Consider the following 72,089-nt stretch of genomic DNA (forward strand, 5'->3'; position numbering starts at 1 on the left):
AAGAAGAAATCAGACAGTTCCTTCAATTAAATGACAATGACAATACAACATATCGGAATCAATGGGACACAATGAAAGCAGTCTTACGAGGGAAATTCATAGCAGTGAATATGCATATTAGGAAAACAGAATGATCCCAATTAAACAACCTGATGCTGAACCTCAAGCTTCTAGAAAAAGAAGAGCAAGACAACCCCAGAGCTCATACAAGGGAAGAAATTATAAAGATCAGAGGAGAAATCAATGCAATGGAGACTAAGAGAACGATACAAAAAAAATCAATGAAGCCAAGAGTTGGCTCTTTGAAAGAATCAACAAAATTGATAAACCTTTAGTCAACCTTGTCAGAAAAAGGAAATAAAAGGCCCAAATCCATGCAATTAGGAATGAAAAGGGTGAAACTACAACAGACCCAGCAGAAATCCAGATGATCATCAACACCTACATCCAGAACCTATATGCCAATAAGATGGACAACACAGAAGAAATGGACAGATTCCTAGATATATATGAATTATCAAAGTTGAATGAAGAAGACCTAAAAATTCTGAACAACCCAATATCAACCAATGAAATTGAAAACATAATTAAAAACTTATCAACTAAGAAAAGCCCGGGCCCTGATGGCTTCACTGCTGAATTCTACAAGACATTTAAGGGGGAACTGCTGCCGCTACTGTTTAAACTCTTCAATGAAATTGAAAGGGAAGCAATACTCCCAAATTCATTCCTGGAAACAAGCATCACCTTGATCCCCAAAGCAGAGAAAGACCCAACTGAAAAAGAGAACTATAGGCCAATCTCACTAATGAACATAGATGCAAAAATCCTTAATAAGATACTGGCAAACAGAATGCAGAAGATCTTCAAGAAGATCATACACCCTGATCAAGAGGGATTCATCCCAGGGATGCAGGGATGGTTCAATATATGAAAATCAATTAATGTAATACACTATATCAATAGAGCCAAGGACAAAAACCATATGATTATCTCCATAGACACAGAAAAAGCATTTGACAAAATCCAACATGCATTTATGATAAAAACCCTACAAAAAATTGGAATAGATGGTCTCTACCTCAAACTGATAGAAGCCATCTATGAAAAACCAACAGCCAATATCATAGTAAATGGTCAAAAACGGAAATCCTTCACACTAAAATCAGGAACAAGACAAGGATGTGCACTATCGCCACTCTTGTTCAATATAGTTCTGGAAACATTAGCCATGGCAATTAGACAAGAGAAAGAAATAAAAGGAATAAAGATAGGAAATGAAGAAGTCAAATTGTCATTATTTGCAGATGACATGATACTCTATATAGAAGACCCCAAGAATGACACCAAAAGTCTTCTAGACTTAATATCCAAATTCAGTCAAGTAGCTGGTTACAAGGTCAACACACAAAAATCAATAGCTTTCCTCTACACCAATGACAGACTCACTGAGAGAGAAATAGGTCAAATAATTCCTTTCACAATAGCATCCAAAAAACTGAAATACCTAGGAATCATCCTAACAAAAGAAATCAAAGACCTCTTCTCTGAAAACTATGGCACTGTGAAAAGAGAGATTGAAGATGATATCAGAAAATGGACAGACATCCCCTGCTCCTGGGTAGGAAGGATTAATATAGTGAAAATGGCCATCCTTCCAAAACTGCTATATAGATTTAATGCAATTCCAATTGAGATCCCAGGAGCATACTTCATAGACCTCGAGAAAACAATCCAAAAATTTATTTAGAATAAGAAGAGACCCAGAATAGCAAAAGCAATTCTAGGTAACAGAGACATGGCAGGGGGTATCACAATTCCCAACCTGCAACTCTACTACAAAGCTACTGTGATAAAAACAGCATGGTACTGGCAAAGAAACAGGCTTGAGGACCAGTGGAACAGATTAGAAGAAGCAGAAACAATGCCAGACACACTCAGCCATCTCATCTTCGACAGAGGAGCCAAACACCCTCACTGGAGAAAAGATAGCCTCTTTAATAAATGGTGCTGGAAAAATTGGGCTTCAACTTGCCAAAGATTCAAACTAGACCTATATCTCTCACCATGCACTAAACTAAAATCAAAATGGATTGAAGATCTAAATATTAAAATAGAAACTCTGAACCAGTGGGAACAGAGGTTAGGTAGAACCCTTGAAGACATCGGTGTAGGAAAAGATTTTATGAACAAAACCTCAATTGCCCGTGAACTAGCACAAACAATCAACAAATGGGATCTCTTCTTATTAAAAAGCTTCTGCACAGCAAGAGAAACCACCAGCAGTGTGAAGAGACAACCCACAATGTGGGAAAAAATCTTCACCTGCTCTTTCTCAGACAAAGGTCTACTATCTCGAATCTATAAAGAACTTAAAAAGATCAGATATCCGAAATTTAAAGGCCCAATCCAAAAATGGGCATCTGAAATGAACAGACATTTCTCACACAAAGAAGTAGAAATAGCAAATAAATACATGAAAAAATGTTCAACGTCACTGGTCATTCGAGAGATGCAAATGAAAACAACGCTGAGATTCCACTTCACTCCAGAAAGAATGGCTCCTATCATGAAATCAACCAATAACAAATGCTGGCGGGGCTGTGGGGAAAGAGGAACCCTGCTCCACTGCTGGTGGGAGTGTAGACTGGTGCAAGCACTGTGGAAATCAATATGGAGATACCTCAAAGAACTAGGACTGGAGATCCCATTTGACCCCGCTATTCCACTGCTGGAGATCTTCCCCAAAGAATTAAAAGAATCATACCACAGTGATATATGTGCACCCATGTTCATAGCAGCACAGTTTGTAATAGCTAAAACTTGGAAACAGCCCAAATGCCCATCAACTGGAGACTGGATAAAGAAAATGTGGGTTTTTTAATAAAATGGAGTACTACTCAGCCATAAAAAATGAGAAATTAGAGACATTTATAGCTAAGTGGACGCACATTGAGGCAATACTCTTAAGTGAAATAAATAGGACACAGGTGTGTAAATACCGAATAGTTTCTCTGGTGTGAGAAACTGAAAGTGTAAATAAGGACTAAATGTATAATAGGTCATGTGAAATAGGAAGAAAAGGGGCAAAGGGGAAGGAAGTGGGAGGGCTAAGGGAAAGGATAGAAGGGAATGGGATTAATATGAGAAAATGGAAAAATAGGAACAAAATCTTTGTAAATAGGGAGGACTGGAGGGGTTGAAGGGAGGGCTGGGCAAGGGTGAAAAACAAGAACCAAGAGAGACTATGTAAAGGTGCAAATTTCCAATGATGAATGTCATTATATTGTATACCTAAAATGTACCAATGATTAGAATGAATAATTGATAATGTAAAATAGGAAGAAAAGGTCCAAAGGGGTAGGGGTAGTGGGAGGCACAGGGGAAAGGAAAGAAGAGAAAGGAAAAAATGATGAGAAATGGAAAAAATGGAAATAAAGTCTTTGTAAATAGGGAAGGGTGGAGGGGGTGAAGGGAGGGCTAGGAATGGGGAAAAAATAAGAACCAAGATGCATTATATAAAGGTACAACTCCCAATGAGAAATGTAATTGTGTTGTATACCTACAATGTACCAATAAAAGAATTTAATACAAAAAAAAAAAAGAAATCTGAAAAGAGGACAAGAATAGAATAGAAAAAGTAAATAGAATCAAAGCTGGAATGACTGCTGCAGAGCATTTTCATCCTGCAAGTGCATAGTATCAGAAAGGAGTAAAGTTGAAGGGAATTCTTATAAAACAGTATATTTTAACTTCCAGGGAGATAAAGTATGAGAAGCCATTTGGACTCCACAGTCCCCCAGGGATAGACAGTACACTGCATTTGTGGTGCAAATGAAAGAAACAGTTACCTCCACACCGATGTTCTTGTACTGTTGGCAGAGATCACTGGAAATATGGATAGAATTGGAGGATATATATTGACCAGAAGAATCCATGAGCATTCCATGAATTTAGAAAAATAGAAGTTTATAGTATTTTTTTCTTGAGATCTTAACAGAGTCAAATGTCAGTCAGGTATATTAACGGAGTATAGTGATATGGATACTAAAAAAATCATTGTTGCACACACTGTGAAGGTTATGCTTTTCTTGCTTTATATTATTGAACCCATAGCAATTTATTATGTAAAAAGTGAACTGTGTATGGCAAGCAAGTGATGAGTTATCAGCTTGGTTTTTTAAACTTTAAACTCAGTCTACTCAGTGGACAATGCCTTTCCCCACCCCCCAGTAGGGAGACTTTGGAAATTACATATGCCAGGATCACTTATATAAAATTGAATTTTAAAATATCACTTCTTAGTATCTCAGAACAACTTGCTTCAGACTTAGGAAAATCCACAATAATTATAAAAATCAATTCAAACTTAATGTCTTGAGATTTTCTTTTTTTTTGCCATGTGTTCTCATTAACACCCATTTTGTGCCCTACTCTTTTAAGGCATTAATGTCATATGTATATTGTCTATTTTCCCAGTCAGATTGGAAGCCCATGGGAACTTTAGGTCTACCTTATTTACCTCTGTATTTGTAACAGCTTTACCTGTTTGGTGAAAAGATCAGGTGGGGTTGGGTGACACCCAGTCACACTGGTGAGGGAGATCCTCTTTTCTCACTCAATTCAAGTGCAAATTCCTGCCTGACACACCCCAAAATAATGTTTGACCTGCTCTCTGGGCATTCCTTAGCCCAGTAAAGTTGACACATAAAATTAATCATCATAAAACCCCTACCTTTTTTAAACAATAAGTGCTTTATTCACAAACTATACAATTCAGTAATTTAAAAAGTACAGTTCAGTGGTTTTCAATACATTCATAGGGTTATGTAGTCATTTTAGAACATTATTACAACCAAATCGGGAACATTTTCATCACCTGTAAAGAAGCCACATACCCACCAGCCATCACTGCCTGGTTTCCCTAGGCAACCACCCCAAATCTTTTTTTATGCCTTCAAATGTTTTAAGATTATTTATGCTCAGGTATAATCAGAGCTTTAAGAAATAGCAGTTTATGAGTATTTTTCTTTTAAAATGATTTTAGTTTTAGAGAAGTTTTAGGTTCGTAGCAAAATTGAGAACAAGGCACAAAGTATTCTCATTTGTCCCTGCACTCATGAGCACGGCTTCCCCTAGTATCAATGTTTGTTTCATCTATTATTTAATCAATGAACCCACTTTGGCACATTATCACCCAAAGTCCATAGTTTACAATAGGGTTTACCTTTCATGTTGTATAGTCTACGTAGTTTGACATATGGATAAATAGTATGTACTCATTATAATAGTATCATACAGAATAGTATCACTGTCCTAGAAATTGTGCTTCATCTATTCATCCCTTATAGTTCTTTTTAAAATAGTAAAATTATAAAAATTTATAGTGGGAAGAGATTTAGAGATTATTTGTGAGAATTCTGTCTCTTCTGTTGAATTTGTCCTATACTTTCTTGTTGATTGTTACAGATATAAGCACTTTTTGTAGTTGTTCCCCTCTTACTACAAATAGTTATTTCCAAGTATGATTCAGGCAATAAAGTTTAGAATTTAATGAAAAATACCCAGCATTTTCTTAGTTCTTATTTTATATATATGTTTTTTATAATAAAACATTTCAAAAATATACAAATATTAAACAATACAGTGTATAATAAATTGGACCCATGTATATCTATCTACCTCTTCCCTGATTATTAATACTTGGCCAATCTCTATTCATCTCTCCACCCATTGATCCTCCCCCAACCAAATGTATTGTTTCAAAATGAATCATAGATATCCTGCCATTTTATCTGTACATAATTTCAGTATGTATTTTAAAAGATAGTTTAGAAGACAAAAACCCATTAGCACAACAACAACATTATGTCTTAAAAATTGCCAATAATTTCTTAAAATCATCAAATATATAATCACTGTTGGAGTTGTCCCAGTGTGTCATAACATTGTTTTGGTTAGTTTGTTTGAATCATATCCGAACATACTCCATTTGTCTTTTTAAACCTCTAGTTCCCTCTGTTTCCCCTTCTTCTTTGCTTCTTATTTGTTAAAGAAACTGGGTCCTTCATCTTGCTGTTTCTCACCCCCAGGATTTGCTCATTCCATGTCTAGGGTGTTGTCAATGCATTTTTCTTCTGTAGCTTGGTAGTTAATTCAAAAAGCTTGATCTGATTCAGGTTCTTTTTCCTACCTTTGGCAAGAATATCTCATTGATGATACTCTGCATTTTCATTTCAGTGTAGTATCTGTCTCTGTTTCATGATGTTAGTAGCCTTTATTTCATTAGGAGTTTGCCAAGTGGTGAAATCCAAATGCATTTATCCTCATGTATTACCCAGAGTACTTCTATGAAGAGTAACTGTTTCTTATCAATAACCTGAGTTATAGTCCATTTATAAAAGGCAGATTAAATATTTGATTTCATTCTCTTTATCTTCCAGTTTTCAGGATAATGAATTGGTTCCCTAGCATACTCCAAAGACCAACTAGATTTTGTTTGGTTTGTTTTTTGTTGTTTTGTCTTGTTTTTATTATCATTATGAACTCACTGATTTTTAATCTGTTTGATGTATTTCAGTCCATTACAATTGTTATTCTATGGATATTTAAACTTGAAAATAAACATAAAATTTTAAAATTGAAAAAAAAATAGGAGGTCAGAATAAACACTGAGTAGCAGAAGTTAGAATGGAGTTGCAAAACTCATATCCATTTACCTTCAGCTCAGGAGGGATGAGTCTAAGCACCAGGAACAAAAGCCAGTTGCCAACAGCCACACTTGTATAGGAAAATTTGTACAGGAAAAAATATCTGTGTGATTTGGCACCAGATCTAGGAAAAGATATTGCATAATGTCCATCATCATCAGGTAGACCCATGTTTTCCATTGTGATATCTGTACTAATGTAACCCTGTCTTTTTCTCTAGCCCTTGCCTGTCTCTTAATTTCAAGATTCACACTCCCATCTTCACCAAATGGGTTTCTAACTTTAAACTCAACTGGACTCATTTTCATCTCAAGCCCACTCCTACCCCAAGTGCCTCAAGCCAATTGCAATTTATTCAAGATTGAACTCAGAATACTCTCTGGCTTCTCTGCCTTCCATGTTGGCTACATTCAATTGCCAAATCCTCTCGATCCCATTTAAATCCTAACTTTGAAAGGCATATTTTTTTTTTTACCATAACCATGATCATTACCCTGTTTGAGGCCATACTACCTCTGACCTACACTAATGAAATTACCTCTTAACTGGTTATTCTCTCCCATCAACTTTGCTTCTAATGAACTCTATCACTTATTGTGGATTTAATTTTGGTAAAAGCTTACAATTATTCATACTCCTAAGCCAAACATTCACATAATAAAAATAAAACCTAAATCAGCAGCTTAGCAAACATTCTTCCTTTGACCTCAATGATTTTTCCAAAATTATCTCCCAGACCTTTTCCAATTTAAACACCTAATCTTTCCTACATGCTGTAAGACTTGCTTTTCTTGTCATAATACTTTTGTGTGCTGTTAACTTCGTTTATAATGCCCTCCATTCAATGAATTTCTCTATACCAAAATGCTATGCATTTTCCACTCTATTTTCATAAAGCTTTTTATAACATACTGTTAAGCAATATTACCATGCTTCTCCCCAAATTTTCATAGTGTTTAATTCACTTTCAAAAAAATGATTTTTAAGATGTATTTTAAATTCCCTCCTGAGTTTTACTATTCTCAAGGGTATGATTGGTTCTTACCAAGTGCAGAAAGCTACATCTCTCTTACATAAGTACGCCATGTAAGATAGGCTATTGGTATTCTGAACAAGTGAGGATTTGACAGACTCTGATACCAAATTCTGTAGGAGCCACACAGCATGCCCAAGGTCACACAGCTGTGAAAGGAGCATCTCTGTTCCAAGTCTCCTGACTTGTCCCTCAGGCCTTTGGCTTATGCCAGCTGCCTCAAGTTGACTCTTGGGATCTCCACACATCCCATGGGTCTCTTTTTACTTTTCAACCAATGAAAACAGACTTTGGTGGAAAACACAAATTCATGTTCTTTTTCTGATTCACATCATGATGTTTTCTGCCCTCTAGGATCACAGTTCTACTGAAAACAACACCAAGGAGATGTTTTCCTTGGACGCCAACATGCAACTCAGCTGAACTCCTCCTAACCCCTTGGCTCTTGGACCTTGGGCTGCGAGTCACTTGTGCTTCCCAGTGGCCTCACAAGTACTTTCTGGTTTCAACCTGGTTGGAAATATTGAGACAAGAGTCTCTCTCAGAGTGTACTGTTTGATCACTTTTACTTTTTTGAGTTGGAGGGAAGCAAAGCCTCTAAAAACAAACAAACAACAGTTAATCAAGCTTTTGATCCTCCTCAGAAGTTTGAACTTGGCTCCAGTTTGAGGCAAAAATTTAGGTCAGCTCTCATTTTATTTATTTGTTTCAAATTTTTCAAGGGAGTCCTTCACCTAGAACGCCCCAGGGCACAAGCACAGTAATATACAGACCCAAGCACACATACTCATACAATTACCGTGTTATTTTCAAATTCATCCACATCTCCATATAAGCACTGCAATTCCCAAATAGCTAAAAATAGCAAAAACAATAACAAAACAACTCCAAAACCAACAACATTTTCTCAGCTCATCTTTCAGTGGGACTCACTCCAGTTGCTTTTGGAGTATGATTTAAATGATGATGTTAAAAGTTTCTTCTAACCCCAAATATCCCTAAAATCATCTTGCCCTCTTATTGAAATTCTCCACCATAGGAGATTTAGTTTTGGGGGTGGGAGCATTAATTTCATAAAGTCTTTTAAAGTCTTAGGAGGAGTATCATTATAGAACTGGATATCATTAAGTCATGCTACATCACTGTGAATTAGTTTTAGGAGTCACTGTTGAAACAAATTTAGAAGTTTGCTCATTATACTCTAAATTCTTGTACAACTCAGCCTGTGCCATATTTACTCACTGCTATTTACTTATTACAAAAGCCAACACTTGTAACTACTCTGAATTTGTTTCATAATTTCAACTTTAGTTCAAAGTTCACTGCCTCCCTAAGTATCAGGATGGAAAGTCTATGATGTGCCAAGTTCTTTGCACTGCATTGATTATTCACCTTTTTTGGTGATTGTGTATGGGATATGGAGTAAGTGTAGGAGATATATACATGGTATACCCTTTCTGCTGAACTAACACAGTTCTGTCAGCTCCTCAAGAGCAGTGGCTGTGCCATAGGCATTTTAATAGTTTACAAAGAGTTGTTAAGTGGAGCACCTTTATTTCTTATGAATATTCCAGTTTGGACCACAGTCAAAGCAGAATGGGGCAGTATTTTGGAACTGTTTTAAACCAGGTGGAATACACAGAAGAGACTAAATCTCAATACTTAGATTTATTCTGAGCTACATTTCAAAGTAAATTAGTGAATGAAATCAAAAGTAGATGAGTATATGATCATGAACACTAGAAGAATAATAAACGATGGTGTAACCCTGAGAACAAATGCATGCAGAAACAGGTAATATAGGGATAGGGAAGGTCACATTAAGTTTCTCATAAAAAGGATCAAAGTTAATGTGCTAAGAATGTAATAAAAGTTACAATTAGGAGCCAGGAGAAGGAAAGTAAAGTTTTGGAATTGCTTCCAAAGGCATGGGAAAGGAAGCCCACGGAGAAACAAATTATTGGCATGCAGTGTTAAGTCTCAATTTGGCTTGACCCCCAGGTATAGCAATGCCACAGAACTATATTAAAGGAAGCAAGGTAGCATTGACCATGCTAATTAATTTGCCCTGTTCTAACTGTATTTGGATGTATAACAGGTAAGGACATATTAACGACATGGGCTTATTCTCATTCAACAAAATTTCAATTCTTCTAAGTTAATATTTAGCTCTCCATTTAAACAGAGGATTTGGATGATTGGAAGAGAGGTACTACAATAGAACTTTCCCTAATATCTCTGCATTAGTAAAGGAGGAAAGAATATGAAGCAGCATATTAGTCAGCTTTCCCAGCACTGATATAATACTGAACATTCACAACTTAAAGAAGCAGAAGTTTAATGCAGCTCACAGTTCTAGAAGATTAATTTCATGTTTGGCAAACTCAAAGGCAGAAATATCATGGCAAAAAAAGTGTGGCAGAGAAAAGAATGCTTAATTCGTGATAGGCTGGAAGCAGAGGAGAAGAACAGTGCCAGAAAGGAAGGGGCCAGGAACCATACACAGTACCCAAAGCCAGCCTCTGTGACCCACCCAGACACACCCAGAAGTCTGCTTTACCAATCCCCTAGGCAGCTCCCAAGCCCATCATATCGATATAATTAAGTCCAGCAGCACAAAGAAACAAGAAGTTTGAAGTTGGAAAATCTATACTAAGATTTCTGGGAATGGAGATCCCATTAGTAAGCTGTTGTCATATATATTCCCAAAGGGGATTACATGGCAAAGAGCTATGGGATCAAACGATTTAAAGATTAGAAGAGGACACTGCAAATTCTCTAGCCAGAAAGATTCAACTAAGACTGTGTACAGTGGACCTTTGACTTATGAACTCAATTCATTCGTGAGGGCTGGTTGTAACTCAAGTTGGATGTAAGTCAAGGCTATCTTTCCCTTAAGAAAAAATGGAAATATCCACAATATATTCCAAACCTCCCAAAGCACTACTTAACTAAAATTTTCATAATAAAAAGGGTGGTACCATGTGTATAATTTACCAGAAACACCAATAATTTTCCTAGTGTATTCACCAAAAGGTTATGAAATGTGTCTACCAGACACAGCAGTTTCATTTTGTACTTACCATTCAAGTCTTTGGCTTGCAGGAAGAGAGGATGAAATGGATGGTGTTTATTGTTTGAAGGAGAGTTCCCTTCCCAAAGAACATCAGGAATCTCTCTCTCTCTCTCTCTCTCTGGTGTTCTCTCTCTTCTTGGGAGAGTCTGTAGCCCACTAGGACCTGCTTCTGGCTCACTGTGTCTCAACCTTTTCAGAACTAAAGTCTGGTCTAAGGTTGTCTTTTCTTTAATAATGTTCTGTAGTATGACATGACATTGTCATTAAGCAAGTGAATTTAATGATTGGCTTTTTCTTGGTGTGAGTGAGTCTTCTTTACAACTCTCCATTTTTTCAGAAGTTCCTTTATTTCAGAAGAACTTTGCTGCACTGATTGTTGATTCTCTGCCCCCTTCAGAAAGCTCCTCAGATGCCATTCTCTGTTGCTCAGCCAGAAGTTGCTGAAGTTCATCTGTAGACAATTCCTCTGAGTCTTCCTCTTTCAGTTCCTCAACATCACCACTGTCTACCTGCATGCCTAGACTCTACTGTAGTGACAATGTCATCAAACACAGGGTCCATTGAAGGCTCAGGTTCCTCTACACAGCCTTCAGAGTCTCTCTCCTGTATTATTTTAGGCCACACTTTCTTCCAGGCAGACCTCAATGTCCTTAGAGAGACATTGGCCCAGGATTTCTCAATTAACCCCACACAGGAAAGACTGGCATTTGGTTGTAACTCAAGACTTTGGTCATAAGTTAAAACTAAAATTCCAGTCATAACCCAAGTTGTTCTTATGTGAGCCTGGTCATAACTTGAGGGTCCATTGTATTTGAATCTTAAAACATTAAAGTAAAAATACCACGTCAAAGCCTTGCACCCAGAGGTTTATAGGTTTAAATGTAATTAACCTGTTGGGGTATGTGGGAAACAGTACCTTTTAAAAGAGTTCCAGGTAATTCTGATGTGTACTAGTGAGAGTTAGAAAACTCTCACCATTCCTTTCAGTATAGAAAAAGAAAATAAAATCCAAAGAAATCAGTGATTTGGCCCACATGGCATAGCTCACAGTGGAAGAGGGAAGGAAACTCTTCTCATTATCAAAATTTGGAAAGACCACCTACAAGACCTCCTGAAACACAAGGCATCTCTACACTGCAAATGTGTTTGCAAAAACATCTAGTAAAATCACAAATAGGTACCTCTACTCATTTGTTAGAAAGGCCAAAAATTAGAACACTGACAACACCAAATGGTGACAAGGATATGGAGCAAAAGGACCAATGTTCATTGCTCTTGGGAGTGAAAACAAATGCAGCCTCTTTGGAAAACAGGTGGGCAGGCTCCAAGCATATTGATTAGCGGTCATGACTCTTCCCCTTCAGAGCCCTTCACATGTATAGCTTTCTCCAGGCTCTGTGAAGGGGTCACAATTGAACTCACATAGTGAAATGTGCAAATGTGCTTTTCCTTTTTTTTTTTAAAGCCTTCAAAAGTAAGCTATTTAATCAAAATTGATTTCATTCCTTCATTTGATTTTGATCTTTTCCCTTTTGTAAAAGGGGCTTTTCTTTATTTGATTTTAATTGCATAATATTTAAGACAGTAAAATACATACTATATATATTATTAAGTATAACATAATAATAGGCTTTTTGTTTGTTTTAAAGATCATAATGTACATCTTATAAATGGTGCTTATAGGATCGAAGAACTTGACTTTTGGTCTTTTCTAGGCCTTTAAAAAAAAATTTTATCCTTAGAAAATTCAATTAAGTTTAGGGGTTTTTTGCAATAGTACACTCAATGCCTCTTCCTTCATAGGAGGTATTTATATGGTCATTTGAGGTAAAACAGCTAAAAAATGATATAAGCTATTTTTCAATGAGATTCTCTTTTGACCTATGTCTTTTTCTTTAACCATACTAGAAAGAGTAATTTTTGCAAAAACAGACATTCTACTCAAAGAGGCCATCACATAAGTGAGAGAAATTTTATTGGTCATTCAATCTTCAGATTCTGAAAGACCTACTTGTATTTCCTTGGAAGATCATAAGGACTAACACTGTCCCCAAAAGAGAGATTTAGGAACAGTGATGCCTGTAGTCATGACCTCACAAAATTCCACCAGGTGGAGCCAGAGATTGAGGGAGATGACTGTAAAAGGAGGAGAAAGAGAGACCACTACCCATCCTGAGAGTTCCATTTGGACTCAAAAACAACTTGGCATTCCCAGTGGATTTATGCTTATCAAACAGACTGCTTTCTGGTTACAGATAATGGTTGCATATTCTTCCAGATATAACAGGACATAAGTGAAGTGATACAATATAAAGACAAATTGGGAAAGCCATTTATAAATATAAAGCAGTGCACAGGTAAGTTACAATCAATTATAATACTTTGAATGATTTCACTTACTATTACTGTATCTAAAAACAGTAAGCTTAGAAATCATCCAACCATCGCTTGTTGGACATGAAGCAATAAGTTGTGAAGATTCAGAAAAGAAAGATATAACTCTTTTTTTTTTTTTTGTACCAGCAATTGAACTCGGGTCCTTGCGCTTGTGCAGCAGCCGCCGAAACCACTGAGTTAAATCCCCGACCCTAATAACGCTTATTTTTATAGAATTCAAATTTCATTTAGGTTTATAAAACAGGTCTTTGTAATCCAAACAATTCAAGGCATGCCAAATGGCTCAGCTTCAACTGAGGGCTCATTTATAGAAAGATAGGATGCTAATCGAGTGTAATTTAAAAGTAGGTGTCCTCTTAATTACTGACAAAAATACTTCTGAAAGAAAAAATCTAGCTCATCTTTTTCTCAACTTGTCTTATTCCTCAGAAGCTCTATTGCTTTTTTTACTCAACATTTCTCAACCCTCTGTTTGAAATCTCTCTCTTGACGTTATTGGTGCAGAGAAGATAAGTGTGCTACTCACACTGGGCCAGGCTAGCCATAAATTTATTGTAACCAGAATCCAATCTGTAATTCCTTAGAAAGAAGTCTAGAAACTCCTCAGAAAAGTCTCTTTTCTCTATTTCCTTCATCCTAATCCCAAAAAGACATTTAATAGGAGAATTTCTAAGTTGAAGTTATCAACTTATGGGATTTCTAGAAAGTTTGGACTCATAAAAAAGAACTCTCATCAAAACTGTTTTAGGGCCAGGGATTTAGCTCAGTGGTTCCGCAGCCTGCCTCACAAGCACATGGTCCTGAATTCGATCCCTGGTACAAAATAAAGAAAGAAAGAAATCTGTTTTAATTAGTAATCTGGTTTTATTCTGTTATTCTTATTTCAATGTCAGAACCAGAAATGTTACCAACTATTTGTGAGATATTTGCTATAGACAGAAGACTATTGAGAATTCTGATCTGGAAAATATTCCTTTGAAAACATTGTTGAAGTAGGCTACCAGCAGATGCTCTACATCTAGACAGGCTCCCTGTGGTGATGTTAAACTTCTGGTGTGGCTTGGTAATGTAATTTCAGGATCAAACAGAAAATAAAGCCACTATATTTTATTGACATCAAGTCTGAGGGAGATGATTTTTAGGTTTCACAGCAAAGTTTTTTTTTTTTAATGTCCAGTGAAGAGACATATCCTCTAGATGGCTCACAGAGTTGCCCCAAGATCTGAATGTAGCTTAAATCAGTTAGATTTAGAATGTAAAAACTATATGGAAGCTGAATTCAAATATGGAAAAATTCAGACATGACCATTTTCGACACTAAGATTCTCCATTGTGGTCAATGATATGAATGGTAATGTACTTCCTTTTGTAGGTAGTGTTTTGAATGTTCCATACTTATCTATAGGGGCAATTGGCCAAAGGACCCCCAACAATTCCTATCACCACTTTCTCATTATCATCCCTCCTTGTCCATAGGAAAGCATTTCAGCATCCAAAAGAAAATGTTTACCAAATGGCAATTATCCATAGGTTCATGTTGCTGAGAAATATGCTTATCAGTTATGAAGTAGTAACAAAACAGGAATACTTTATAGTTTAGATGAGTTTGTTGGCAGAATATGTGTACTGACTATTCTGGCCTTTTCTTGAATAATGGATTACTATGCCAAAATGACTGATAGAATTCTTTTTCTATGTAACCAAAATCTTCAGTCTTGCCCAACTATAGCATTGGTCTTTTAGTACATGCATAGTTCAAGTCTTCTGTAATTGAAAAGCTCACGTAATGTCCTTCCTCATTGACTCTTTTTCTTTTTTTTTCACAATTCTACTATGTAAATTTTTAAGTCTGAAATTTAGAACTAAAAAGAAAAACTCACTGTAGATAAAAAACAAGGAGCAAACAAAAATAAATAAAGACGCTTATAATCTATTTAAAGGCACATAGGAAGCACATTTTGCAGAAACTGAGCAAGTCATTCCACTAGGGTTACTGTCCTCTTCCTTGTCTTTACCACTGTACACTGTGAGATGAAATTGCCCTCTCCTTTGCAAGAGGCAGGGCAGGTAAATTTTTCTTTCCTCTTTGCTTCTTTTACTATAATGCTGCCACTATAGATGCCAACAGCCCAGTCCTTTAAAGAACTTCTTTAATTTTGCAGCAGGTCAGTGTGGAAAACCAGATGCTTAAAATTCAAAAACTTGGATTGAAATGATTACAATCATACTCTTGAATCCCATAGGAAATTATTTGGCATAAATTAAAACAGGCTAGCAATTGGCTTATGATCTAAATTTATTTTGCCCTCTTTTTAAAATATCTGTATCTCTATATTTACAGAATCTATACCTGCATCTGTGGATTTATATACATATCCATATATACATATGCACATACATATATATTTAATTTTGAAATTCTCATTAAAACACGTTTTCTTCTTTCTGCAAGTTTCCTTTGGGTTTACTCATGATTTTCCAGAATTATGTAAATAAATTATATCATACTAGGCAATATGTTCAAGGAGTTATTACATTAACTAAGAAAACGTCACATAAAACATGCAAAAACAAAGTTGCTCACCCACGTTCCTTTGAAACATGTTTATTCTTGGGAACTTGCACACTCTTCAAACCTTCTTACCTTTAAACTCCTTCCAAGCTTAAAGGGCCGGGGAAGGAATTCCTACGCCTGAAGCTAAACCACCCTGAATGGATCCTCTCCTTCAATTTTACAGTTGCCAGGTGAGGACAGGGCCTCGGGCAGGTGGAGGTGTGGCTGGCCAGGGACCTGCAGCATCCCCACCTCCAACCCCAGAGCAGCCACTCCTGCTGGGGTCAGCCTTTCCATCTCCAAATCTGGGGGCTGCTGCTCACTTGAAAGCATGACAACGCAAACAGAAAAACAAAACAAAACAAAAAAACCCTCTCAATTTAATATAATTCAGGAAAAGGATGCTAATCTTCCTGTCTGGCTTGAAATGATTCTTGGAATATTATGCCCTGTTTGCCTCAATTCCACCTTCAAGTTGAGCTGAAAGGGTTCACCCTTCATTGTTGGTCTCAGCCCGTGTTTCCTCCTAGAGCCATGAGAAGCAGAGGTGCTGCATTCCAGAAACAAGTGGCTCCTTCGCAGCCACACTAATGGTAGAGGGAAGCAGGGTGACTTCCATGGGTCACTTTCATGAACACCTTGAATTGGATTGTTTTCCTCATCTAGGAAAGATAAACCACTTCTGGAAGAGCTTGATGGTGTTCAGTTTTGCATAAAACAATGGTCATTCTGATTTTGATGTGTTTGCTGAATACTACATGACATAATTCACTTTATGATGCAAAGAAATTCAGTTCATTTAGGACAGATATTATAAGGTGCACTTCCCATCAAAACTGTCCTGGTGACATTGGGCTTTGTCTGTTTTAAAAACTTAGCACCCAGGATGGGTCGAATCACCTTTCAGACAATGACAAATAGCCTCTTTTTGGTGTTGAGGAAAAATAATAGCAAACTTTTAAGATAATCGTCCTCAATCTCTTTATCTCCATATGAGAAAATGACTAGATACTCTACCTAAGATCTCCTGGGAAACATGCCTACAATGGACAGCTATTGTTATATTAAATGTCCTTCTGCAATCAGGGGTTTATCCAATTTTAAAAATTTCTCTTTAAAATCAATTAAATCTTTCTCTGAACCTTTATCTGGTCCAGCTGGTAGAAGCTATATCTTACTTACTGTAGGAGGGCCTTTGTTTACCATTCCTCAAGAATCTGGAAGGCTTGTTGGTACCTGGCACATGAAAGTTAGGACATGTCTCTGTCAACCCATCTTAATCAGTAATATAAAACACCTTTCTAAGGTTTCCAGATAGAAGAGAAGGCACCTGATGCTATGACTTGAATGGTGCTTTCCCCTCCAAAGTCCATGCTACAACTTTGTCAGCAGTGCAACAGTGTAGAGATGTGTGGCCCTTGAGAGGTGACTGAGCATGAGTATTCTACCCTCACAAATTCTATACGTCATGAATGGGATTAACACCCTTGGAAGAGGGATTGAGGTTGCAGGAAGGGTTCCCTTGAACTTCTACCCCTTCTGCCATGTAAGGGCACAGCATTCCTCCACTCCAGAGGATGCATCAATAAGGCACCATCTTGCAATTAGAAAGCAGCCTTTATGGAACACAAATCCAGCCAATGCCTTGACATCGAACTTCCAGTCCTCCATAATCACCAGAAATGTTTCTGGTTTTTTATAAATTACCCATCCATTGCATTTTGTGATAGCAGCATAAACACACTTTCTAATGTTTAATCTCAATATGAACAATCAATTTTGTGGTATAAATGTGTCACAAATATGGCATGGAAAACACTTATTGTAAAAACAATTTCAACATTTACCTGAAATTAAAATTTAACTGGGTGTCTTCTATTTTTGTTTGCTAAATCACACATCTCTATTCCTCGTCTAAGCCTGCAAAACCTTGTTAGCTTCAAACTCTGGTTATTCTATCCTAAATTCAGGTTTAGAAAATTATGTAAGAAAAACTTTATGCTTGGTTATAGCTGCTAGGTGCAACATACTAAAATTTCTTTGGTATTATTTTCTGGTCATCTCATATCCAAGACACCTGTCTTAGGATGTCTACTCCTTCCCTTCCTTGACTTCAAGGCTTCTGGAAAACTCAAGCTTCAAAGTCTATATTCTAAAAATAGCTCCTAGACTTGTCATATAAACAGCCTGGAGGCAAAGAAGCATTTGATGTTTAGAAGAGAAGAAAGGAAAACTAAAAGAAAATCAAACCACAAATTAATATCCCAATGATTTCTGATGAATGACAATTTAAAATGAAATCTTCCATTGAATAAAAATGATCATATTTTCTTTTCACTTTTCCTTGTAAATTTATAAATCACCAAATTGCAAATTGATGAATATTAAAACACCCTCAGATAAACAACTGTGTAGTCAATGCTCTTTCCATATTTACAAGATGATTCTAAAGACTTGCAGGTGCAGTGAACTTGAGAAGCAATGGGGCTTACCTCATACTGAGCAACAAATCTCTCCATCTCTGTAGCTTAGTCTTCTCTACATTGATTTGGAAGTGGGTGAATCAAAGACTATGTGCTTTAAATGATAAAACCAGAACCATGCAATTAAATCATTGCAGTAAGTCTTAATTGTGGAGAATATTTAGATTGCTCCTTGGGAAATCTGAGTTGGAAAAGTTGGTGAACCTCTGATCATGTGATCTCACTATCCAAATGCAAATCAATTCTCCAAACATATATAGATATAATGGGGTAGTTTAATATAATGTAATCAGGCAAATTAATAAGCAGTGCAATTACTTATCACTCCTGGATGAATGGATAGACTGTGTTTACCTGTAGAAAACCCATGAATGACTTTCACAAGTGTGAGAAATAACATTCTGTAATTTTGAAATTCAGAAGACGCCAGCTGTCTATCTTAAATAGTAGAGATTCATTCATGAGTTGCTTACAGTACTTTTCAATTCTTGAAGGAAAAAGCAGTAAGAAAGCAGAAGTTCTGCTTATTTATTGTTCTAGTTTCTGCCAAAGTATTTTGCCTAAGAAATCCCTCTTCCTCACAAAAGGCCTGATGTGCAGCTGTTTCTAAAGTGAGAACTTGCTCTATTTTCTTCTGATGAGTGGGAAAAATTGCAAGATCACAAGAAAGGTCTGGTAGTGAGAGCAATTTTCCTAACACCTTCAAACTACTAGTCAGAAAAAGCAGATTAAGCAAATGCTGGTTTCTCCCACTACCTCTCTCTTTATTATTATTTTTAAAAAAAGAACTATTTACTCTTCATTTCATCAGAGAAACAGGATATCATAAGACCAGTGGAAATACAAACAAGGTTCATATAGATATTTTAAGATGTTGGAATTTAAGGAAACTATGTGTTTTTTAATTAGAACTGATTCAAATGCTTTGACAAGTCTTGAAAGAATAACACATGAGGCATTCCAGGTTTACCCTCCAGCCAAACTCAGCATTTGTAGTCTTTGATGTTACTGATTTACACACATCTGTGATGGGCTTAGCTGGACCCACCGCTTACAGAGGATTTTAGAGTCACGGGCCCCAGGTCCACTGCATTTGAAGGGTCTGATAAAGCAGTACTGTTCATCCCTGCCTGCAAATTATAATCATTCCAAGAGCTTTCCAAAAATATCTCAATGCACCCTAGACCAATTAAGTTGGAATCTCCAGAGATGTCATGCAAGCACCAGTGTCTTTTAAAGCTTTCAGATTTGGGGTTAAGGAGGAGAATAAATGAATTTGAAAGCACTCATGAATTAAGATTCATAGTAGCCAGATCTCTGAATGCATGTTAAATATTTAACCAGAATAAGGGCTACAAGGTTAAAGGGAATGAATCATATTAGGGAGATGACCAACAACCTCAGAGATCCAGGAACAAGTAAAGTTCTGAAATGATGCTACTCCTTAAGCTACTAAGAAAGGAATGTGTTTTCTGCAGTTTATTACTAAAGATGGATGAGTATAGAGCAGAGAACCAGAAAACTCTACATTTTCATCCCCATTCCCCACTCCTGGCCATTCCAAGTGACCCTGTGGGCTTCAAATTCCTCGCTTGTTTACCAAAGTGTACATTCTAATCAGTGATGTCAGCTGTGGCAGCATGATAGGGTTACCTGGAGAATTTGGTAAAATCCCTAGATCCAGAATGCAACCCAGACCAACTAAATTAGCATTTCTGGGGCAGGAACTTAGACTTTGGCATTTTTAAATGTTCCTTATGTAGGGCTACCAGATAAAATGGAGGATGTCAATGTTTTTAAATTTCAAAAAAAGAAGAAATACTTTTTTAAAATACACAGATGACCCAAATTTTTGCATAAAGCATTCTTATATTAAAATAATTTGTTGCTCATCTGAAATTCAAATTTAACTGGGTGTCTTTTATTTTCATATGCCAAATCTGGCAACCTATCAATATGATTAAAATGTGCAGTCAGAATTCTTACCTCTTTGCTACTCATAATGTTATCTGCAGATTGCTAATATTCACCTGGGAGAAGGACAAATCTGTGGGACCCTCTCCATACCAACCGAGTCAGAAACTTTATTAATGAAATCTTCTAGTGTTCGTGTGCACATTAATGTCTGAAAAGCACTGGCCTGGATGATCCACTAGAAAATTTTCAAGAATCTTCCAACCATTTCAGCCAAAATCAGCAAATCCATACATTGCTGCATGAATTAAAATGAGCCTCGAAAACCTTGGAAGCTTCAGAAATGGTTTTGGTTCCATTTATGGTAGGGAAATTGGTTGCTTCTATTTTTCATTCCAACACTAAGCCCTTATTCTTTTGTTGAGAGAAATCTATTTAAGCTCAAATTAGGCCTCTGCTCCTAACTTGGCCTGCCCCTACCTGTTACCCTGCTCCACATAGGCAAGGCCTGGATTTTGACCCAGATCTTGCTCAAGTCAGGAGAAAATGAAGCTAGACTGTTTCATCAGCCTGCCAGCAACCCCAAAATGGTGATTCACATCTGACCTGTCTTTGCAAATATACTCCTGCCTGCAGGGGAGGGGCTTCTTACAATTTAATTGGGCCTTTCCCACATGGAGGACCTCTTATCCTTCTAACATGTGTGTGTGTGTGTGTGTGTGCGTGTGTGTGTGTGTGTGTGTGTGTGGTATTGCCCTTAAAATAAAATCCTTCTTGCTCTTCCAAGTTAAAACATATAGCATTTCATTTTCGAGTGAAGGATCCGGAGCCGAAACACCGCGACCATGCCCCGTAAAGGCACCCAGCCCTCCACAGCTCGACGCAAAGAGAAGGGGACACCGCGGTCCCCAGACCCTGGCAGCAGGCAGCAGCGACCCTGAATCGGAGCTGCCGTCTGGCCCCGCCAAGACCAGCCGCCACCGCCGCAGAGACTCCAGAAACGAATTGCTGAATTGGAGATACAAAAGGAAAAGATTCATGAAGATGCCAAAGAAATACATGAGAGGAACAATATACTGTCAAATGAAATGAAAGCTAAGATTAAAGCTGTACAAGATACAGAGAAGAAACTCAATAAAATTACAAAATTTATTGAGGAAAATAAAGAAAAATTTCCACAGCTGGATTTGGAAGATGTTCAAGTTAGGGAAACATTAAAGCATGCTACCAGTAAAGGCAAAAAACTGGAGAAACAACTTCAAAAAGAAAAGGAAAAGGTTGAAGAATTTAAAAGTATACCTGCCAAGAGTGAGAACATCATAACTGAGTCAACAACCAGAAACAATTCCCTTGAAAAAGAAAAAGAGAGGGAAGAGAAAAAATTAAAGGAAGTCATGGATACCCTTATAAAGGAAACACAAGGGCTTCAGAAGGAAAAAGAAAGTCGAGAGAAAGAACTTATGGTTTTCAACAAATCTGTCAATGAAGCACATTTAAAGATGGAGGTTGCCCAGTCAGAACTTGATATCTACCTCAGTCGCTATAATACTGCAGTATCTCAATTAAGTAAGGCAAAAGAAGCTCTCATTGCTGCTTCTGAGACTCTTGAAGAAAAGAAAGCTGCCATCGGAAATATAGAGGCAAAACTCCCTCAAACTGAACAAGCATTAAAGGTGAAAGAAAAAGAACTTTAAAAACTTGCACAAGAAGAAATGAACTTCAAAAGTTTGGTTCATGATCTTTTCCAAAAAGTTGAAGAAGCGAAGAGTTCCTTAGCAATGAATCGAAATAGAGGGAAAGTACTTGATGCAATAATTCAAGAAAAAATGTCTGGCAGGATTCCAGGAATATATGGAAGACTGGGAGACCTAGGAGCCACCGATGAAAAATATGAAGTGGCTATTTCATCCTATTGCCATGCCTTAGCCTACATTGTTGTTGATTCTATTGATACAGCCCAAGAATGTGTAAACTTCCTTAAAAGACAAAATATTGGAGTGGCAACTTTTATAGGGTTAGGTAAGATGGCAGTCTGGGCCAAAAAAATGACCAAAGTTCAAACTCCTGAAAATGTTCCTCGGTTATTTGATTTAGTTAAAGTAAAAGATCAGGAAATTTGCCAAGCTTTTTACTTTGCTTTATGAGATACCTTGGTAGCTCACAACTTGGATCAAGCCACAAGAGTAGCATATCAAAAAGATAGAAGATGGAGGGTGGTAACTTTACAGGGGCAAATTATAGAACAGTCAAGTACAATGATTGGTGGTGGAAGCAAAGTAATGAAAGGAAGAATGGGTTCTTCAGTTGTTGAAATCTCTGAAGAAGAGGTAATTAAAATGGAATCACAGTTGCAGAGAGATTCTAAGAAAGCAATGCAAATCCAAGAACAAAAAGTACAACTTGAAGAAGCAGTAGTTAAGTTATGACATGATGAACGAGAAATGAAGAATACACTTGAAAAGTTTACTGCAAGCATCCAGTGTTTATCAGAGCAAGAAGAATATTTGAGTGTACAAGTTAAGGAACTTGAAGCTAATGTACTTGCTACAGCCCATGACAAACAGAAAAGCAGAAATTGCTAGAAGAAAATGTCAGTACTTTCAAAACAGAATATAATGGTGTGGCTGAGAAAGATGGTAAAGTAGAAGCTGAGGTTAAACGATTACACAATATCATTGTGGAAATCAATAACCATAAACTCAAGGCCCAACAAAACAAACTTGATAAAATAAATAAGCAGCTAGATGAATGTGCTTCTGCTATTACTAAAGCCCAAGAGGCAATCAAGACTGCTGACAGAAATCTTAAAAAGGCACAAGACTCTGTGTTTTGCACAGAGAAAGAAATAAAGGATACTGAGAAAGAAGTACATGGCTTAACAGAAGAACTAAGAAGTCTTGAGAACAAAGCAACAGAGGTCATAAAAAATACAAATGCTGCAGAGGAGTCCTTACCAGAGATCCAGAAAGAACATCTTAATCTGCTTCAAGAACTGAAAGTTATTCAAAATAATGAACATGCCCTTCAGAAAGATGCACTTAGTGTTAAGTTGAAACTTGAACAAATAGATGGTCACATTGCTGAACATAATTCTAAAATAAAATATTGGCAAAAAGAGATTTCAACAATATCACTGCATCCTATAGAAGATAATCCTGTTGAAGAGATTTCTGTTCTAAGCCCAGAGAATCTTGAAGCAGTTAAGAATCCAGATTCTATAATAAATCAAATTGCACTTTTGGAAGCCCAGTGTCATGAAATGAAACCAAACATTGGTGCCATTGCAGAGTATAAAAAGAAAGAAGAATTATATTTGCAACGGGTTACAGAATTGGATAAAATTACTTCTGAAAGAGATAATTTTAGACAGGCATATGAAAATCTTCTAAAACAAAGGCTTAATGAATTCATGGCAGGTTTTTATATAATAACAAATAAGTTAAAAGAAAATTACTAAATGCTTACTTTGGGAGGGGATGCTGAACTGGAGCTTGTAGACAGCTTGGATCCTTTCTCTGAAGGAATCATGTTCAGTGTTCAACCACCTAAGAAAAGTTGGAAGAAGATCTTCAACCTTTCAGGAGGAGAGAAAACACTTAGTTCACTGGCCTTAGTATTTGCTCTTCACCGCTACAAACCTACCCCTCTTTACTTCATGGATGAGACTGATGCAGCCCTTGATTTTAAAAATGTGTCCATTGTTGCATTTTATATACATGAGCAAACAAAAAATGCCCAGTTCATAATAATTTCCCTTCGAAATAATGTGTTTGAGATTTCGGACAGACTTATTGGAATTTACAAGACATACAATATAACAAAGAGTGTTGCAGTAAACCCAAAAGAAATTGCATCAAAGGACTTTGTTGAACTTGGTTTATTCTGAAGATGAAAGTTGAATTGGCATAGATTTGGTGTATCGTATTACTGATTTTCTATTATAACAATTATGAGTTGTATAAAATACAGAATTCTAAACTATGAAAAAAAAACATATAGCATTTCAGAACTTCTTTAAGAAGATTTAAACCTTGATATTATTATGGCCTAACCCTTGACTTACCAAACACCATTATGCTGTTAGTTATCCACTCTCCTACTTCCAGGCAAATCTAGGTACGAAAAAATCACCAAATGTTTTGCAGCGTTCACATTATGCATCACAAGTACACTTTTCTGAAAAAAAAGGTGACTTATGCATCAATTTTGTTTTTTTCTCAAATATATCAACCTCTTGATTTAGTTTCAGGGTTTTGGCAAAAGCTTAAGTATATATTGGCCTCTCCCCCAACATGCTCCCCTTGTAATATGAACACTACATATGGAAAGGTAAATTGCATCTTTATACTTCCAATTTATTTATATTGAACACAAGAAAGCATTATTTTGCAAGAAGGTTTTTTTTTTCGTACAAAGTATGCCTTCCTTCAGCCTATAAATTATATTAATTTTTAAAAGTCTATATAATTTGAAAATCAGCACACTGTGAGTTCAAAAGCATTCACATAAATGAAGATGGTCTTCAAGACTCAGAATCTAACATCTTAAAATGTCATTAAAGTCAAGAAAAAAAACCTGAGAGAATAAGATGACTAAAGATATAAAGGGGCTCTAGTGACTTACCCTAGGAAAACCCAATGAAATAATTCAGTGGCTATATGCATTTCTTATTTCACTACTTATTCCAAATCAGAACATTATGCATACCATTCTTGCTATAGTAACCAGTATTAACACAGATATGCAAAATGGTCTCACAATTAAAAGTTAAATTACTAGTGCTATTTTACAGCTAGCAATTTTCTCCTCACCACTGAGACCAAGTTGATGGCCTAACTTATATTATTTTTCTCCTTCAACTTAGTATAGTTGACAGTGAACTCAGTTCTTCCCTCTCAACTCCCTTTGGCCATGGAATTCCTGATGGATGTTAGCTGGCTCTAACTTGCCCTCCTGGCTTGCTGAGGTGACAGGACCTCTGTCCCCACAGGAACTGAAGCCGTTCAAGCCAACACCCACACAGGGTGGGACTGATTCTCCCTAGACATAAATCTGCCAGACTGTCATCAGCAAGATCATCCCCTGCAAGGACAGAGCCATATAAGCAAGCTGAATCATAGATTATTTTACAGCTTATAGTGGATATAGCAACAGACCAAAGGTTAATGCAATTATTTTCACCAGTTTAAGACCATATATTGAGATAATTGGTTAAAACTTGGAAAAAATATTTGTAGAAAAAATTATTAAAGGATTGTGTAAAGTAGTTTGCTGAGAAAAATAGGAATTAAACTAATACGTAAATAATAAATAAGGCATTTTAAAAAGTCAATTGTGAATTGAGAAATCCATAATGTATTTATTAAAATATGAATATTTATTATAAAATGTACTAGCTAATATGAAATATTAGCTAATGTTCTTTTTCTGAAAGCTTCTTATATTGAAAACTGAGGTATTCTCAGGCCTTATCTAAACTCTTCACTTACACTTTTTCTTTTTTAATTCTTTATTTCTCTTATTCTTTTGTAGGGACCAGTATGGTCATTTCTGATATAAGGATATTTTGGATGGCAATTGGAATATAAGAATCGAACTGGATAGGGATTATTGCAGGAATGACAAATGTAATGTTTCTTCCACAAAACATCAAGAGGATCTGAATTAGAAATAAGAATCCCAGAATTCTGGAAGGCTAGTGCAGGAGGATTACACAGTTGTACCCAGCCTGGGCAACTTAGTGACTTGACTTTGTGAGACCCTGTCTCAATAAATAAATAAATAAGTATACATAAATAAAGTGTACATACATAGGAATGAAAAAAGAAATAACTAAATCAAGAGTTTGTTGTAGCTCAGTGTGAGGCCCCAGGGTTCAATCTAGTGCCACAAGGAAAAAATAAAAAGGAAACCATAGGAAATACAGTTATCATGTTTATGCACATTTGATGCTGTTGAAGAAGATGCTTTCCAAAAAGTATACAAGGCTCCAATTTTTTCTCTTATAATACAATATATAAATTTTCCTGTAGTTTTGTACCTTGAGTTGTGTCTTTCACCCCAATGATCTTTAATTAAAGTTGACACTGCAAATACTGAGGACTCTTTCCAGTTACCATGGCTGTCTAAAAAATTACCCAAAACCTAAAACATGGATGATGAATTTGGAGAGGTAATTTTATCTCAGGGTCTCACCTATGTTAGCAGCAAACGTTCCCTGGACCTGGTATCATCTGGAACCTTGTCGAGGTAGAAGATTCAAGAAGGCTGCTGGTTTGCAGGTGGTCATGACTGTTGGTGAAATTGCTGTGGCTGCTCACTGGAGTGTCCAGTGCAAGCGGCCTTGTCAGCATGGCAGTCTTAGGGCTAGTCAGTGTTTTTGTGTGGTCTCCAAAAATAAGTGTCCTAGCCTCAACGCCTTTAATGCCTAACATTAAAACTCACTTGCTCCATGTCCTATTGATTGGCGCCAGTCACAGATTTGATGGGAGGAGAATTAGTCATCACTTCTTGAGGCAGATGTGGCAAACTAGAAGAATATGTGGCAATAGATTAAACCCATCTTTGAAAAATCTGCCACGGGTGCACATAGAATTACCTAAATTATACCAGATAATAGATGGATGGATAGATAGATAGATGCTAGATAGATAGATGGATAGATAGATAGATAGACAGATAACAGTTAAAGCATATGCATGACAGCAATGGAAGGTCAGCCAGAAGAGATTCCTCTGGTTGAGCTTCTACTCAAGCCTCCATTCAACAGAAAAACTTGGCATAAAGGAGCAGACGGAGATTATTGTAGTCACGGGGTTGATTGTGTTTATTCTCAGCACAGGAAAGGTTTAGGGAAGGAAGAAAGGAGAGATGTAGAATGCAGAAGGAAAGCACAAGAAAGAGGGAAAGAGTGAAAGAAGGGAAGAGATGAGAGAGGAAAGAAAGGGAAATAAACCTAAAAAGTTTTGGCCACCAGTGACTTTCCTCTTTGGTGACTCCTGTAAGCCTGTTTATCAACAGAGCAACCTCAGTACACAAAAACTTAATAGAGCAGGAACTTTCATCTTTTTTGCCATGGCCTATAATATGCTATTGCACATACAATCATGTTCATTTACATGTCACATTCCTGCTCTCTGCTTCTTTTTTCCATTTCATGATTGCTTTCTTTTCCCTCTTTACCTAACTTTACTGCTAAAGTTCAATGCAGATTGAAGAACTGTAAGTAATGAAATCTATTTATTTTAAACCACTATATCCAATGTTCTAATCTTGATAGTTTTTACTTTTAAAAAGTTAAGGTGATTTTGGCTTTGTAAAAGAATTGAATAAATAATTTTAAGAAGATTAATTTAATTCTGTACATTTTTAAATAAGAAATTAAATAGCAGTTGTCCCTTGGAGGAAGTTTGAAAGGATGTAATACCTTCTGGCCTAGATTTTTCAGAAGATAACTGTTATGGTTTGTATCTAGATGTCCCCCACAAAGCCTCACATGGTCTAGGCTATTTTGGAGGTGGCTGAATCTAGAGTGTGTGACTGATTCATGGTGAGGCTAGGCTCTAGGACACTAGGATTAAGGGTGTGAGTGCTACCTATGGTAGGTAGTCTGAGTAAGATAAAAGGGGAAGGGAGATGCTGTTAAGGTCACTTTCTGCTTTTGCTACCTTGTGGCCTCCCTGAACTGTTTCTCCTCTGAGATGTCCCTCTGCCATGTGCCACCCTGCCTTGGAGCCAGGTGATTATGGACTGAAATCTCTATGAACTCTGAGCTAAATAAATGCTTTCCCCTTTAATTTGGGTGTATGGTATTTTGTCTCAGTAAAGAGAGAAAAGTAACTAACATAATATCTTTGCTATATTTCCTATTTTTTAAAAATTGTCCATTTATTCAAATTTTTTTTAGCAATCATAAACTATTCATAAAAGTTAAACATTCTCCCAAGTACTTATGATCAGATTAAAGATAATTAGTGGCTTTTTAGTGCCAAGACTCATCTCTTTTTGGATTTCTAATACCCTTCATGTCAACATTTTTAAAACATACATATTTGTCTGGTGCAACTTTTTTTAATGGGAAGGAAACTATAAAGCTTATTTTTAACTAGTTGGATCAGTGTAAAAATAGACTTTGCCCTTGGGTTGTCTTTTTTTTTTTAGTGTGGGTATCAGAAAAATGAGGCAGACCAAGCAGTGACAAGTTGGCTGATCATGGCTTTGGCAGCATGGGATTTAGGACATAGAGTTCCTCTTGATAGGATGGTCCAGCACACCAACTTTGCAGTAAATATTTAGATAGAAAGGACCTTTACTGCAGCCACATCTGAAGACCCACAAGTTTGAGTGTTATACAGGGTACAGATTCTGTTTTGGGCTTTGATTAATGTCTGTGGAGAGAAATCCAATTGACTCCTGTCATGTTCATGTTAATTAATTGCTTGTGGTGTCTGTTCACCAAGTGTGAGCCTAGAACCTGTAAGTTCACTTACCACAGGGGCTGGACATAGCAAATGGGAAAATATTATTTTGGCATGTTTTTCAGGGCAGCACAATTTATTTTTATCTTGGCCTCTTTGGCATGTATGAAAAGAGACTGCCACCTGTGCTTTGTGAGTGTCAATGATTTGGACAGATTAATTTATGGCTTTGTAGAGAACCACAAAAGATTGCTAGGGTAGAACTCACCTTCTGGCCAGCACTGCCATGAACTTTAATTTTCTCTTATTTTCCAAAGACTGTATTTAAGTAATATCATGCCAAGTAGAATATAAGCTGTACTTTTTCTTAATCATGGAAAGTGTGCACAAAGATATAGATGTGTTTCCATATATCTATGTGTGTGTCTATATAAATCTGACTCACCTAAGTTATGACATTTGTCACAACCTTTTCAAATGCTGGAAATGTAACAGACATCTTGAATGTAGTATAAGCACATTCATATTTTCAGCAATAATTCTTTGACTGTAGAACATCATTAAAAATTTGAAAAGCAGACCACTATTAGCATTATGATTTATATGCTACTTGGTGCCAGAGACTTGACATAGAATACCAATTATGAACATGGCATAGTGCTAGATTTCTTCCTGAATTATTCCATACACATTATACTTTGCAGGGAGCAGGTTTGACTTAAATGTAAATTACCAAGAGTTTTTGTTTGCTCTTTCAAAGGGCTGTTTGTTGTATTACACTGTGCTTTTCGGTTCCTTCATAGATGAAATAATTAAGATCATTTGCAGGCCTGCTTTGCTCATTTTGCCTAGTTACATTATTGCTATGGTCTACTGTGTCTACAGGGGAGCACCATTATTTAATCTGAACATCTGGAATCCATCATGTGTAGTGAAAGACAAAATGTATCTTCAGTTTTAAGCCAACTCCATGATAAAACTGATGGATAGAAGCAGTGTGCATAGATGAAGAAGATTAATATTTGAGACTTGTACCTTGCGATTGGGAAGATCACAAGGAACTTTTGTTGTTTTCATTTTCTACTTTATTTTATTTACTGTATTTTATTTTATTTATAACACAGCAACTGGAATTTGATTGAGGGCAAATTCATTCTGTGGACCAAAGTCAGAATATTTGGAATGAAGAAAGTGCTGATATTTCTCAATTCTCTCCAGTTGGAGACCTCTTTGCTATAACTCTTTGAAAGAGTTCAGTAGCAATACTTTCCCAAGAGCCTCTGACACTCCTGGAACTAGCTATAGAGAGTACTCATTGAATGTAATGGGGCACGTCGTTTTATGCCCACTTCATCCCTCCTGTTTCTACAAGAAGGTGAAGTTTCCTTGGAGTCAAAGGTTCAAAGTGGTTTATTTTCATCAAAAATGTGTATGAAATCCAAAGGACACAAACTTCATTTTTAACAACACAAATCAGCCACATGTTGATATGCTTTCTGTGGTCCTTTTCTTTTCTTTTTAATTTTAAGAACATCTGTCCCTGCAGCAGCTTCACTCTCATCAGGAAATCTAATTACAAAGACAGAAAAGAGTATAGCAGGTGAAGCAAAGCATGGCGGCTTCCCCTCTTAACACTGGTTACTCAAATTATTCCCAGATGAACAGCTGGATCCCTCTGTGTCTAAAACCCTGCTCACCTGGTGATGTAGAGAAAGGCACAGCTGATGGATCAAAGAAATCGTAGAGATAACAAAAAGGTTGTGATGTGGATATGAAATACATTAAGGAGCATAAGAATGCAGTTTGGCCAGGATTGATTTTTAGTTTATGCATTGTTGAACAGGCAAGGGGAAGAAAATTCCAAATTAAAAAAAAAAAAAACTTGGCAAGTTTAAAGGTTGCCTCTGTCCTTTTTCTCTTAATCGGCTACCCAGATATGTACTCAAAATAAGAATGCTGGCCTACTGGGGCATGAAATAGTTGAGATCTATTCAACAATGAGGAGAATGAGAGAAATCTCTTTAGAAGGACCTTTTGGAATGTAAGCCAGTTGAACCTGAATAGCCACAGATAATTTAATGTGACCCCCTCAACCATTGGGGGAATTTTTATTATAAGGATGTGGCTCTGTGTTAACCAATGTCATCCTTCCTAGAAATTGATAACTGTAGAAATTATTCTAGGTGATATAAGAACAACTGTTTTTATGTTTCCAGGGGATTAGGGGAATCAGAACCACGTGAGACATAGGAAGCCCACAGTGTTTCTTCCTCCCTCTGCCCAGAGTCATCCCACACATCAAAGCCACATTTTGCTTCTCCATGTTTCCCAGATGGCTTCTAAGGAACAAATGAAAATAACCCAAAGTACCACCACAATACTTATAAAACATGTATATGAAACACAGAGGCAATTGTATGCAATTTTTTTTATATCTTTGTTATCCAAAGGGGTGAAAATGGTGTGCAATTCATTCCTAATCCTTGAGAATGTGCGGTACTTTTAGTTCTGTCTCACTGATTCCCAGAGTTCAGACCAATTCTTATAGAGAATGATATATAAGACATGATTACCAGAAATGCTCTCTTCTTTGCTTTTTTTCCTCTGCACACTATTTGTCAAGCATCAACTTGCACAAAAGTAATTTCTGGTTCAATTTATTCGTCCTGAGCTGCTAACTGTGACTTTAACTTGTAGATGCTGTTACTTTGTTAGTCATTATTCTAAAGAGCCACAGCAAGGGGCTCTACCTCATTCGATAGATCTGAGATTGCTAATATCTTGACCAGACTCTTTGATTTTCAATTTTAATTTAGTATACTTAATATGTAAATGGATTGTCACATAAGTATCATTTTTGATTTACTCTATAAGATCTGCAACTAGTTGTCTTCATTTGCTAGATACTAGGAAGAGAAAGATGAACATTTGGAATGTGATGGTATAAATCCAGAAATCATAGACAGAAGAGAGGAGAAACTGTGAATACCACATGTCTAGGACATTAAGATTTTCCAAGGGTAACACAGAGCTCTGGGACTATCAAAAGTTCAGTGTAAGTGTGTGCACCCGCACTTGTGTGTGTTTTCTTAATCTAAGTGTCTTTCTTACATACTGCCTTTTCTGGTAACTTCATTAAGTCTGCATAATTATACTCTGCCTTGACCTTAGGCTACATCAGTATTCATCATTATCTATTTGATGCATTGTAGTCCCATAAATGTAACTAAATTACTAAGGTCAAGCCATAAAGGGAGCTGTTGTGATGGTAATTAGAGGAGAGGTGTAGTCTTTTTTGGTGAAACTTGCAGAAATGTAGCATGAGGTGTGTGCTTGTAAGGTGCATTTAAAGTTAGGTTTTAGATTCAAGGTGGTAAAATGACAGATAATAAAGGTACACCATTAATCATTGTTCTAGAAGACTTTTTTGTACCAACCTTCTTCTATTCTAGCCAATGGGTAGCTCTGAGGTTGAGTAAAAGACCAAAGCCACAAGGGCCATGGAGGCAACATGGATACTTCTATGCCTTCACTAGCAGTAATTCACACCTAATACTGAATTAAAACTATTTTCAAGAAAAAATAAAGGAGCTACTAGAAAGCAGAATCCTTAGATCAACATCTTAATTTGCTTATTGAGACCATTAAATTCTAATTCAGTGGAGGAGTGTTTTGATTCTGTGCGTTGTCTCCCAGATACATCAAATCAGTCTCTCACATGGTTTTAGAATGTGTTTCATCTTGGAAAGGAATCACATTGCTTATGTTACATCCAGCCCATTGATTTAGAAAGAAGTAACAGAAGACCAGTTAAGGGACTTTCCAAGTGCAGTAAATCTAGGCTCAAATTGAGGTGTGTAGAAACACCACAAAGGACAATAAGGCCTCAAAGTCATAACTTCCCTCTGATTAACTTTTATCATGACAAGTAAGAAATTGAAGGAATTCTAAAGCGGTGAAATTGTCTCACTAAAAACCCGATTTTACAGTATACCCAAGCTGTAATAAACTCAGGAGAATATTGAATAAAATAAAAATGAGTGGTCCTGGGAATTTGTTAAACATATGTATATGCAGTATGTTTGAGGTTGTAAATAACCTTTTTTCTAAATGTTTTGTTCTTCATGGCTCTGTAGAATGTTACAAATCAATTATTTTATATACTCAGGTAATGAAAGCTTTTAATTTAATTTGTAATTTTTAAAATCAATGTTTTTATTAATGCAATATTAATTAGTAAGTCATAATTTCATTATGAATTGCAATGAAGTACATATATGTTTGTACATATTTATGAAGTACGTTTATGAATTCATTTTCATTTATGAACATTTATGAAGTACAATGTCACAGTTTGATAAATGTATTTAATGCAGAATGATTAAATTAAGCTAATTAACTTATCCATCACCTCACTTTCATAAATTTTTTCAGTTTTTATTTTTTATTAGTACATGTTTGCATTACATAATGATTACATTCTTTGTAGGAGTTGGTACTGTACATATACATTTCAGTTCTTTTTTTTATCATCTTCTTTCTCTCCCCTCCTTCCCTCTTTTCTCCATCCCTTGATGCCCTTCCAATATGAGAAAAAAAAATCTGTCTCTGTACTCCCTATTACCTTTTATTTTGCTCTATATTTATACTTTAAATTTCACAAACTTTTAATGAAGCCACATTTCTTCAAAATCTAGCATAGGATCTAGCATGCAATAAGCACAGAGCCTAGCATGCAATAACCAGCACACCATGAAATAGACAGCATAGCATGAAATAAGCATGTTATATATATATATATATTACATGTTATATATATATATTACATATTATATATATATATATATAGAGAGAGAGAGAGAGAGAGAGAAAGAGAGAGAAAGTAATATAAAGTACTGCCTAAAGCAAATGGATGTGAAAAGGCCTAATCAAATGTATCACTATTAAACTAAAAAGTGGAAAAATTGTCCTCAAACAGTCATAACTACACAGAAGCCTGAATCTATATTTTCTAATTTTTTGAATTTCTAGAACATGCAATAAAATGTTTCTCCTATAGCATGAAGCATAAATGTTCAGAATAGTGAGTTTAAACTATTTGGGGCTTCTCTTTTTACCTAGAAACCCTTTCATATTAGTCAACTATACTCTATTTCACTATGTTGTTGAATTTAATTGGTTTTTTTTTGGTACGGGGGATCAAACTTTGTGCTTGTGAGGTATGTTGTTGAATTTAGAGATTATTAGATGTAGATAAATCAGTTCAAATTTTTAAAACAGAGTAAACTATTACTTCAAGATATTATCATGTTAGATGTAATAATTTTGGGGTAAATAATTGCTCTTGAATCCCATACCATGCCTTCACTTTCAACTTGGCCTTTGGACAAGATGTTATCAGGTGTGACTTAAACATTCAGGCATTCTCATGTCTTATGCCACGAGAAGAATGTATCTCAGTACCCACTGGCTGGAATGAGTAGGGTGAGAAAGGTGACAGCAGACATTTCCTCAGTCTGTTTCTCTGGGACAAACCCAGAGTCTCTGTTAAATTTTGCAGATTACATGTTGACCTGAAAATATGAGAATAGAAAATTTGTGTTTATTGCTACAAGACCCTAGATTTATATGTCTGTGTTACATAGCACTGTTGAGAAAATAGCAGACTGGTATAATCATTCATAAACTAACACTTTTTATTAATACTATTTCACTTTTTTGACACAATTACTTCATAAAGATATTATAACATAGTATCACACTTTATTGTGTCATAAACTAGACACCATTGATATATCTACTTTATACTTAAAAACTGAGGCCCCAAGAGGTAATAAGATCTTGAAAACAAGATTTGACACCAATTAGGATGTCCCCAGTGCCCATGCTTTATGCATCCAGAGGTGGTTGGTATACTTACCCTGCAGGTAGCTAATATGTACTTAATAAGTACAAATTAATTTAATTTCCCTTTTTCTTTCTTCATTTTTATCCCATTTAATGGAAAGTGTTGACTGAAATTGGCTAACTACACCCTTATGTGGAATAGGAAAATGTACCAGGGATGGTGTCTTTTGATAAGATGATTATAATATATGTATAGATGCTTGTAAAATGGGGTAGGCAATAGTAAGTTATTTACTCATATATTTAATTAGTACATTCTGATAGTAATTGATGGAGTACCTAAAGCCAACCATAATTAATTTTAAAACTGGATTTTTCAGTTAATAACCACTTTAGAGGATGAGACAAAGGATATACATTATATGCTATAATCAACAAAGTAGGCTTAATATTATCCCATGTCTCCTAAAGTGGTTAACAGTCCCATAGTTAACACACTTATAATGCATAAAGCCTCTAGATATGAAGTCTCTTTAAATACATATTTTGAGTTACATTATTTTTAAAAAGATAATTCATCTTTAAAAGTTATTTTCCATTCATTATGACTCTATCTAAAATACTTTCTTGACCAGGACAGGCTTTCCACCAGCCATCAGGACAGGGTGAGGAGGACCCCCCGCCCCCTCGGGCAGGCCCACCAGCTGATGGCTGGCTCGAATGGAGCCAGCAGGGCCAAGTGGGGCCGAGCAGTTGCCGGCTGACCTGGACCTGCTTGCTCCTGCTTGCTCCACCAGCTTTCCACCAGCCACCAGGACAGACTTTCCACCAGACACCAGGACAGGGTGAGGAGGACCTCCCCGGAAAGGCCCACCAGCTGATGGCTGAACCCCCCGGGTGCCTCCAATAATACCCCCCCCCCGCCTTTTGGCTGTTCAGCTACTTGGTTACACACTGCAGAGGCACAGGGGGACAAAAGCCATTGTCCTGACCTCCAGAAGTGAACAACAGAGAGAGTGCCTGTCTCAGGCTCCCTAATGAAAACAAGCCCACTGGAAAAGTGCAGGGAATCTCTGCAATAAAGGCACAACAGACCACTGTGATTGGTAAGTTGGAGGGATTATCAGCTCCCATCAGAAACTGGACTTTCTTCAGGGGAAAAGCAGATGAAACATCCAGTAGAAACTTGCAGAGTGCAACCCTGCAGGAGGACAGGGAGCTCAACTTGGGACTTGCAACCAGAAATCTACCTGAATCTCACGGGTCTGGGACTAGCTTACTGAGACTCATTGACTTATAACTGCACACTGCTGCCCACATTGTCTATTGTGACAGCAGAGACACACCTTGAAGGAGGCCCTTTATTTTTTAAAGGTGATAGATTAATAACTACCACAAACTGTCATTCTTTAAGAGGTATTTGATACTATGGTGTTGCTGATTATATGACTTGGGCTAAGGTGTAGTGATTGATCTAAACAGTTTTCCTTCCTGCTATAATGAAAATGAGATAGCCTCAGAGTCATTAGAGACTCAAAACCTAAAAACCAGCTATATCTGATAGATACCTCTGAGAAGCAATCATTCCATAAGGGTTTTAAATTGAACAACAAAGATACTTACAATAAACAACTTCATAATATCAACACAGGAATTAAACCAAGGACAGTGTCAAAAACAAAAATGAGAAGGCATTTAAGCAAGTCACAAACCCAGACTTCTACCCCACAAAAGGCAATTTCTGGGGGGAAATGAGGTGCAAAAGTCTGATAATCAACCACCTAGACACCCTGAACTGGTAGCCCAGAAAGTAACAAAACAGATGAATGAGGCCCTAGAAAAATTCAAAACAGAAATAATCTCCCAGATAACTACAGAGATGTCGAGCAGAGTGAAAGACATGATTAGAGGCTCTAGAACAGAAATTAATAGAAAAATAGATGAGCTCAGAAACATGCTGGAAGCCAAGAATAAGAAAGAAATGGAATCCATGAAACAGATTCAAAAAGATATTCAGGAGATTAAAAACTCCATTGAAAGCATGCAGAGCAGATTAAGAGACTCTGAAGATAGAATATCAGATATAGAAGACAGGATTGCGGTGAAGGACCATGAAAACAGAGATTTCTTAAAAATAGTAAGGGACCATGAGAAATCAATCCAACAGCTGCTAGATGATGAAAAGAAGAATAACATAAGATTGATAGGAGTCCACGAAAAAACAGGAGAAAGTACAATTGACATGAAAAAAAACTGTTCACAGAAGTAATAGTAAGAAAACTTCCCAGACAGAGGAGGAGAATTGGGCATACAGATAAGTGAGGCACATAGAACTCCACACAGCCATGATCAAAAAAAATCTAAACCTAGACATATAATAGTCAAGATCCCAGAAACCCAACAGAAGAACAAAATTCTATAGGCAGTTAGAGAAAAGAAACAAATCACCTATAAAGGAAAGCCCATCAGAATCACAGCAGACTTCTCAACACAAACCCTCAAATCAAGAGAGCCTGGAGTGAAGTATTTTGAGACCTAAAAGAAAATAACTTCCAACCTACACTGTTGTATCCTGCAAAATTATCTTTCAAAATTGATTGAGAAATTAGATACTTCCACGATAAAGAACACCTGAGAAATTTCATGAACACCAAACCAACACTCCAAAAAATTCTAAGCAATATCCTAGAAAAAGGCAACAACTCCATGAGGCTCAACAGAGGGAAGCCACCAGACATAGTAAGAAACTAAAGGGAAAGTGGGAAAAAGAAATAAGAGCCAACAACAGTAAAACATCATGACAAGGATGAGTCAATATCTCTCAATTATAACTACCAGAGTTAATGGCTTCAATTCACCAATCAAAAGAAATGGACTGACAGAATAGATTAAGAAGCAAAATCCAGCAATATTCTGTATACAAGAAACACACCTAACTCAAAAAGAAATTCATAGACTGAAAGTAAAAAGATGAAAAACAGCTCCCCATGCGAAGGAACCCAGAAGCAAGCAGGGGTAGCAATCTTATTTGCAGACAAAGCAGATTTCAAACCAAAACTAATTAAGAGAGACAAAGATGGTCATTATATCCTTGTGAAGGGAACAGTCCAAGAGGAAGAGATGACAATCCTAAATATATATGCACCAAATACAAATGCCCCCAACTATACCAAACAAATATTAATGGACATGAAAAACCAAATAAGCAATAACACAATTGTAGTGGGGGACCTCAATAGCCCACTATCACAAATAGACAGAGCATCTAGACAAAAAATTAATAATGAAATTCTGGAACTGAACCAAGCTATTGAGCAAATGGACTTAATAGATATTTACAGATTGTTCCACCCCACAAAATCAGAATGCACATTCTTTTCAGCTGCACACAGATCATTCTCCAAAATAGACTACATGCTAGCTGACAGGACATGTCTAAGTCAATGTAAAATAATTGAAATTACCCCCCGTATATTATCAGACCACAGTGCAATAAAATTGGAGATCAATAACATGAGAAACTCCAAAATTCCCACAAACACCTGGAAATTGAATAACACCCTCCTGAACAACCAATGGGTCACAGAGGAAATTAAAGAAGAAATTAGACAGTTACTACAAGTAAATGATAATGCCAATACAACATACAGGAATCTGTAGGACACAATGAAAGCAGTTCTACAAGGGAAATTCATATCAGTTAATTCCCCTTTTTAGGAAAACAGAGAGAACTCAGATAAATAACCTAATGCAGAAGCTCAAGCTCCTAGAAAAAGAAGAGCATAACAAACCCAAAGCTCATACAAGAAAGGAAATTATAAAGACCAGAGCAGAAATAAATGCAATGGAGACTAAGAGAATGATACAAAAAATTAATGTATCAAAGAGTTGGTTTTTTGAAAGAATAAATTAAGTCGATAAACCCTTAGCCAACCTTATCAAAAAAAGGAAAGAAAAGACTCAAATCCATGCAATTAAGAATGAAAAAGGGGAAGTCACAACAGATCCAACAGAAATCCAGAGGATCATCAATACCTACTTTGAGAACCTGTACTCTAATACAATGGAAAACAGAAGAAATGGACAGATTCCTAGATACATATGAATTACCCAAGTTAGATGAAGAAAATATAGAAATTCTAAACACCCCAATTACAATGAGTGAAATCGAAAATGTAATAAAATATTACCAACAAAGAAAAACGCAGGTCCTGATGTCTTCACTGCTGAGTTCTGCAAGACATTTAAAGATCTAATGCCATTACTCTTTAAACTAATCAAGGAAATTGAAAGGGAAGCAAGGATTGCAAACTCAATGCTGGAAGCAAGTGTGACTTTGATTCCAAAAGAAGGGAAAAACCCAACCCCAAAAGAGAACTATAGGCCAATCTCCCTAATGAGCATAGATGCAAAAATTCTCAACAAGATACTGGCAAACAGAATAAAGAGGCTCATCAAGAAGATCATACACTCTGACCAAGTCAGATTTATCCCAGGGATGCAAGGATGGTTCAACATATGTAAAAATCAACAAATGTAATATGCTATATTAACAGAGTGAATGACAAAAACAATATGATCATCTCAATAGATGCAGAAAAGGCATTCGACAAAATCCAACACACATTCATGATAAAAACCCTACAGAAAATTGGAATAGAAGGTCTTTATCTCAACCTGATTAAGTCTGTCTATGAAAAACCAACAGCCAACATCATACTAAATGGTCACAAACTGAAAACTTTCAAGTTAAAATCAGGAACAAGACAAGGATGCCCACTATCACCACTCCTGTTTAATATAGTTCTGGAAACATTAGTCACAGCAATTAGAAAAGAGAAAGAAATAAAAGGAATAAAGATAGGAAAGGAAGAAGTGAAACTGTCATTATTTGCTCATGATATGATACTTTACATAGAAGACCCAAAAAACCCCACCAAAAGACTTCTAGACTTAATTGACAGATTCAGTAGAGTAGCTGGATACAAGGTCAACACTCAAAAAACAATAGTCTTCTTATACACAAATAGCAGACTCATTGAGAGAGAAATTAGAGAAACAATTCCTTTTACAATAGCATTCAAAAAAAATGAAATATCTAGGAATCAATCTTACAAAGGAAGCAAAAGACCTCTATGCTGAAAACTACAGCACCCTGAAAAAGGAGATCGAGGCGGATATAAGAAAATGGAAAGACATCCCTTGCTCCTGGGTAGGAAGAACGAATATAGTGAAAATGGCCATACTTCCAAAACTGCTATATAGATTTAATGCAATGTTCATTGAAATTCCAACAATATACTTCACAGAGCTAGAGAAAGCAATCCAAAAATTTATTTTGAACCAGAAGAGACCTAGAATAGCAAAAGCAATTCTGGGCAACAGAGACATGGCTGGGGGTATCACAATACCCAACTTGAAGCTATACTACAAAGTTACTGTGATAAAAACAGCATGGTACTGGCAAAGAAACAGACCCAAGGATCAGTGGAATAGACTAGAAGATGCAAAAACAACTTCAGACATACTCAGCCACCTCAGCTTTGACAAAGGAGCCACCCACCCTCATTGGAGGAAAGATAGCCTATTTAATAAATGGTGTTGGAAAAACTGGATTTCAACCTGCCAAAGATTGAAACTAGACCCATACCTATCACCATGCACTAAATTATGATTGAAGTGGATTAAAGATCTAAATATTAAGACAGAAACACTAAACTTTCTGGAAGTTAAGTTAGGTAGAACTCTTGTAGATATTGGAGTAGGAAAAGACTTCATGAACCAAACCTCAGTAGTACAGGAACTAGCAGAAAGAATTAACAACTGGGATTTCATCTTATTGAAAAGCTTCTGCACTGCAAGAGAAACCACCAACAGAGCTAACAGAGAACCTACAATGTGGGAAAAACTTTTTAGCAGCTGTAACTCAGACAAAGGGCTACTATCTAGAATATATAAAGAACTGAAAAAAATCTAACCCCCCAAATTCAAAGACCCAATTCAGAAATGAGCATCTGAAATTAACAGACATTTCTCAGACAAAGAAGTAAAAGCAGCAAACAAACATATGAAAAAATGTTCAACATCACTGGTCATTCGAGAGATGCAGATGAAAACAACACTGAGATTCCACCTTACCCCAGAAAGAATGGATGTTATCAATAAATCAACAAATAACAAATTCTGGCGGGAGTGTGGAGAGAAAGGAACCCTTCTCCATTGTTGGTGGGAGTGCAGACTGGTGCAACCACTATGGAAATCAGTGTGGAGATACCTCAAAGAACTAGGGCTGGAGGTCCCATTTGACCCAGCTATTTCCCTGCTGAGTATTTTCCCAAAAGAATTAAAAGAATCATACCACAGAGATATATGTGTACCCATGTTTATTGCAGCACAGTTTGTAATAGCTAAAGCTTGGAAACAGCCCAAGTGCCCATCAAGCAGAAACTGGATAATGAAGATGTGGGGCGTTTTTTATAAAATGGAGTACTACTCAGCCATAAAGAACAAGAAACTAGAATCATTTATAGCTAAATGGACGCATATTGAGGCCATAATTTTAAGGGAAATAAATAAGACACACGTGTAAATACTGAGTAGTTTCTCTAGTGTGAGAAACTGAGAGTGTAAATAAGGACAAAAAGGATTAATAACTAATAATTGATACTTTGAAATAGGAAAAGGTCCAAAGGGGTAGAGGTGGTCGGAGGGGAAGGGGAAAGGAAAGAATGGAAAGGAAAAATTATGAGAAAAGAAAAAAAAATAGAAACAAAGTATGTATATAGGCAAGGGTTTAGGGCTGAAAGGCGCACAGGTAATGGGGAAAAAATAAGAATCAAGATACATTATGTACAGGTACAAGCAACCAAAGATAAATGTAAATGTATTGTATACCTAAAATGTACCAATAAAAGAATTTAAGAAAAAAAAATAATAAATACTTTCTTTTTTCTCATATGCTTGGCAAATTCTTTACCTTAAACATTATCCATGAATCTTTTCTTATCTTCTGAAATAGGTGTTGTTTTTCTCTCCTCTACGTTTCTGTAAGAAAAATGACAATTTTTTTGGCTTTTTTTTTCAGTTTTGCTCATGCCATCTCACTATCCTCTTCCTCCACTGAGCTCTTTGAGGGCAGGCATCATGGCCTTCCTGGTTAGTTAAGTCTTGTGCTTGGTGTGTGGTGAGCACTGCCAAAATATAGAATGAATGAATGAATGAATGAGCACAGGCATATCTTAAGAACTCAGGCATTAGGAAGAGAGAGAATAGAAATTCAATCAATTTACAAAAAGGGTTGAAAGACATAATTCTTGGCACCAAGAGAGCATGACTTGGTTATATATGAATAAGGGCAATTGAATTGATAAAAAAAAGAGAGAGACACTGAATGAAAAAGAGAGAAAAAGCAATAAATGATTTCCTTGATTTAGTTGAGGTATATTTCTCTTTCCTTGGATCTTCAAGGTATTCTATCAGCTGGAATTAAATATTTATCACACATTGTTTTTTTTAATGTGTGTAAATAGGAGATATGGGTAACTACTGAAATTGTGACATTACAATCTGAGGTCAATCCAATAAATGTATTCACTAAAAACAATCAACTCAGAATGGTTTCCCTATCTCACCTATTTCAAAGCTGCTTTTCTTTCCTTTTGCCCACTTTCTCCCTGCTGTGAGAGAGAGACTGCATGTGAGACCATTACTGTCACTCTAAAACCTCACAAGACAAATATTCTAACAGAAACTTCAGTTTTACTATTATAATTGAATTTTACACAAACTCTCTTTTATCTCCATTTCATACATCACCCATACCTGAAGTCACATGTAAGTATTTTGAATCTCAGAATTGCCGACTTTCTTTATTACACAAGATGCTGGTTCCATATGAAATCTTTCAAATTGCAATATTTCAAATTACGTTTGAATTTAGAATCCCACAAAGGTGCCATTGGTCTCAAAAGAGCTAATTTGCCGCAATTCTGAAGTGCAGCATAGAAGGATGTGAGATGGGATGGGAATCTAGCTTCTTCTCTTTATACCTATGTGCCAATGTCTTCATTGTAAAATAAATGGAAGATAATAAAAACCATCTTAAATGCTGCTATAAAATCTTTCTTTAAAGAAATAAAGTAGTAGGGAAAATAAAGGTACTGGAGAAAATAAAAGCCTTCAAATATTCAAAGAAATAGTAGTGTCTTCTATTTTCCATCTATCAATCATCTGCCTATCTTACTTTACAGATTAGCATTAGCTCATTTGACTAAGTGTTGATGTTCAATGTGCCTTCCTTGGAGAAGTAATTGAGTTGGATCTGTTGGGTTTGAATATGGGTTATGTGATGTTGGGTAGATGTATTTAACTTCACTAGGCTTAGTTGCTTTTGAGATGAGGGTAATAATAGTTCTTTACCTTGAGGAATTATTGTAAAGTTACATAATATTATATTCCTTGAAGTAATTAACTCCTTGAGGTAATTTGAACTATAATTGACATATAGAAAAGAGTCAATAAATATTAGTTATTTCCACAATACTATGAAAGGTATCTGAATTTTGAATTTTATCTCATTTTTTATTTGAAAAAGGAGAAAAAGAAATGGTGTGTTTGTGTGCATGTATATATGTATGTATGTATAAACAGAACTAAATTAAAGAGAAAAACTGTAATATACATAAAGTTATGAAAAGTTCATAAATTCTAGCCTCAAATTTAAAATGAATTTTAGGTAGTTCTTAATTTAGTTAAGACCTTTTGGTCCTTGAATTTTTATGTAAGATCACTAAGTTATGAACTGAGGAGATACTATTTTTTGAAGGCATTATCTCTCTATTAACAATAAAGTTGAGAGCATAGATTTGTTTCATATTATTTTCACATGATATTACTTGTCTGTGACCTGAGTTGAATTTGAACTGTTATTCTTGAAAAGAAAGACTCCCTTTACAAATCTCCTAAGCTCTAATGCAGTCATTTTAATTCACAACAGGCTAGAACCTTATATAATTGTTCTCAGCTCAATACAATCTTTAACAGCTTTTGATTTACATATTGGGCAGCTGTTCTGAATAAGAAGTTGTCTATCATGGATCCTTTTGTCATCTGTCCAAGGAATGTGTTTATAAATGGTTCCAATTAGAATAATGAAGGATTCATGTGAGAACAATGATCAATAGCAAACCTTGGGAACACTATAAGTCAAAGACAGATGTAAACTGTGACTAGGCTTAACAGTGTCAAGTTATCTATGGGGAATGTGCACAATGGCTTCTGGAAAAAAAAAATGGAAATTTTCTAGTTTTTGACCATTGGACAGAGTTTGATTCCATGAACACAGAATCATTTAGAGTCTATGTTAAATAAATCATTGACCTACATGACTGAGACTATGCAGATTTATGCAAGCAACAGCAGCCATGGAAAAAGCAGTTCAAAGAAGCCAGCCAGATCAGATCTTCATTTTGATTATGGACACCCCCTCCCTCCTGCCGCTCCATTTAGTCTTAGGAACAGATGTCTATTGCTATAAGAGCACGCCATGTTGATAACAAAGTTTTTGAGCAAATGCATTTTAGACAATGTCAGACACATCTGGTCAAGAGCTTTGTAATGCTTTTATTTATTTCTTAACTGAACTGGGATGTCAGAAGCATGCCCTCCACATTAAGCCAAGAGTTCCCTTTGTTCCACAAGGCTGCCACAGCTGGAACCCTTTGTTGGTTGACACAGCCAGATCTTCTGTAGAGACCATTATATTCTTTGGCGCAGTTTACTGAGTTTGCATCTTTTAATCCACCTCAGCAAGCTGCGGGGAGTTTGTAAGGGCCATGCACAGAACCTTCTATTAAAACTATACAGTGACACCAGCTGGGAATGCAAAATTGATAGCATCAAGGTGGCCTGCTACCAAGTTGGCTTTGGTAAGATGTGCTCTTTGCCATACTCCTGTTTGCTTAGATCATTTAGGGAAAAGCATCAAAACAGAAGTAGCTTCTCATTCTTGTGTGTTGAGGTTGCTCATAGGTTACTGTCTCCGGCCAAAAAGAAAAAAAGCACAAGAAATTTTGTCATAGACTACAAGATCTGTGTATGATGCAATTTCATGAGGGTTACCACAGAAACATCTGGCCTACAAAAGTTGAAGAAGGGACTAGTTAAAACAAAGTTCTGCCTAGATTTCTAATATAATTAAAGCTGGAGGGATTTTTTTTCCTTGTTTTTAACCACATCAATTGAAAGCCCAATTTCAATGTTCTATAGCCTCGAGGAGTCATAAGCTACAGGGAGGTGGGGGCTGAAAAACGTAAGTAGATATTCACAAATATGTACCTAGTACAGTCTTTGCACACATACTGAATTGATTGTGTCTCTCCTCCCTCAGAGAAGTTCAGTGTCTGCATCTTGTTTTCAGGAACACACTGTCTCAAACATGAGTGCCATAGAATAAGCCCCTGGCTTTGCTTTTTCTGTGTCCTGCCTGTGACTGACCCTGACTCAGAAGGGAAGCTGCTGCAGCTTTGCCAACTGGAAAAGCAATGGCACACCCATGGGTTTCTCTTGCTGGTGAGCCCCCTGACCAGTGCTTATGCTCCAATTTCTTGGCATTGTGCTTGTGGTAGATTTTCTGATTAATATGTATGGGCTTTCAGGGTCCTTTCCTGTCAGCTTTCCTACCCAGACTCTCGCTTGGGAAGACATTTCCTTCTAGGTTCCCCTCAATTCCCAGGGGATTTCTTGGGTGATTGAGAAAGCCCTCAAGCATTATGTTCTATTGATGTTACTAGAGCCTCCCACCATGAACCAGATGTGGAAAGAGCCAGATGTAGTCACCAACTTGTACATGTGCCCACCATTGCTTAGTAATGGCCATCATGATCTTCTCACACAGTACTCTTTGAAACTATGTTACACCTTCCTTATCTGCATAATAACTTCTTTGGATAATAATTTAGTTGTAATAAAATATTTGCTATTTACTGTTCAAGGAGGGAAACATTCATATCAGAAACAGTCTAAAAAAAAGCTAAAGTAACATCTGTCATGAGTCAAGTTCTCCTCTTTTCTATAGATTACATTTTTATATAAATTTATTTTTCTAATACAAACATAATGAACAGAAAAAATTAAAGACACTATAATGCTTCCATTTAGATAAACTACTAATATTTTCTTCTCATTTTATATCCACATATAATTCATAGTAGGAATAACATCATAATATATATGTTATGGTTACATGCCCTTACAATTAAAAAGTCATGAAATAAAGATACATAACATGTTAATAAAATAAATACAAACAATACATAAATTAAAACATCATATTTATAAAATAAAATGCACCATGTATAAATGAATTAAACATATATATATAAAACATACATATGAATTAGAATTTTCTATGTAAAACTATTTTATTATATTTGTTACAGTTACACAAAATTTGACTATATGACTTTTTCATGGATAATTTCATGGTTTCCTCCTTTTTAAACTTTTTAAACATTTAAAAATTTTTACTATTAATAAATGAACTGCAGGTCTTTCAACAAAATGTTTTTAAAATATTCATGGTTGATTAAGATGAAATACAAGAAGTTGACAATTTGATATCTGCTTTTATGGTCATTTAAAAGTTTTGATGGGCGCAGAGGCCAGCACCACCCCCCGCCACCCTGGAACTGTCTCACAGAAGCCAGTCACCCCAGGAGCACGACGTACAGGCCACGTAGTATCTGAATCCACACTGCAGCAGTGCCAGGGGGCCAAAAAGGCTACTGTTCTGAGCTCCAGAAGATAGAGCAGAAGTGAACAACAGACAGAAGGCCTTTTTGAGGCTCCTCAGTGAAAATTGAAGCCCACTGGGAAAGTGAAGAAAATCTCTGCAATAAAGGCACACCAGACCACCATAGTTGGTCAGTTGGAGGGACCACCACCTCCCACGGGAACCTGGACTATCTATAGGGGAAGGGAGACTGGAACCTGCAGTAGAACCTTGCAAAGTTCAATCCTGCACAGGAGGTCGGGGTCTTCAACTTGGGCCTTGCAGCCAGAAATTAGACTGAATCTCAGTGGACTACAGCTGGCTTGCTGAGACTAATTGACTCAGATCTGCACACTGCTGCCCATGTTGTCTACTGTGACAGCAGAGACATACCCTGAAGAAGGCCTCTTTTTAAAATTTATATATATATATACATATTTTTCTTTTATTTTCTCTCTCTCCATTCTTGTTCTACATTTCTCTCCCTCTTTGATCCTGTTCCTGTCCTATTTTGGATTGTTTTTCTCTCTTTCCTTCTCTTGATTGTCATTATTCTTATAGGAGAGTGAATACAGTTTCTAGCTTCCCTATTGCTGTTAGTTTGTTCAGTTCTTGTCTGTGTTCTTTGGCTCTGTCTTTCCCTCTTGTCTTCAACTGTTTCCCAAAATTTGCATGATCTTCCTATGTCCTCTAGCTTCACTTCTAATCTTTCCCTCTTCATGTATCTCTCTATCCCTCCCTCCCCAACTCCTTCTAAGTCCTTATCCTGAAGGGCAAATTTGCTATATTTACTACAAATGTATTTTGGGATGGTCCTTGATTTTGATCTAGCTCATGCAGTTAAAGGTGACAGATTAACTGCTACCACAAAGTGTCATTTTCAAAGCTGTGTTTGATGCTATTGTTGATGCTGATTGTATCACTTGGGCTAAGGTGTCATGATTGATTTAATCAAGTTGTCCTCCCTTGTTTACTGAAAATGAGATTGCCTAAGACTCATTAGAGACTCAAAGCCTAAAGACCAGCTATACCTGGAACACACCTCTGAGAAGCAATCATTCCATAAGGGTTCTAAATACAAGCAATACAGATACTTACAATAAGCAATATTGAAGTATCAGCCCAGGAATTAAATCAAAAGCAGCACCAACAATAAAAATAGAAATGAGAAGATACCTAAGCAAGGCATAAACCCAGACTTCCAGCTAGCCACAGACAAATTCTAGGGGCAAGGAAGTGGAAAAATCTGATAGTCAACCACCTGAACTGATAGCATGGAAAGTAATAAAACAGATGAATGAGGCTCTAGAAAAATTCAAAACAGAAATAATTTCCCAGATAACTACAGAGATGGTGAGCAGAAAGAAAAACGTGATTAGAGACTCTAGACCAGAAAGAGTTTAAAAAATAGATGTGCTCAGGACCATGATGGAAGCCATGAATGCCCAGCATAGGAAAGTAATGAAATCCATGAAACAGATTCAAACAGATATCCAGGAGATTAAAAATTCCATTGAAAGTGTTCACAGCAGAATGAGCCAATGTGAAGACAAAATATCACATATAGAACACAGGATTGTGGGTAGTGACCATGAAAAGAGTTTTCTTAAAAGTAGTAAGGGACCATGAGAAATCAATCCAGCAGCTGCTAGATGATGCAAAGAAGAATAACATAAGACTGATAGAATTCCATGAAAAAGCAGGAGAAAGTACAAATGACAAAAAAAAAAAACTCTTGACAGAAGTAATGGCAGAAAACTTCCCAAGCAGAGGAAAATAATTTGACATACAGATAAGTAAGGCATATAGGACTCCAAGATCGAAAAATATCTACACATAGTTGTATAATAATCAAGATTCCAGAAATCCAACGGAAGAACAAAATCTCACAATCAGTTAGAGAAAAGAAACAAATCACATAAAAAGGAAAGCCCATCAGAATCACAGCAGACTTTTCAATACAAACCCTCAAGACAAGAAGAGCCTGGAGTGAAGTATTTCAAGCCCTAAAAGAAAATAACTGCCAACCTAGATTGTTGTATCCTGAAAAATTATCTTTCAAAATTGATGGTGAAATTAGATATGTCCATGACAAAGAACACCTGAGAAACCATGAATACCAAATTAGCACTCCAAACAATTCTAAACAATACCCTAGAAAAAGACAATGAGGGTCACAACTCCATGAGGCCCAATAGAGCAAAGCCATCAATCAAGGCAAGAAATTAAAGAGAAAGGGGGAAAAATAAAAAATAAAATGGCCAACAATAAAAAAAATCATGACAAGAATAAGTCAATATGTATCAATTATAACCATCAATATTAATGGCCTCATTTCACCAATCAAAAGAAATAGACTGGCAGAATAGAATAAAATTCAATAATATGCTACACACAAAAACACATTTAATTCAAAAAGAAATTCATAGACTGAAAGTAAAAGGATGGAAAACAATTCTCCATGTGAGAAGAACCCAGAAAAAAGCAAGGGTAACTATTTTATTTACAGACAAGGTTTTTCAAATGAAAACTAATTAAGAGAGACAAAAAAGGTAGCTATATCCTTGTAAAAGGAACATTCCAAGAAGAAGAGATGATAATTATAAATATATATATGTACCAAAAACTAGTGCTCCCAAATATATAAAAAAATATTAATGAACATGACATACCAAATAAGCACTAGTACAATTGTAGTGGGGGACCTCAATACCCCTGTCACAAATAAACATATCATCTAGACAGAAAATCAACAATGAAATACTAGAACTGAACCAAACTTTTGAACAAATGAATTTTTTTTATCCTTAAGCTATTTATTGGTACATTTTAGGTAAACAAAATGTTTACATTTATCATTGGGTGCTGGTACCTATACACGGTGTATCTTGATTCTTATTTTTTCCCCATTACCTGTGTACCCTTCACCTCCTTCACCCTTCCCTATTTACATAGCCATCATTTGCATTTTTTTTCTTTTCTCATAATTTTTCCTTTCCCTTCTTTCCTTTCCCTTTCCCCTCCCTTCATCCCTGTCTCTTTGGACCTTTTTTCCTATTTCAAATTATCAATTATTCATTTTAATCATTTTAACCCTTATTTACACTTTCAGTTTCTCACACTAGAGAAACTATTTGGTATTTATGCATGTGTGTCCTATTTATTTCACTTAAGAGTATGGCCTCAATATGCATCCATTTCGCTATAATTGACTCTAGTTTCTCATTCTTTATGTCAGAGTAGTACTCCATTTTATAAAAAAACACACATCTTCTTTATCCAGTTTCCAGTCGGGGGGCACTTGGGCTACTTCCAAGCTTTAGCTATTACAAACTGTGCCGCTATAAACATGCGTGGACATATACCGCTGTGGTATGATTCTTTTAATTGTTTTGGGAATATACCCAGCAGGGGAATAGCTAGGTCAAATGCGACCTCTACTCCTAGTTCTTTGAAGTATCTCCATACTGATTTCCACAATGATTGCACTAGCCTGCACTCCCAACAGCAATGGAGAAGGGTTCCTTTCTCCCCACACCACTACCAGCATTTGTTATTGGAAGATTTCTTGATAGCAGCCATTCTTTCTGGGATGAGGTGGAATCACAGTGTTGTTTTCATCCACATATCTCGAATGACCAGTGATGGTGAACATTTTTTCATATGTTTATTTGTGGCTTTTACTTCTTTGTCTGAGAAATGTCTGTTCACTCCAGATGACCATTTTTGAATTGGGTCTTTGAATTTGGGGTGTCTGATTTTTTTCAGTTCTTTATATATTCTAGATAGTAGTCCTTTGTCTGAGGTACAGCAGCTTAAAATTTTCTCCCACATTGTAGTTTGTCTTTTAGCTCTGTTGGTGGTTTCCTTTGCAGTGCAGAAGCTTTTTAATAAGATTAGATCCCAGTTGTTGATTCTTTGTGCTAGTTCCTCTACTACTGACATTTTGTTCATAAAGTATTTTCCTATGTCAATGACTTCAAGTATTCTACCTAACTTATCTTCCAGCAAGGTTAGTGTTTCTGTTTTAATATTTAGATCTTTATTCCACTTTGATCTTAGTTTAGTGCATGGTGATAGGTATGGGTCTTGTTTTAACCTTTGGCAGGATGAAATCTATTTTTTTAACACCATTTATTAAATAGGCTACCTTTCCTCCAATGAGGGTGCTTGACTCCTATGTCAAAGATGACATGGCTGAGTATGTCTGGAGTTGTTTCTGCATCTTCTAATCTATTCCACTGATCCTCATGTCTGTTCTTTTGCCAGTACCATGCTATTTTTATCACAGTAGCTTTGTAATATAGTTTCAAGTTGGAGATTGTGATACTCCCAGCCATGTCTCTGTTGCTTAGAATTGCTTTTGCTATTCTAGGTCTCTTCTGGTTCCAAATGAATTTTTGGATTGTTTTCTCTAGTTCTGTAAAGTATATTGTTGGAATTTCAATCAGCATTTCATTGAATCTATATAGCAGTTTTGGAAGTTTGGCCATTTTCACTATATTGGTTTTTCTTACCCAGAAGCAAGGGAATGTCTTTCCATTTTCCTATATCCTCTTCAATCTCTTTTTTCAGAGTGCTGTAGTTTTCAGTGTACAGGTCTTTTGCTTCCTTTGTAAGATTGATTCCTAGATATTTCATTTTATGGATGCTATTGTAAAAGGAATTGCTTCCCTAATTTCTCTCTCAGTGAGTCTGTCATTTGTGTACAAGAAGGTTATTGTTTTTTCAGTGTTGACCTTGTATCCCACTCCTCTACTGAATCTGTCAATTAAGTTTCAAAGTCTTTTGGCAGAGTTTTTTGGGTCTTCTATGTAAAGTATCATATTATCAGCAAATAATGACAGTTTAACTTCTTCCTTTCCTATCTTTATTCCTTTTATTTCTTTCTCTTTTCTAATTGCTGTGGCTAATCCTTCCAGAACTATATCGAACATGTGTGGTGATAGTGGGCATCTTTGTCTTGTTCCTGATTTTAGTGTGAAAGTTTTCAGTTTGTGACCATTTAGTATGATGTTGGCTATTGGTTTTTCATAGATGGCCTTAATCAGATTGAGATAAAGACCTTCTACTCCAATTTTCTGTTGGGCATTTGTATCATGAATGTGTGTTGGATTTTGTTGAATGCCTTTTCTGCATCTATTGAGATGATCATATTGTTTTTGTCCTTCACTCTGTTAATATAGTGTATTGTATTTATTGATTTACAGATGTTGAACCATCCTTGCATCCCTGGGATAAATCCGACTTGGTCTGGGTGTATGGTCCTCTTCATGACCCTCTGTGTTCTTTTTGCCAGTATCTTGTTGAGGATTTTTGCATCTATGTTCATTAGGTAGATTGGCCTGTAGTTCTCTTTTTGGGTTGGGTCTTTCCTTGGTTTTGGAATCTAAGTAACACTTGCTTCCAGGAAAGAATTTGGAAGCCATGCTGCCCTTTCAATTTCCTTGATGAGTTTAAAGAGTAATGGCAATAGTTCTTCTTTAACTGTCTTGTAGAATTCAGCAGTGAAGCCATCAGGACCTGGGCTTTTCTTCGTTGGTAAATTTTTTATTACATTTTCAATTTCACTCATTGCAATTGGGGTGTTTAGAATATCTATATCTTCTTCATTTAACTTTAGCAATTCATATGTATCTAGGAATCTGTCCATTTCTTCTGTGTTTTCCATTTTATTAGAGCACAGTTTCTCGAAGTAAGTATTGATGATCCTCTGGATTTCTGTTGGATCTGTTGTGACGTCACCTTTTTCATTCTTAATTGCATGGATTTGTGCCTTTTCTTTCCTTTTTTTGATAAAGTTGACTAAAAGTTTATTGATTTTATTTATTCTTTTCAAAAATGAACTTTTGATTCATTGATTTTTTTGTATCTTTCTCTTATTCTCCATTGCATTGATTTCTGCTCTGATCTTTATAATTTCCACTCTTGTATGAGCTTTGGATTTGTTATCCTCTTCTATTTCTTGGAGCTTGAGGTTCTGCATTAGGTTATTTATCTGAGTTCTCTCTGTTTTCCTAATATGGGCATTCACTGATATGAATTTCCCTCATAGACACAATGCTTCCATTGTGTCCCATAGATTCCTGTATGTTGTACTGGCATTTTCATTTACTTGTAGAAACTGTTTAATTTCTTCTTTAATTTCTTCTGTGATCCATTGTTGTTCAGGAGGGTGTTATTCAGTTTCCATATGTTTGTGGGGGTTTTGTGGTTTCTTTTGTTATTGATCTCCAATTTTATTGCCCTATGGTCTGATAATATACAGGGGGTAATTTCAATTCTTTTACACTGACTTAGACATATACTGTCAGCTAGCATGTGGTCTATTCTGCAAAATGACCTGTGTGCACCTGAAAAGAATGTGTATTTTGATTTTGTGGGGTGGAACAATCTGTAAATATCTATTAAGTCCATTTGTTCAATAGCTTGGTTCAGCTCCAGAATTTCATTGTTAATTTTTTGTCTAGATGCTCTGTCTATTTGTGATAGTGGGGTATTGAGGTCCCCCACTACAATTGTGTTATTGTTTATTTGGTTTTTCAGGTCCATTAATATTTGTTTTGTACAGTTGGGGGCATTCGGATTTGGTACATATATATTTAGGATTGTCATCTCTTCTTCTTGGATTGTTCCCTTCACAAGGATGTAGTGACCATCTTTTCCCTTCTTAATTAGTTTTGGTTTGAAATCTGCTTTGTCTGCAAATAAGATTGCTACCCCTGCTTTTTTCCGGGTTCCTGTCGCATGGAGAACTGTTTTCCATCATTTTAATTTCAGTCTATGAATTTCTTTTTGAGTTAGGTGTGTTTCTTGTATACAGCATATTGTTGGATTTTGCTTCTTAATCCAGTCTGCCAGTCTATTTCTTTTAATTGGTGAATTGAGGCTATTAACATTGATGGTTATAATTGATAGATATTGATTCATCCTTGTCATGCTGTTTTACTTTTGTTGGCTCATTTATTTATGTTTCCCCCTTTCCCTTTAGTTTCTTACCTTGCCTGGTGCCTTCCCTCTGTTGGGCCTCATGGAGTTGTGACCTTCACTGTCTTTTTCTAGGATATTGTTTAGAATTGCTTGGAGTGCTGGTTTGGTGTTCATGAAATTTCTCAGGTGTTCTTTATCGTGGAAGTATCTAATTTCCCCATCAATTTTGAAAGATAATTTTGCAGGACACAACAGTCTAGGTTGGTAGTTATTTTCTTTTAGGGCTTGAAATACTTTACTCCAGGTTCTCCTTGACTTGAGGGTTTGTGTTGAGAAACCTGCTGTGATTTTGATGGGCTTTCCTTTGTAGGTGATTTGTTTCTTTTCTCTAACTCCTTGTAAGATTTTGTTCTTCTGTTGTATTTCTGGGATCTTGACTATTGTATGTCTAGGTGCAGATTTTTTTTGATCATGGCTAGTTGGAGTTCTATATGCCTCACTTATCTGCATGTCCAAGTCTCTACCTCTGTCTGAGAAGTTTTTGCCTATTACTTCTCTGAACAGTTTTTTATGTCACTTGTACTTTCTCCTGTTTTTTCGTGGACTCCTATCTGTTGTATGTTATTTCTCTTTGCATCATCTAGCTGCTGCTGGATTGATTTCTCATGTTCCCTTAAAATTTTTAAGAAATCTCTGTTTTCTTGGTCATTAACTGCAATCCTGTCTTCTACATCTGATATTCTATCTTCATATTCCCTTAATCTGCTGTGCATACTTTCAATGGAGTTTTTAATCTCCTGAATATCTGTTTGAATCTGTTTCATGGATTCCATTTCTTTCTTGTAGTGGATGATCATGGTTTCCATTTCTTTCTTATGCTTGGCACTCATGCCTTCCAGCATGTTTCTGAGCTCATTTATTTTTTTATCTTTTTCTGTTCTAGAGCCTCTAATCATGTCTTTCATTCTCCTCACCGTCTCTGTAGTTATTTGGGAGATTATTTCTACTTTGAATTTTTCTAGAGCTTCATTCATCTGTTTTGTTACTTCCTGTGGTATCAGTTCAGGTTGTCCAGGTGGTTGATTATCAGACTTTTCCACCTCGTGTCCCCCAGAAATTGCCTTTTTGTGGGTGGAAGTCTGAGTTTGCACCTTGCTTAAATGGCTTTTTTTTTTTTTTTTTTTTTGGTACTGTCCTTGGTTTAATTCCTGGGTTGATCCTTCGAAGTTGCTTATTGTAAGTATCTTTGTTGCTTGTTATTTGGAACCTTTATGGAATGATTGCTTCTCAGAGGTGTTTTCCAGATATAGCTGGTCTTTAGGTTTTGAGTCTCTAATGCCTCTGAGGCTATCTCATTTTCATTACAACAGGAAGGACAACTGAATAGATCAATCACAACACCTTAGACCAAGTGATACAATCAGCAACACTGTAGCATCAAGTACATCTTGGAAAATTACAATTTGAAGTAGCTATTATTCTGTCACTTTTAATTCTGTGAATTAAATAAAAATCAAGGACAAACCCAACATATGTTTATAGTGAAAAAACTCTTCAATATAACAAATTTTCCCTTCAGGATGGGGAGTTACAAAGAATTGGGAAGGGAGGGATAGGTAGGTAGAAGGATAGGGGAAGGTTAGCAGTGTGGCCAGAGGACACAGGCAAGAGAAGGAAAAAGAGAAGAGAAGAAAAATAAAGAAAAAATATGAATTACGGCCAGAAGAGGAACACAAAAGGAGATGAAGAACAATGTGGTGCAGCAAGGGAGAGTGTGAGAGAGAGAAAGAAAAGAGAAAAGAAAGAAAAAAGAGAAAAATAAAAATTTGATAAGAGTAGAAAAAGAAAAAAATTAAAAATAAGAGCAAAAAAAAATAATTTTGCAAATAACAAATAAAAGTTAAAAATGAAAGGCCTCCTTCAGGGTATGTCTCTGCTATCACAATAGACTACATGGGCAGCAGTGTGCAGATATAAGTCAGTGAGTCTCAGTAAGCCAGTCACAGACCGATGAAATTCAGGCAGATTTCTGGCTGCAAGTCCCAAGTTGAGCTCCCCATGCTCCTTCAGGGCTGAACTCTGCAATGCTCTACTGTAGGTTCCAGCTGCCCTTCTCCTGAAGATAGTCCAGGTTCTGATGGAAGGTGATGATCCCTCCAACTTACCAAGTATGGTGGTCTGGTGTGCCTTTATTGCAGAGATTCTCTTCACTTTTCCATTGGGCTTCAGTTTTCATCAAGGTGCCTGAGAGAGGCCCTCTATCTGTTGTTCACTCCTGCAACTCAGGACAATGGCCTTTATGCACCCCTGTGCCTCTGTAGTGTGGAACCAGGTAGAGGCACAGCCAGAGGTGGGGCGGGGGGTGAGGGGGCTGGAGTATGTCAAGGGGTCCTCACCATCTCACTGAGTATCTTTCCAAAATAATTTAAAAATCATTCCACAGTGATATATGCACACCCATGTTCATAGCAGCACAGTCTATAATAGCTAAAACTTGGAAACAGCCCAGTTGCCCATCAACTGGAGACTGGATAAAGAAGATGCGGGGGTTTTTTTTATATAAAAGGGAGTACTACTCAGCCATAAAGAATGAGAAATTAGAGACATAGCTAAGTGGATACACATTGAGGAGATAATCTTAAGTGAAATAAATAGTGCACACATGTGTAAATATTGAATAGTTTCTCTGGTGTGAGAAACTGAAAGTGTAAATAAGGATCAAAATGTATAATAGATAATGTGAAATAGGAAGAAAATATGCAAAGGGGAAGGAAAAGTGGAAGGGGTAGGGGAAAGGAAAGAAGGGAATGGAATTAACATGAGAAAATGAAAAAATGGAAACAAGTCTTTGTAAATAGAGAGGGATGGGGGGATTGAAGGGAGGCCAGGGGAATAAGGAAAAAATAAGAATCAAGATAGAGTATGTAAAGGTACAAATTTCCAATGATGAATGTCATTATACTGTATACCTAAAATGTACCAATAAAATTAATTTAAAAAAATAAAAAGTAAATGAAAAAAATTACACCAAGCATCTTTATGTATCTGACTTTAGGGATATTGTGTCATGACATTCTCTTATTTAAAAGCAAATTATTCAAGGGAGGAGATTGCACAAAACTGCAAATCCCAGGAGGCCAGCATCTGGGGGCTAGGTTAAGGGCTGTCTGTTGCAATGCTTTAGTGGGATTGTCACAGGTTCTGGTGTCAGATGTTTCTGATTCCTGCTTTTCAGTCCATTACTTCCTACATGGTTGACTTTAAGTAAATGAAGTAATTTTATTGTGTCTCAATTTCCTTACTTGTAAAATTAGATTAATAATTACTTCTTTGGAACAAATCTTACCAAATTAATTTCATTTCTTCTTCAAAGTTAAGTAGTAGCCTATATCTACATTCAGTGTGTTTTTTATTTCAACAAAGCATTTGTTTAAGAATATCCTTGAAAATAAGAAAAAAATGAAATAATTGAGGTTGTCCAGGGGAATAAGGTCCAAATGAAAGCTATCATTTAACGCTATTATAAATGATGATATTTCTGCTTCTTTGCCATTCAACAAATTTATAAACTTCTTCAGTAAAGGCAAGATGGGATGAGATTATTAAATTTATGCAAAATACAGAACTAGAAGTATAGCTAATACTTTAGATGATATATTCAAGATTCTAGTTTCTATTCACATATATGAGTGGTGTCCTCAGCTAAATAAGACACTTTTTTAAAAAGACAAAGTTAAAGTCCTCTTTTTAAGGTCAGTGAACACTTGATCAGGCTTTCTTTCATCGCTCATCTTTGGTAGATAGTTTGGCTTTTCACTACTGGTTGTTAACGTTTCTTAGCATGGAATTGGCTATGCTAGGATTTTTAGAGCTTTCTGTACTCACTGTCCACGTTCTGCCTACCTGTGCCATAGCTAGCTCCTCTATCTGTCTTCTGAGATGTTCAAAGACGTTATCTGATATGTCTAAACTTACACTATCAAATATAGAAGCCACTTATCATGTATGTCTATTAAAACATATTCCAATTAATTAAAATCAATCTAAATTTTAGTTCCTCAGACACATTACTGCATCTCAAGTAATCAATAGCAACATGAGCCTAGGGGCTATTGCATTGAGTAGTGCAGATTTAGGACATCTCTGTCACTGTGGACAGTTCTATTGAACAGCCCTGACCTAGAGCAGTGCTTCTCAGTGGGGCCATTGCTATTTTAATAGGAGCATTCTAAAAATCAATTAGAGCATTTCAAGTTTTCAAAAGGATTTCACAAGGAAACCTTACCCAGTAGAGAATTGTTGTACTTTCTCATTTTTCATTATCCTGTATATTATATAAGTGGATGAAATTCCTTGTGCTTGTAATTAGAAGTGAATTATGCTAAATCTATAACATGAGTAACTATTAATACTTATTCTCTTCCATGGAATGCCCTATCTTGTGAACTCAAGTACTATATGAATTCATTTACTTTTCTAAGTGTTTAGAAAGTTACATTATAATCAGAAACACCACTCATGGTGGGTGAGTAGTCAATAAAAGTCCTTTCAATACTTCTCATTAAACATAAATAAACTCCAAAAAGAAACATAAATCAGATATTTGAGTACTTTTAAGTAGGCAAATTAGAAGACCAGAATTTAAAGTACCAACAAACTGAAGATGAATTTTCCTCCCTCCAATCTTATTACTATTTAGCCATCCAAGAACAAATTCATTCAAATAAAGGAGGGAGATAATCTAAAAATAATAAATATTAGTGAAATTAAAAATAAAAAATAAAAAGCAAAAAAATAAATAAACTGTATAAACTTCTAGCAAGAATGAGAGAGAGAAGATACAAATTAGCAATATTACAAATGAGAGAGAAGGTAACATTATAGACACTCACAAACTTTAGAAAGTAAAGAAATACTATACATAACTCTATATACATAAATCTGAAAATTAAGTCGAACAATTTCTCAAAAGCCACAAATGTTCATTACTCTTTCAAGATGAAGTGAAAATCTGAAGAGTCTTACATCTCTTAAAGAAATGTAATCCATAGTTTAAAATTCTATTACGGAAGTTTCCAGTGACACAGGCTGGCTGATATCATGGGCCTTGTGTGGACATGCAAGATTCAAACTATAGTGCATAATATATGAGAATAATTATAAAAAGGAATAATATGCCATAACACAAAGCCAAGTGGTGTTTATTTCAGCAACAAAATGCTTCCATATTTTAACTTTTATCAGTGTAGTCCACCATATTAAACATCAAAAAGAAAAATATCTCCAAACTTTATGCCTTTGATGTCTCTCTCTGGATCCTTGTCACCATTTTTATCTGGTTTCTTAAACACACAATTCAGAAATCATTTCCTCTTCAGGGTTGCTACTTCCTCCCCAACAATGCTGCATAGGTTCTTCAATGCTGTACAATGACTATTAAATAGTCATTAAATAGCTAAACCTCTATTATAGGGTATTTCCTATTTTTTTTATATTTGTTCTTTCAATTTTGTGCCTCCTTCCTTAGGCAAAAAAAAATAAATAAATAAAGGTACTCATTTTCCAATTGGAGAGGAAGGAATGAATAGAAGTATAGCAGAGCTACTTTGCTCCAGGAAATGAGAAAAGGTATGTTTGCAAAATTGATTGGAAGTAATTATTCCAAAAAAGCGGTATTTCCAGCAAAATTAACATGAGCCTTTATTTTTCTTTAAGATTTGACTTATAGAATAGACAATTCAGCATGAAGTTCATGGTTTCATGTAAGTGAACTGCAATCTGGAAACAGAAGTTTAAGTCAATTTTTCACTCTTAATTAGTGAAAGATGATCCATAATTAGAGGAACATTATATAAGTCAAGATGAGGAGAGCCTGCCTTGGCAAACAGACAGAAAGAAGGGATCCAGGAATGAGAGTGGATCCCAAGTTTTATAAACTGCTTGGCAATGAAACCATTAAAATGTTTATTTCACCTCGGGTTATGTAAAGAAGAGTAGAGTATGCCAGGCAAGCATGGAAGTAATCCTTCAACTTCCTGTCACAGTGATCAGATTCTTCTTATTATATTAAGGCTCATTTTTCTTCTTACATTTAAAAAGAATTTGAGGGGGGAAATGATATATTAGGCAAGCCAACATAAAAGATCAAAGTTTTACAGACAGATATGTCTAGAAAATAGACTGGATACAAAATTGGTGTAGCTAGTCAAGAAAAGAAATGACTTTTTGAGTCAGTGGAGGATTATAGACCTACTTTTCTCCAATTCAGTCAATAAAAAATGTACTTACAGGAAACACATAACGACAGCTTAATGTTAGGAAAAATTGACAATAAGCATTCAAACATTAGTGTCTAAGGGAAACAGAGGACATGAGTTCTCTTCTAATGGACATTTAATTAGGAGTGAAATAAATGATTTTGAGGATTTCCCCTAGATACACATTTCTAAAGGGAGATGGAAATATTTTGATCTCTTTATTTGAGAATGTCGACTGTTTATTGCTGTTTATTTGTTAATTAAGTCCCTATGTCCTACAACTTCTAATAGGAATTCCAGGTTGGGTGCTTTAAGAGTTTCAATTTTTCACCACTTCCTGCCATGTGGCCATGCATCATGTGACTTTTCAGTTGTTAAAGAGTCAGAGTCTGTTTTTTTCACTAGCCAGGTAATGTATTTGGGTCACAGAGATGTTAGCAGTTGTGATACTTGCACAGGATTGAAAAGCATCACATGCATTTCTGCTTCTTCTCTTGCTCTTGCCTCAGCTGGCCTCCTGAAGGATGAGCAATGCAGAGCAAAACTGTGACATCTATTTCACTCCATCCAGGGCCATACTAGGCCAGTCAGCAGTCAGCCAATACCTCAACACATGGGCCGCCACAGTCAAGATCATCAGAGCTACCTAAGCAGCCTGCAGGTGGCCATGCTTTTTTGGAAGGAAATCTGAGTGTTGTCACTCTCTCTTTCTCTCCCTTTCTCTATGATGAGCAATCTTATTTACTCCAGGGTTTGCTTTGTGTTAATGTAGAGTGTTTTTCTGACCAGCTGAATTGCCCTTATTTCTATTGTTTTCTGCTATGATGCAGTTCATCGCACCAGACCTTTGGTCATCAACTTCTATACATAATGCTTCTTGCCAAGATGTCTTCACTTCAAGAAATTATATAAGAGGATTTAGAGTGGAGGAAGAGGGGAGAGAAGGTGAAGTGGAAGTAAAAAGAATTAAGATGCAGTATGAACATATACCAACCAACTCCACACAATAAATGCAATCATTATGTATTGTTAACATGTACTAACTAATTTTTAAAAAAAATAAAAAAAGAAATTATGCAGATCTTTCTACCTTCTCCTTGTCTACCACACTGGGATTTTTTAGGTCTTCTAGCAAGGGGAGTATTTATGTCTTTTCATACTCCTCTCTGAGACATCAGGATTCCAGAGTTCAAGAGTGGAAACAGTCTTACTGTAGGCTATCTGTACCTGTCTCCCTTCTCTATAAATCATGCTGGCATAGAGAACATAATTATGATATTTCCTATCACTATAATATGGGAATCAAAGCCTATTCCTGAGCTGGGAGCAAGGAACAGATCTCTTTTGCCTTTGGAATATTCCCATTCCTGTAAAGATTTTTATTCTTTAGCCCATGCCTCAAGATGCAATTAGATACATATTCCCTAATTCCTGAAGAACATACTCATGCTCAAACCCTCTTCTTCTTCTCTGAAATTCCTCCTTTATTTGTTTTCCAGGAGTTTTATAGGCCTTTGTTTTATGCAGTATTACTTAAAGTATAATCTCTATGTTAAGTTGCCTTCAAATCTTGTTACTAAAAAATATCTGGGTTTGGTTAACCACAGCCTATTTTTAAGAGTATTGCTCTTGATAAAAATGTAAGGAGGTTGTTTTGGAATTCACAGCAAGAATTTGTCTTTTTCCTTTCTCTGCAGTCTTATGTATGGAATATTCCTGGTAGAGTAATTAGGTGAGGTAAAAAGAAAAGGATTATAAAAATAAAGGTGAACAGCTGTCCCTCAGACAAAGGACTACTATCTCAAATCTATAAAGAACTTAAAAAAATCAGACCTCCCAAATTTAAAGACCCAATCCAAAAATGAGCATCTGAAATGAACAGACATTTCTCTGACAAAGAAGTAGAAATAGCAAATAAACATATGAAAAAATGTTCAACATCACTGGTCATTCGAGAGATGCAAATGTAAAAAATGCTGAGATTCCACCTCACCCCAGAAAGAATGGCTGCTACCATGAAATCAACCAATAACAAATGCTGGCAGGACTGTGGGGAAAGAGGAACCCTGCTCCACTGCTGGTGGGAGTATAGACTGGTGTAGCCACTGCGGAAATCAATATGGAGATACCTCAAAGAACTAGGACTGGAAGTCCCATTTGACCCAGCTATTCCCCTGCTGAGGATCTTCCCCAAAGAATTAAAAGAATCATACCACAGTGATACATATGCCCCATGTTCATAGCAGCACAGTGTGTAATAGCTAAAACTTGGAAACAGCCCAAATGCCCATCAACTGGAGACTGGATAAAGAAAATGTGTTTTTAAAAATAAAATGGAGTACTACTCAGCCATAAAAAATGATAAATTAGAGACATTTATTGCTAAATGGATGCACATTGAGGCCACACTCTTAAGTGAAATAAATAGGATACACATGTGTAAATACCAAATAGTTTCTCTAGTATGAGAAACTGAAAGTGTAAATAAGGACTAAAAGGTATAATAGATAATGTGAAATTGAAAGAAAAGGGGCAAGGGGAAGGGGAAGTTGGAGGGGTAGGGGAAAGGAAAGAAGGGAATGGAATTAATATGAGAAAATGAAAAAATTGAAACAAAGTCTTTGTAAATAGGGAGGGATGGAGGAGTTGAAGGGAGAGCAGGGAAAGGGGGAAAAATAAGAACCAAGAGAGATTATGTAAAGGTGCAAATTTCCAATGATGAATGTCATTATATTGTATACCTAAAATGTACCAATAAAATAAAGTTAAAAAAAAAGGTGATTATTTGTAGTTAATATCTAACAATTTTATCTTAACATTATAAATAAAATATAAAGCACACATTAATTAGTTCTATTTTTTATTCCACAATGAAACAATCATATTTCAAGACAAAATATTATATGTACTAACAACATACAATTTTCCCATTAGAAGTAAACATATATATTTTTAATTAAAAATAATGTAGATGGAATGGTCTAATAGGATTTATACATAAGTCTCTGACTTACATTCGAGCTGCAAACTTTCACAGATACAAAGAGACCTCATGTTACAAGTAGCAAGACCTCATATGGACAAGTAGTGGAAGTAGCTCACATGTCTGCTGGATATTGTCACAATTGTGCTGTTGTGTGCTCCCTGTGCTTAAAAGTAAAAATAGTTTATTTATATAGTATTTGTGTGTGTGTTTTTTGTGCTTTACATTGTATAATTGTGTCAAAAATGTGTAAGATTCACTTTGTCAGACTGAGGAACCAATCTGACTTACAAATGTTCTCCCAGAATGAAACTCATTCATAAGGCAGGGACTTACTTTACAATTTTAATACATAAAGATTAAATACAAAATCCTGTACATAAATGTTAAAGCAACAGTAAAGGACAAAGGAAGTGGCAAAGATAAAAAGGAAGGACCAAAAAACAAAACAAAACCAAACCCAGTAGTTCGGTGGCATTGAGATAAGGAAAGTAAGAACATTTCAAGAATGAAAAGGTAACCAACATGTTAAATGAAAATGCGGTGTTGTAGAATGAGAAAAAATTCTGTCTTGAAACTAAGTATATTTGAGTTGGCATCCTCATTTATACTCTTAAAAGCCTCCTGAAATCTTACTTTTGTCATATGTAATATATGCTTAAAGTACTCTTTAATGCCTATGGTTGAGTTAAACAGTAAGTTACTGCCCAATGACACACTGAATCATAATTTCAATGTCATGGCTATGCTGTCTTCATGAAATCAATCTGAAATATTTTCTGTTGCTAAGGAACACTTTTAGTAATTAGAAAAGGAGCCGGCAGACATAGATTCTTTTGGGGATAACACATTTTGACGATTTTATCCCATTTATTCATCTTTTTAATTTTATAAATGTGTCTTTACCAATTTTGGGTTTTCTAGATGGATATTAATTACATGTATATGTCTAAGTGGATCCAAGAGAGAAAAAAATCAATTTGACCTCAATAATCAATGGGATTCACAAATAAAAAATAGTAAAAACAAAATATGAGCCACCAGGCGTGGTGGCTCATACTTACAATCCAGCTACTCAAGAGACTGAAACAGGTGAATCCCAAGTTTTCCAGCCTGGGCAACTTTAAGAAATCCTGTCTCAAAATAAAACTTTTTAAAAAGGGCTGGGCATGTAGCTCAATGGTAGAATATGTGCTTAACATGCACAAGGCCTTAAGTTCTATCCCCAGGACTGCAAAACAAAAAATAAATATGAACTCCATTAAGGGAACCTCTTATATAGATCTAAAAAGAGATTATGTAAAACACTTCTATTTCACAAAAAAATTTACCTTCATTTATCCTGCTCCCATAACTAGGCTAATAATGAGTTTGACTTATAGGAAGAAGGTGTTTAATCAACATTACCAAAGCACTGAGTTAGATTTCTTGTCAGAAGCAAATAGAGGTAGAACATTTGAATTTGGGGATAACATTTATAAGTTGACAAACATCTCAACCAATGTAACATAGAAAATGAATTACAAAGAAGATGCAATAAATTAGTTTGTAAGAATATTTAACATGTGCAGGAAAAGGTGACGTTCAATTCATGGACCAGTCTCCAGTTAGTATTCCCTCATCCAGAAACAATTGGAAAGCGTAGGTGACAACCATCCATATTCGGTCTTTAAACTCAAGACTGATGGGAAAATAGAACTGTGCCCAGGTAAGATATGCAGGTAGTTAAATAAGTCCAACCATATTTCACTTGTGTAAATACAAAATTCAAACAGACCTGTCCCTGTGTTAGTCAGAGCTGGCAAGAAAGAGAGTATTGCAGACTATGGTTGAGCATGTGTGAGATTTAAGATGTTTTTATCCTTCACTCTTTCTTTTTCTTCCCCTATGCCAGTATCTTGGCTGGATGCCATATTTTACTGATGTGGTGATCTAATCCTTCTGCCCTGTGGAATCTCAATTCACCCCAGTTTTACATGGACTAGAGAACTTTGCTACTTCCAAAGAAAGTCCTGAAAGGCACTACCAGAAAACCATCCAAATACATTCCAAATACAGTTCTTCTTGCCCACTTAGGGAAATATCAGCCTTAATCACACTTTGTAATAAATTCTACCACACTATCGAGGACAGTAATTCCCTTTTTTACCTGTGGTCTGTTGGTTGAGAGACATGAGAAATCCAAAATGGTAGTGGGAAGAAGATAGTGTCAACTCATCAGAAACAACCAGAGGCCTGAAAGAACTACTGCCGCCACGGCCACTGTGACTTCTAATCCTCTCACCAAAAAATTGATGAGTACAGGAACCAAAAATGAATTATGTGGATTTTATGTTATACCTATAAAGAGAAGACAAAATGTAATGCCCACCATTGTGTATGAAAGCCATCTCTGGCTGGAATTAACATAAATGGCTGTATACTTTGGGTTAGTGGTAGCATCCCATGCATAGCCATCTATAAATCAAGTCCTCCCTGACTGTCATAATATGCCGACTGGTCATAATTGCTCACCTTGAGCTCATGTTTATGGGATGGAGGACAGGCAGCCCAGCAATAAGAAAGGTAAATCAGAGCTGCCTCTTCATGCTGTTTCATTTGTGTTCTCCAGGCCAACTCAGTTATGATTTTACAGATATGATTCTTCTTTTATAATGAAATGCAGCTGTGCACATCTAATTTTATGGTTCAGTAGATCAGATAATTCTCAGTTCATCACAGGTTATTCAGACTGCACAATCACTGGACATTTCATAATCAGCTATTCAGTCTATTAGAGCCCAGTAGCCAGGGAGAAGTTGCTTTTCAAATAGAGAGTATCTGTTGTTTGAAGATGGAATCAAAGAAGCTTTAGTGTTAGTCTCCTGTTGATCCTTGCCAGAGGGCTCATAAACCTCTCTTCTGGACTTGACATTCCAGTACTATTGGGTCTTGTGAGTCATAATGCCCAAGTAGTAAGTTAACTGTGGGATCCAGAACCTGATGAGAGGTGGGTTTTTTTATGCCTCTCCCAGGAGTGTTTTCTAGGCCTCTCTGGGGGACATTTAGTGGATGGAAGATAGAGTGACTAAATATCATATTTTGTTCTGCTATTAGCACTGAAAATATCACATTCCAGGAAACCTCTATGTCCTGGATTAACTAGGTGATTGGTTGACTTAGATGAAGCATGTTACATAGAAGAGATCTTTGCCAATACTGCTGTCTCACTGATTTCCCAGATTTCTACAGGATACCAAGGAATTTCCAGCATTTCAACTTCATTTCATTCAAACTTCAGACAGTGAATCTATCAGACTGTTAGGTCCATTAACAAATGTTTAATTTTGAATTAAATTCAAAATTCTTGGACTGGGAATGTGTCTTTGTGGTAGAAGACTTGGCTAGCTCATGTAAAGCCCTGGGTTCAAGCCACAGTTCTGCCAAAAAAATTTTTTTTAATCCAAAGTATGATTGTATTCATGTCAATAATTGGTCCTACCCCAAGATTCTATTTACCTTTCTTAGTTAAATTCCTTTTACTATCATAAACTATACCCTGGCCAGAACGAGTTGGTAAAATCCTCAAATTTCTTTAGCACACAGACTGCTTTATTTCCAGATCAGGCCTTGTGTTTTATGTGTCTGGGCTACATTGGTGTCTAAATCCTATCATTACACAGACAGCATGCGGGCTGGTGGAGGTGTGACCTGAAAAGAACTGACGTCAGCTTATGAAGCAACTGCACATATGTCCAAGTCTTACAATCATTATAAGCCTTTAGTAGAGAAGACTGATATATTCCTCAGTAGAGGAACAATGATTGCCTCAGTCAGCAGGTAAGAGTCAAGGCATCTGAGGGCAATCAAAATTCTCAAGCCATTTCTACTTTGCCAAATAATTGACTTCTCATGTCTCAGTGTATTGTAGTTTATATCTAGATGTCCCCCCAAAGCCTCATGAGATCATAGGTGGAGATTTTGGAAATTCATTAGGTTATGGGGACATTATAGCTTACTTGCTGTTAGGAGATGGTATCCATTTGGAATAGGAGGCTAACGGGAAGTGACCCACAAGGGAATATCTCCTTTTCTGCCTCTTCCCTCACTCTCTCTGCTTCCTGCCTGCCATGCTGAGCAGCTCTCCCTCCTTCACCATACTCCTCTGCCATCCCATCCTTTGAGCCAGCTGACTATAGACTGAAACAAGAGCTAAAATAAACCTCCCCTTCCCTAAGTTGTAGGTGCCAGGTATTTTGTCCAGCAATAAGGAAAATAGTTAAGACACAGGGTATTAGTCTTCCTCAAGAGGCCTTAATTTAGTATACAAGGTAGACTAAGTTCAACATGTAAAACACACTGCTTAGCAACCTTCTGAGACCCCAGGCTTGGTCCTCAGACTTATTTGCCCTCCCACTGAAGGAGATAAGGGATTCCCGAATATGTATTTGCTACATGGGCTTTCAGACTGTCTACTCAAGGTCTTAGTTGTATATCACAGATTCCATTATCTCTTCTCTCTACATGCTCACCAGAATGATAAAAAGAAGCCGGGTGACACATACAACCTTTACCATCAACCACTTCTGTCATTGTGATGAAATGCTCCAGCCACCTGAACTCCCAATGCTTTGACTCCACCTATACTTGGTTTCACCTAACCACAGGTAATCATTTCAGTAACTGTGATGCCATTGAATTAAATATATTTCCAGAATCTTGCTTACTTCTGTGTACATTCTAATATAGGGTTTCTTTCTTGGGGGATATACTCAAATTCAGACAGCATCTTCCAAGTAATGTAAGACTTTAAACATCTCTGGTTTAGTCAGAGTTTTCCAGAAAAACAGAACCAATAGGATGGATGAAAAGATAGGTAGAGAGAGAATTATTATGAAGGATTGATTTACATGGTTTGGCAGATCAACTCTTATAATCTGCTGTCTGCAAGGCAGAGCTACAAGAAAGCCATGGGTGTAGTTCAAGACCCAAAGGAGACCTAGGAGAGCCAATATTACAAATCTCAGTTCAAATCTGCAGGGATGAGAACTGGGTATCTGATGGTGTAAATCCCAGTGGTGATGAGAATGCCAGTTTTCCAGTTTGGGTTTTTAAAGTTCTGTGGGTTAGAGATGCAGTGGGAATCATGCTTCAGTGCTAACAAAGCTCAGTGTTTTTACCAATAATCAGCCATTTTTTTCTTCATTTATTTGAACATTTATTTGTTTCAGGAATTACTGTAAGACTTGGTTAACTCCTATTTTTGAAAATTGAAGCTCTGAATATTTTTGCCACAGTTTTTATTGTTGTCATGGAGGAAAGGACTTTCAAAGGCCCTTTTTTGTGGAAGCCACCACAGAATATGTGTAGTGAGCCTAGATTCATGAATTTAGCAAAATATTCTTAAATAGTCATCCCAGGAACTCATTATAAGATATTAAACTTTGCCAAGTGTTAGTCACACAAACATAATGTGGATGTTTATACAAAGTCTCCTGAATACTGTCTATAATCATTCATTGAGAACAAATAGCCTTGAAGATGAAAAGAATAACATAATTGGTCAGTTAACTATTGCTCTGTGACAGATCAACCCAAATCTTAGTGACATAGGACAAAATTATCTCTCATGAACTTTGTAAGTAAGAAATTTGGAAAGGATTTTTGAATTGGAACCAGATGGTAGCTACAGCTAGAACCTACAAAGTTTGGGGACTAGAACAGCTAGCAGTTGTGGGCATCTCATCTTCCACATGTAGTCTCATGCCTCATCAAATGTTCTTCATATGTGGAATGGTTTGGCATTCCTTACAACATGGCATCTTCGGGGCAATAGGATGGTTTATATGGCTTGTGAAGTCCTCAAGAATGAGAATTCCAGCAAGTAATTCAGAAGTGGAATCAGATTTTATGATTTAGCCTTCAAGAATCATATAGCATCATACTTATTGCATTTCATTGACTACAAATGAGTCATAAGTCCACATTCATGTGGAGAGAATCAAACTGTATTTCAGTTGCAAGAATGGCAAAGTTCTAGAAGCACATGCATACATGCTCACTTCAGCAGCACATATACTAAAATAGAAGCACATTCATAAGTAGAGATGATTTTGCAACCATTTCTGGAAAATACAATCTGACACTCAGAAACCACATTCAAAATTACTGTAAATCTTGAGAAGTGGTAAATAAAATATATCACACAATGAAAGGCTAATAAGTGTCTTTGATCCTCCATAAAAATCAATAATCCATGAAATTCAAACAGTCCTTCCATTTATTTGATAGCTTAAAGAACTGACTTTCAGGTTCACCTTAGCTCGAGTGGAATGGGTTTTTGTTTCCATTGTAAGTTAATGATTTGCTACTGCAATGAAGTAGATTTGCCAAACCAGTTTCACTTTTTGAATCATCACTAAGTATATTTTACCCCTTTACTCCCTTGGCTTCTGTTAATATATGCCCACAAATTGAAACTTTGCTTCCAAGTGAATTGCTCAATTAAAAGGGCAGAAAATTATTTTGGTAAAACATGATGAGGATGATGAAAGGCTTCATGTATGGTTCTTCTTTGTAGATACCATGATGCTGACAAGTTTTGTTCCTCATTTGGTATTGAAATGTTGCCATCTTCATTACTTCATTAAGCTTGTTGCCAGGAGTAACTGCTGGGGAACAATTTGCTCCCCATTTCCTGTCAACAAATTGCCTGTGGAGCTGGGCATATGAAGCTGGGATGGAAATTCGATATGCAGGTTGAATCAGGCCTCATACACCACAATTACTAGCTTTTCTAGAGAGGTAGAATGAAGTCTCTGGAAATGGCAGCAATTCTGCAAGGGTCTGTGTCTTAAGTTTTTACTGTTGTTTATTTTTCATTCTGAAATGTAACACAGAACTACCAAAGGGAATAAACATAAATGCACAGCATGCTGCATCACTATAAAGCAAGTATACCTTCAACCACTATGAAAGACAAATTAAACCACATCAGCAACCCTGAATTTTGGTTCCACATCTATCCTTTCTCTCTGATGCAGTTATATCATCATGTTCTTAAACAACCATTGTCCTGCTTTTTATGGCATTTATGTTCATGGATTTTTAAAAAATGTATATTTTAATGAATTTCATATGCAACCCTAAAAAAAATGTTGACTATTATGTAATTGTTGATGTATTTTAACTAGAACAGTACTGGATGTAATAATTTATAACTTGTTTTTCTTTATTTACTATTATATTCATAAAACATGCACAAGTTGTTTATTGGCTCTAATTTAAAAGTACATAATATAAAGGGTAGCTTGTACCAGGTGCATAATAGATGCTAATTTTTACCTTTTCACAGTTTGTAAATCTTTAAACAAAGCTCAATCTCTTTGCGATTGTAGCCTAGGAGATTCCACTTACCATTATTTTAACAACTCCAAGATTTAGGTTTGGACTCACTTGATTTTTATTAACAACCAGTACATTTTTCCTCAAATGCATTTTTATAAACATATCTACAGAGGCTGAACTGTCTTCTCAAACTTTGTGCTTATGTACTTATAATGACAAATAGATAGCTTCTTAGATGAAAATTGAAAATTACACATATCTATTCATCCATTCACTCCTCTTTTCTTTGTTTTCTGAGTCTGCGGCACAATGAATTCCAAAGAAATCTTTTAGCTACTATTAACTATGTGCTTGGCACTACTACTCTAAGCATCGTGTTGTCTTCTTGAGTACCCATCACAGCAGGCATGATTACTTACTACCATTTTACAGATGAGTTTAAAGAAACCAAAAACATTAAACAATGTGTCCAAGTTCAGACTGCTAAGGCAGAACTAACGTTGGAACCTTGAAGCTTTGTGCCAAGATTTCACGCTCTTAAACCAGTATGCTAAATTCTGTTGTTAGAAGAAAATTCATCTTCAGGGACAGTTTTTCCTGAATCTGGTTGTGTCTGAAGTTCTTTTTTCCTAATCAGTCATCTCCATGCTTTTATGTAGGTTAGTAGACTGAGGGCAGCAAGGACATCTGCATCAGATGCAATGAACTGACTGGAAAAACAAGAATCACACTGCTAACTTACATCAAGAGAGTTAGTGCATCTGTTGGAGTTCCCATGGTCTGTTTAGAGCCAGCTAGAGCAGCTAGAAAACCATGCCTGACAGGACAAAGATGGGGAGGGCTCAGAGCTTATTACTACTATTCTTGAAGTCCCCCAAACCCAGTGGATCATTGTGAACACAGCTTTCCCTCTTAGAAATGCCTCAAAAGTAAGGGGAGTAAGATTGCAGCCCATCATTTTGGTGTAAATGCCAGAGCTGTCAATCAAGCAGCCATTTCTCCCAGAAGGTGGGGCAAGCTATCACCATGAAAGGTGTCTTGAATGCCCCACACCACTCCTGAGGTATTTCCTTTGGTGCCAGCAGGCTTTAAACATGGACCAGAATAGACAATGCACACACACACACACACACACACACACACACACACACACACACACACACAAAGCAAGCATATTTACCTGTTTGATTTACTGACAAAGGGGCCAAAAACATACACTGGAGGAGAGATAGCCTCTTTAATAAATGCTGCTGGAAAAACTGGCTATCCACATGCAGAAGACTGAATTAGACCCATTTCTCTTACCATGTACTAAACTAAAATCAAAATGGATCAAAGAACTAAATGTTAAAGCAGAAACAACCTGCTGCAAGATAAAATAGGTATTTGCTAGTTCCAAAGTACTATAGCTCCTTTTAAGTACTAGAAGTGTGGGCTCCTGGTTGTCATTACAAAGTTTTACCATGATTAGATAATACCAAGAAAGATTTACATCCAGATTTAACATAGAGAAGAGTAGATATGTTTGCCACTCTATGTTAGATGGAGCCATATATATTTGAATATTAGAGGCTCTACATATTAGTGATGGATTGTGTATATCATTTATTTATTTATTTCTATAAGTACAGTATCCTCTTAGAAGTCATTAGCAAAGGAGACAGACACATGCTATCCTGAAATAGTTTAAATTTCTTTTATAACCCCTGTTTAAAAAGATTAAGTGGTTATTCTAGTCTTGGCTTAGGAAGGGTGCTTTAATAATATAACATAATTTTTTTATCATCTGAGTGTTTCCTTGTTGACTGAAGAATACATTATTATGTTAGACTTATCATACCCAGAATTACACCAAGTATCACCAAGATCCATTAGGGAATATAATTTCCTGATATAAGGTATCATTCTGCTTAATCTTAATTTCAAGTGGATGAAAGGATAAAATAATTAGGGCAATATATTTTGGAAAAGTACAGGTCTAAAAATATACCAATTTATTCAACTTGTTAGATCATGAATTAAAGGTTTTTTTAATATAAACTATTTACCAATTTAAAAGTCAAACCCTCAAAACACAATTTATTTGGTTTTTCTAAGAATTAATTAAGATTTTTTCCATATAATCATTTGGAAGAGTTGCACATATCTGGTGATTTTAGTTTCACTTTCCTAAATTTATTCATACATGCAGAAGCCGCATTGCTAGCTGCAAGTGTAATATATATTGAGTTACTTTCAGGTTGCCAATGGTACACTTATTTGACCCATACAGGAAACAAGACTTGTTAACAGAAGTATAAAATTAAAGCATACATAAAACTTCTTGATGTGAAAGGCAGAAAAATGGTAGAAGAGGATTATGGATATTTTGTATGGAAGAAACATAAGAACA

At 36.2% G+C, this 72,089-nt stretch overlaps 1 pseudogene; it reads left to right on the plus strand.

The window, feature by feature from the left end:
* The first annotated feature begins 21,012 nt into the window (after window positions 1–21,012).
* LOC101697940 (structural maintenance of chromosomes protein 4 pseudogene) lies at window positions 21,013–35,341 on the plus strand (annotated as a pseudogene).
* The last annotated feature ends 36,748 nt before the right edge of the window (window positions 35,342–72,089 follow it).

Source organism: Heterocephalus glaber, unplaced genomic scaffold (assembly GCF_053883595.1).
Source record: "Heterocephalus glaber isolate CG9 unplaced genomic scaffold, H.glaber_assembly_v1.0 deba00001532, whole genome shotgun sequence".
Lineage (NCBI taxonomy): Eukaryota > Metazoa > Chordata > Mammalia > Rodentia > Bathyergidae > Heterocephalus > Heterocephalus glaber.